We start from the raw sequence: 56,577 nt of genomic DNA on the forward strand, positions 1-56,577 counted from the left end.
TCACGTTTCTCCATGAGAGTTTCCATGAGCGAGGTTCCGGGCGGCAGCTGTCAGAAGAGGCAGCCGGAAGGTTTCCCCCTGACCCGAGCAGTCACAGCGGTTTCAGTGGGTGGGGCTTATTTCAATTCATAAAGAGATCATTTTGAAAGACGCTCACCAGGACTGGTCCTCAGAGCTTAAAGATTTAAACAGGTCACGCTGCGAATACGCCGGCATACACAGCATTTTGACAGGGTTGAGAAGCCCTATTGGAAAGTAAAATGAATCACTGCCGTTTCACTCTCACCTGTCTCAACCCGATTGATGGTTCACTTTATTTATTCATTCATTTCTTCATATTTATCAACATATTTATCATATTGTTTTATGGTATGACTATTTTTATTTCCTTTTTAATTTCATATTTTTTTTCTTACTGACATTTAAAATCTTATACTATTATGTTGACTTTTATTTTCGTATTTTTTTTGTCTTTTTATTATTATTTTTGTGCTTCAACTTGAGCCATTTTACCGTCTCAATCAATTTTTATTTATTTTTTATTTTGAGAGCATTTCCGGGTTTTTCCTTTGTCAAACAAAAACATATGAAAACATACTGACACAAACAAACCTTACAGAGCTCAGAATTTTCCAGACTTATTGGCAAAACATTTCAGCCATGTTTGGAGGTGAATACGCGACAGCTGAATTGAAATGTGTTAATATTTAACCAAACTCTGACATGTTCAAACATCAAGTGACGCGCAAGAGATGTCGACTGATCCAGAGAGTGAAACTATGTAAACAGTTTCAGCACTTGATATCGAGGAGGAAAGTTGTCGCTGTTTTATTTTAAATAAAATACTAAACTGGAACAAAATGCAGGATTTTCTTCCCTTAAAATCAGAGGAATGGATTCATATCTTCTGACCAGAGCTTCCACACGGACCGGTGATCCGCCAGTCACAAGAAAGAAGGGGACGTCCCACCTGATATCGAGCCACTTGAAAGCATGAGCTTGGCTCTCGTTTCTCTACTCCTCTGCGGGACGCTTCGTCTCCGGCCATTTTACTTCTTCTTTAAAGTCGTGATGAGACTCATTTAACCGCACTTGTGCTCAGTCCCTCCAGGAGATGGCGACGTTGCCATCATAACTATTACTGCACCATGACTTTCCTGCCAATTCCACCCATCACTTGAGTCTCCTTTCCATCAAGGGTCCAGACTCGGACATGAAGAACCCTGAATCCATTCCTAAATATCCAAATGCCCATGATTGAAATGTAGAATAGATGGAGGTAAAAAGTGGAACTGACTAGTGCAGCGTCACCCGAACACTGTACGGGGCGGACGTAAACAAACATGGCTGACTCCACCTTCACCTCTGAGACTCCGCCCCTCCCAAACGTCCGTCAATGTCTGCCCTTGTGAGGTGACCGACGGACGGTCTGGGAGGTGTGTTTTGGTGGGTCTGGGTTTCTTCCATGAACCACACTGAGAGCACCTTTTGGTCATTGGACTAGAATGGATTAGCTTGTCCTGCGCCTGCGAGTGTGCACAGCGCTCCAGAAACCCTTCGTGAGAGTCTAAGGATTGAGACAAACACACACCTGTCTGGTTGCCGCGGATCCTCTCCTCCTCATGAAGGATCCGGGTGCATTCCTCCTGGTCCTTCTTGTGCTGGACCACCAGGGCGCAGTCCGGGTGCATGGCATTCATCTGCGAAGCAGCGAGGAGGATGAGATGAAAACAAAGGCATTGGGTTGTGAGAGGCCTCTGCTCATTCACATGCCTAAATGTCAGAGTTAGGTTTGGGATGCAACATATGGAGGCGGATATGGAGACTCAGTGTCTGACACCATGAATATGTCACGTCAAACTTTTACCAAGGAAGTCAGCAGGACGTGATATCAGGTGGGTGCTCAGTTGATCGCAGGGTCTGGGCTGAATGAGGGTCGGCAGCTTGTGATAAACACCAGTGCAGTGAGACACCTCTCTTTCCTTGCCTGCACTTCTCCAAGTGAGGCGCTCTCATCATGCAACCTGACAAGCCACCGGGGGAGGTCAGCACCTGTCAGCACGCCTCCGTATTTTTGTGCCCTCTTTGGCAGAAGAGGGAGGAAATCGGAGGCTCTCGGCCTTGACATTTGTCTGCATGACTCCAATGCAAAACCATGTTTCTCCTGACAAATAAAAGAAAGTCTCTTCTCTGCAAATGAGCAGAGAAGCCGGAGGAAGTGGGATGGTGATGGAAGAGTGAAGCTGCTGACAGATGGAGGCCCTGCAGGCCAGTGTGACCTCAGACCTTGTCTTCTCACTCTCCTGCTGCGTCCAAGACAGCATCAGAAACACATGTTCATGATGGTGAGAAGGAAGAGGATGGTGGTGAGGAGGAGCGGGGGGGCAGAGGGGAGGAGGAGGAGGTGGAGGAGTTGGATGATGATGATGAGGATGTTGATGATGATGAGGAGGAGGAGGTGGAGGAGGAGGATGATGATAAGGAGGAGGAGGAGGAGGAGGATAAGGAGGAAGAGGAGGAGGAGGAGGAGGAAGAGGAAGAGGAGGAGGAGGAAGAGGAAGAGGAGGAGGAGGAAGAGGAAGAGGAGGAGGAGGAGGAAGAGGAAGAGGAGGAGGAAGAGGAAGAGGAGGAGGAGGAAGAGGAAGAGGAAGAGGAGGAGGAAGAGGAAGAGGAGGAGGAAGAGGAGGAGGAGGAGGAGAAAGAGGCAGAGGAGGAGGAGGAAGAGGAAGAGGAGGAAGAGAAAGAGGAAGAGGAGGAGGAGGAGGCGGAGAAGTTGGATGATGATGATGATGATGGCAATGAAGATGATGATGAAGATGATGTTTAGAAGGAGGAGGAGGATGATGATGAGGAGGAGGAGGAGGAGGAAGAGGAGAAGAAAGAAAATTTGGATGATGATGATGACCATGATGAAGATGATGTTTAGAAGGAGGAGGATGATGATGAGGAGGAGGAGGAGGAGGAGGAAGAGGAGAAGAAAGAAAATTGGGATGACGATGATGACCATGATGAAGATGATGTTTAGAAGGAGGAGGAGGAGGAGACGGAGAAGTTGGATGATGATGATGATGATGATGGTAATGAAGATGATGATGAAGATGATGTTTAGAAGGAGGAGGATGATGATGATGAGGAGGAGGAGGAGGAAGAGGAGAAGAAAGAAAATTTGGATGACGATGATGACCATGACGACCATGATGAAGATGATGTTTAGAAGGAGGAGGAGGAGGAGGAGGAGAAGTTGGATGATGATGATGAAGATGATGATGATGAACATAATGAAGATGATGTTTAGAAGAAGGAGGAGGAGGAAGATGATGCTGACTCAACTGACAACTGACTTCAAAGGAACAAATGAACTCTGACACCTCCACAATCTCAAGATCAGCTGCTGCGATAAACCGCCTATTTTCTTCTGACCTTCAGCAGCAGCAGCTCACTCACTCCAGCGACAGCCTGTGATCAAGATGGATGCAATGACACATCCCTTTTTTTCCTCCTCTAAAAGACAGGACTGGAAAAAAAAAACAGATGTGAAAAACCCTTTTTCTTCCTTCCACTTCTCTGATCGCACAGAAATAAACAACACAAAACTGCCTTTATTGAGGCTGTGGATCATGAAAAATATAATTTATAAATAAATAATATACTAGAAGTATAAACCATAAGAAATAACTCATATAAATAAGTAACACAGTTGAATAAAATAATAATTTTTAATCGTTAATAACAATATTATAGAAAATAATGATAAAATAATAGGGTTGAATAATCAAATCATAAATAATATCGTTGAACTATCATCCAGTCGCTTCCATATTCACACAAGTGTCCTATACACTGATATCACACTGAACAACTTCCGTGATCCTGCTTCTGTCTGAGCGGGTGTTTACTTGAGGCAGGTGGTCCAGGAGTCGCCTCAGCGGTGTATTGAAGTCGCTTATCTCTGACCACCGTGAAGGAACTCAGCTGCGTCATATCTGCTCCCAAGCGTCTCAGGTTTATGGAAGAATATCAAAATAGCAATGTCTATCTGGGGAATGTTCCTCCAGAAGACGACTGGAGGAACCAAGGAACCATCTGTGCCCATGTCAGAGAAGAATCACGCTGGACTATAGAAACGCTTGATCATCTTTAATCTGAATTCAAATGCAAAACACTCCTTTGAGTCATCGATCATCTGTCTTGAGGTCCTCAGGAAAACGCGGGGGTCACCCATTCACATGGTTGTGAAAGTGGTCTCAGATGACTCAACTGGAATTGGTTTTCCCCCATGGACTTGCCCTGCTTGACAAAACACAGTCTCACATGTCTGACTGAGTCGGCTGGGACTCGATCTCCAAGTGGATCCACCAGATCCTTCTCACTTTGTGCACCAAATGGGTCTGAGTCCTGGAACCGTTGTGTCCCACAACTTCCACACATTTTCTATCCCAGATCCCGCACCTCCTCTTGGAGGATTGCAAGACATTCCCAGTCCAGCTCGGGGGTATCTTCTCACCAACATGTCCTGGGTCCACCTCATGTCCTCCTCCCTGGGAGACGTCCGGGAAGCCTCTGAACCATGTGCCTGTATGCAGCAGAGGCAGTCCTTCCAGATCAGAAAGCCCATTTCGGCAGCTTGGACCCGCAATCTTGTCCCACATCTGAGTCTCTTGCACCGTGGACCAGGCTTAACCTCCTCCACACCAACCAACACATCACTAAAAAAGTCAGCCAACACTGGACTTTAGCGCCCCCATCTGCACCGGCCTGGTTCATCGATCATACACTTCCAACGTTCTCAGTTACACGCTTTGGTCCATGCAACCACAAAATCAATGGCATTCACTGTTGATCTGCTCCAGGTCGGATCAAGATCGGGTCACATAATGTTGGGGGGGCGCAGGCAACAAAGCTCACGTTCTTTTTTTTTGGAGCTGCAGCCAGTCACCAATGACCCTGAATAGGTGCCAGTGTGGCTGTGATCATCTGCCGACTGGAGACTCGCTCATGATGTCGTAAACTGCCCTTTCACTTCCTGTCCAATTTGATTCCACTTCCTGTATTCCTCGCATCCGATCTGGAGGTGAGTCTGAGCCCACGTTTTGTCTTTGACTCTTCGCTTCTCTAGACATTTTTCCTCTCAGTCTGAGGATTGCGCACAATTCCTTCACTTCCTTTCTTACTCTCTGTGACTTGTGAGCAAAGCAATGGAACAAATGACAAGCTGCATTTCAAAACAAATTCCCTGCTTGCGACGACCAGTCAAACCTTCATATTCCAGATCCAGACCAGAGTAGTGGACACAGGAAACTTTGGAGCTAGACTCAGTTGACTAGTCTTTCAGAGAACCAAGTAAAGAGCAACCTCAAAACTGGAGACGGGGAAACGTGAGCACTGTCAGTGCCGTATAATGGACCTCGAGACGCGAGTCATTTTGTCATCACGCAAATCAGCCGCCATCTTCTGGACTCTGGTTCAGAACCGGATCCACACGGCTGAAGAGTGCATGCCTAAATGTGCTGAGTGCATGTCAATGCGGCTGCCATTTTCTTCATGTAGGCGCCTTCGTAAGAGCTGCGGCGTGTGCAGAACGTGCCGCTCTGTTGTTTACAAATAAGACCTGACTCCACGACACAAAAGCCTCACATCACTCATCTTGCCTGCCATATGTGGGGCCAGGCCAAGGAAAGGGGTTACTTCCATTACTTTCCAACAGAAGCTTCAAATCTTACATTTCTGGCTCAAAGATATTTTAATGCAAGTCCTCAGTGGAGGGACGAGATGGATGGACCTTGTTGATGAGTTAACTGGAAGCAATGTGTCTACGCAGGTGACAGAACAACAAGCTCAAAGTTCCCTTGTTACTGTACTAGTGTTGCCGGGTCGCGGGGGCAGCAGCTTCAGAAGGCCGGGTCAAACGTGACAGTGATTCACAAATAACCCTAAACATGTGACCCAGCACCTACAGGAAGCAGAAGCTGGGGGATCAAAGGACGACTCCAGGGAGAATCGGGGATCAAAGAATCGGATTATGTGCCCAACATCAGCACACAAGGAAACACCAGCGCTGATCTGGGCTTTCATTGGACCTGATGATGTCGCAGCGCCAGAGCTGCTCGACAGCACTTTGAAATCCCAGCTCTCAGCCGCGACTTCCTCTCGATCCGAGTCGCTCACGTCACGGCTCCGCACTCACAGTCAGATTTTGATTTATGAGCTGCTTGAAAGGGTGAAATCAAAAGAGCTTTGTTTGAGCAGAAAACACTTGCTCTCAAAGGTGTGTGATGAAGAAAGACGGAAACGGAGAGTCAGATATGGTTTTGGCCAGCACATGAGTCTGTGGAGGAAGGTTATGCACAGATGAAATATTGAAGAAGACAAATAGGATTTTTGTCGTTTTGTTTTTATAATCATCACTTTCACTCTTTAGTCATAAAAATGAGAAACATTTGTTGAGGATCGAGCAGAACAAACCAAGCGTCTGCATCACCTTCTAAACTGGAGACTGGAGAATGAGTTCTGTTTTATTTTTAATGTTTTAAAATAAAGTGATCACGCCTTTTCTTTTTTTTTTTTTTGCTCACCTGCAACTTTCCAGATAACATGTTGCATGGGATGATGACTTTGCAGTTCCCTCTGGTGTCCCTCAAGGATCAGTTGTCATTTTGTGCTTATTTAAAGGATCCACGCCCCAAATTTTGGATTTTGTTATATTGTCCATATTCAAACTGGTATGACATGTTGAACTGGGCAACATGAAAATGTGGAGTCATTGATAAAATGTTCAAAAACGGGGTTCAAATGTATAAATAAACAGATGAAGGATACAGGAATGATTGAAATGTAGAAATATACATGTGTTCGTCCTGGGTTTCAGTCAAAAGAGCTCATTGTTTTCGTAGTGTTTCTGAAAGTTTGAGGGGAAACTCACCTTCATGACCGCCGTCAGGAAAACCATCAGACCCGAAATCGCGCTCCGGAACATACTTGAACCGCTCGAAACTCTGGACCGTTACTTCCGTTGTGATATTCTCGAGAGTGGAAGAGTGGAACCGAGCCGGGAGACGAGCCGCTCCGTAAGTCTGCGTGAGAGAAGTCGGCGCCCGCGACGGAAGAGACTGCGCCACCACAGCGGCGCGCCTCCTTTAAAGGGGATGGAGAGATGCGTAAATGCGCAGCGGCCGGTCGCGAGTGCTGCTCACGGCCTCTGAAATCCGTGTAAACAGAGAACAAACTGCCAATGTACGATAAAAAATAATTGGGCATTTAAGTGTCCTTGTTATGAGCACCATTTATAAAAATGAAAATTCTTAAAAAAAAAAAAAAATGATGAAGATTAATTTAAATATGAATGCAGCAACATTTAATACAATGGCATCCTGAAGAGGAAATTGTTCTGACGAGTCCAAGCAGAAGTGGCGCAAGGAAACAGGTTTGTCTCTGGAGTCAGGTCGCAGGGGCAGCAGCGGGAGGAAAGACACCCAGTTCTCCTTCTGAACTGATCCTCCCTCCAGCTGTTCACACCGTCCCATCATGCACAAGCTCATATGACCATCTCACAAATCTACCAGCTGGTTTTCATTCATGACGTGTGTATTAAAACAGGTGCTCCTCATTATCAGGGACGCATCAGAGCAGCCTGATGTGAAACATGCTGCTGAATGAATTACTGCCATCGACTCCATGTTTGGATCATGAACAGGCATCCGTTCGACCAATGATGAAACACAATGCACAACATTTGTCTGATGTTTGTGCTCCAGCATGGAGAGGTTTCTGCTTCCGTGGTCTTTGTCCAGGTATCGCGTGCTGCAAGCCTGGCCGCTCTGGTTTCCTCCCACAGTCCTAAAATGTCTGGAGGTCAATGGGTGTTGCAGAAGCCCGGCGACTTTTATTTAAAACGAAAATGGATATTTAGTGAAAATGCAGCATTTAAAAAGCAGTTTGTAAATAACAATTGAAAAGATGAACACACACACACATATATATGTGTGTGTGGGTGTGTGTGCATGTGTGTGTGTGTGTGTCTGAATATACTAGTGTGAATAAATAAATGATAAAGAAACTATATAAAAAAATAAAATCCAGGTCTATTTTTTTTTTTTAAACATCCTCCGGGAGAGTTATCTAATATTAGTTTTTTTATTTTCTCAAAATGCCCAGTGATAAATACGAAAAATGCAAACAAAAATATAACCATAGGACGATGTTACACACACACAAAAAAAAAAATTAAAAAAATAAAACAAAACATAAAAAAACATTATTTTAATATATAATTTCATTTTCGTAAGTTAACTATCATAAGAAATTCATGTCATCAGAAGATTCAACCTTCCTTTTGCCACCTCTTCACCAATTTTCCCTGGAAAAGAAGCTTCAAGTAAGTTTGTTCATAATTTCTTTTATTTTAGGTGTGAAATGTTACGTTCCGAAAACAAAGCCTTGCTTCATTGCAGGAACAAAACACCCTGACTTTGCTTTGTTCTGAAAAAAATGTTGGATTGTGGCAGAAAAATATATATAATAAATACAATTGGAATAAAAAACATATAAATATTTCATCAGTGGAACAACAAGAACAACAAGTGGGAAAAAAAAAAAAAACATGTTTCCCCAAAAGTGTTTTCAAAACTATGCTGAAAAAAATAAATAAAATAGAATTCAACCCATGAATGACTTCATCTATTAAAAGGTAAAAGGAAAACTCCAAATCAAATTATATTCAACTGATTCAACAAATAAACAATAAATAATGCAAATAAAAGGTCAGTGTGTGTGTGAGTGTGTGTGTGGACTGAGGGTCATGAGGAGACCTCAGTGGGGCTTTAGCTAAACCTGGTCATTTAAAATCAGACTAGGATTTTTCTTTTCTATACATCGGAATATAAAACAAAACGTGATCTGTGACATGAAGATGTCGAGCCGCGTCATCTTTCTCTTAAACCTTCCTCAGGATTCCAAGGAGCTTCTGGACAACGGAGCGAAACATTCAGATCACACTCGCGCGAGATGACGAGACAAACAAGCGCGACCTCTGACCCCCAGCTCCGTCGCTGTGTCACCAGCTGACCGCCTCTCGTCTTTTCACGGAAATAGACTCTTGTTGTCATTCCAGGGCTTCTCCAGTGTGTGTTGGCGTGTCGTCACGCTGGACGCCTGCTGTCTGCAGCTGCGAGTCCCCGAACCTTCCGGGGACATCCATCGCAGTCTGTTAAAAAGCAGGTCACCAAAGGAAGCGGACGATGGACTGACACGGAGGAGTGCAGGTGGGGTGGAGGGACAAACGCGTCCATGTCAACTCAAGAAACTCCATTGTCTTGTCTTGCCCTGCCAAGTCAAGTGTCCATGTCAAGTCAAGTAACGCCATCATCTCGTCTTGCCCTGCCAAGTCAAGTGTCCATGTCAAGTCAAGAAACGCCATTGTCTTGTCTTGCCCTGCCAAGTCAAGTGTCCATGTCAAGTCAAGTAACGCCATCGTCTCGTCTTGCCCTGCCAAGTCAAGTGTCCATGTCAAGTCAAGAAACGCCATCGTCTCGTCTTGCCCTGCCAAGTCAAGTGCCCATGTCAAGTTAAGTAACGCCATCGTCTCGTCTTGCCCTGCCATGTCAAGTCTCCATGTCAAGTCAATTAACAGCCTGGTCGAGTCCCATGTTGTCTCGTTATTGTCTCATCTTTCCTGCCAAGTCAAGCGTCCACATCAAGTCAGTTAACAATCTGCCGGCTCCCATCTGATCAAGCCAATGTGTCACTTTGGCCTGCCATGTCAAGTCTCCACGTCCAGTCAAGTAACGTCATCGTCTCGTCTAGTGACAATATGGTCAAGTCCCATCTTGCCGACTCAAGTCATCGTCTCATCTTGCCCCGTCTCCCCATCAAGTCGAGTCATTGTCTCACCATTTTAAGCCAAGTTTTGTCCTGTCACATCTCATCTAGTCATGGTCTCGGTGTGTCAAGTCACGTCGAGTTCTGTTCTGGTCTCGTCTTTTGTGTTGCCCTTTAAGGCTTTTGTTTAACCACGGTTAAACTCCGATCCTGCTCTGAGCCCTGCTTCCGGGTCCTCAACCTCCACAGACCTCATGACAGCACCGACTCATCTGTTAATATCTGACCGCGTGAAGGGGTGAATGTCAGAAGGCGACTCAAGGGAAACACAATTCATCTGGATTTTGATTCGTGACAGCGTTTCGTCTGCCATCCACAGCACGTCTTTGTTTACAAGCAAAGGCTAATGCTGCTGCTTCCAGTCAGAGCACTGCTGTAATGAAAGTTTCCGATCAATAACTCAAGCGCTCAACAGATGGCACAAGGAGCTCCGGCCTCGGGGGGATCGATCCGTGGCTTCTGACTAAAAGCTGCTTTTAATGGTCCTGTAATGGCTGAAGTCATTGTCCTTTGTCGCTGGGATTGAAGTGAGTCGGGGGCGATTCCCTCTGGGCGGCGGCTCTCGACAAAGCAACGCACGTTATTAATATTCTTCATCAAGATCAGACGCGCCGACGTTGTTATTCAACAGCTGGTTTGGATGGAGAGAACAGAATCCAGACACGTCTCACCTTTCAGCATGCAAATGATGCAGATTCCTCCTTGTTCAGTCCCAAAGGAGAGCGCTCCGCTCCTGACAGTCAATAACTGGGGGCTTCTCCCTGAAGAGCTGCTGGCACAATACAGGCTCAGGTCCTTCAAAACCTCCAGCTAATGCTGTAATGAACACTAATGCTGATACGTCTCTGAGGAGAGATGAAGCAGAGGCTCTGAACTCTCCCGTGGAGATGCGGTGAGAAGCTCTGTCATCTGGGAGAGACTCGGAGCACGGCCCTTCACATGCAGAGAGCGAATGGGAGGAGACCCGGGGGTGGACCCAGTGGAGAGATCTCGGTTTTTAGAACATTTTTTTCATGACCTGGAAATTGAACTGATGTCTGCTGTGGTCAGGTCATCTTCCAGTATCTTTTCCTCTCTTCATTCTCCGTGACCTTCAGACAACACACGTCAATTTGGAGGGTTTCGTTTGCTTCAAATGGACTCATGAAACGTTTTCTTTCTTTTGCACCCCTCTGCATTAAACTTCATCTGCTGGAAATGTCCAGCAGTTGATGCACTCATATTTTACTTCCCAGGGAAATGTCAGTGGGATATTCTGATGCCATCATCGGCCTGTGTTTCTCTGTATTAGAGCCAGACGGTGCCAGAACAGAGGAAGAAGTTCTGGACAGACGCTCCGTGGCCTCAGGCCTGGGAGTGGCTGGAGGGGGTAGAACAGAGCCGCGTTGGGCGCCAACTGAGTGCGGGTGCTTCCTGCCTCACAGGAAGTCTGCAATCTGAAAGGGGAGTCAGCTCAATAAGTGGGAGAAGCTGCTGTTCTGCAGAAGGGTCGGGGTGATGCTGAGGATGGAGGATATGAACTGGCGGGATCTGCAAACTGGACCCTGCTAACGCCTGGTGCTGCCGGGTCCAGTGGTCGGCCGACCACATGCTGGTCTGTACATGCTGCGAGCGCTCAAATCATTCATTTAACTTCCATGTGGACCGAACTTTCTGGGTTACATTTGAGTCTGATGGCCTTCTTCGCTGAGTGGAGGAGTGAAGAGCTCCTCACAGACCCTCCACAGTTCACCCGCAGTTCTCCTCACACTCCTGCTGCATATTAAACCAGCGTCCAGAAAGCGCTGAGCCTGTTAAACTGGAGCTGTTGCAGGGCCGTTTGTTAAGTCTGGATGCCGCTGCGTCCCGGAACATGAAAGAGCTCGACTCTGACAAGCGCGGAGGTCATCCACAAAGCTGCCGACAGCAAGATCAAACACGTCCGGAACGAAGACAAATATCCAGCGTGGCGGCGTTTGTTGAAGGGAACGTGACCGTGGAAGGCTCCTGTGTTTCTAAGGACCATGGAGCGTGTCGGAATAGAAGACATGAGCAGTGGCAGATAGAGGAGTGAAGACATTGGGCTCTAGAACGTAAACACCAAAGGCATGAGCACATGGTCAGTGGAGGCACCAAAACATTGGTGTGCTGTGCACTGAAGTGCTGGAAGCAGCGCCAATATCAGCGAATAATGAAGAGTTTGTCAGCGGTTTTTGAGGAAGAGGAGCAGCTTCATGTGAACCAAGGACTTATTGAGTGAGAGGATGAAGTGTCTGAACGGATCAACACTGAACGCTAATGTAAATGGTGTGTCAAACTCTCTTCAGAAGGTTCAGCAGGACAAAACATGTCATGTGTTTTGGTCAACTGGGACTGACTGGGTCCAGTACTAATGCCTCCTCGCTGATGTTCTTGATAGCTTCTCTGCTGGTTTGATAGCTTGCTACGGTGGCTTGTTTACGCTGGATCCGTCTGAGGCAAACCGTCAGCACAGATGGTTGCTGCTCGTCCCTCGTTCTTGAAACTGGCGTCACCTGTTTCTGATGAGTAGAGCAGGCTTCCATGCTCATGGGCTCCATGACAACATCCAGCAGTCATTGCCATTTCTCCTCTGATCCTGCAGCTCAAGAGATTTTTGACCTGCATTCTAATGCTGCGCCGACAGGCTCCACCTCCACATAGGCTTTATTCCGGTTCTCACTTTGACTCCCTTAGAACTAGATTTACACTTATTTAGCATTGCAATTCAACAGAATGAACTTTGTGGACGAGCAAACTGAATATTAATGCAGGGTTCCAGAGGCGTGTCGGCGCCACTATATACTGTATATACTGTTTATACTGTGGCAAATGCAACACTTCAATTTCTTTTCAGAGCTTGGCCCAAATAAGTGAGAACAGAAGGAGCAGACCCGTTTCTACATAGCAGAAAGACCCCGCACCTCAAGACCCCAGGATCCATTCGAGATGGGAGACGGCTGTGGACGGGAGCCAAAACAGAGCATGGGTGGGAAACCCCCTTCGCAAGGTGACGGAGTGTCTGTGAGGGCACCATCATCAATAAGAATCACACGGAAGCGTTTCCCTTCTCTGTGCCGGGAGTCGAGAGGTGAGGAGTCACCATCAAAAGGTGGCAAAACGGTGGAGCCTCAGTCACGGGTGATGGATCCCTGCAGCAGGAAACATCCCAAATAAGATTAAATACTGGACTTGAAAGCACAGGAACAAAACCTCCCTGCAGCTGAGAAGTCTGGTGTCCAGGGTGACCAGGAGCAAACTCACAAAACAGTAAAGACCATCTAAAACTGTCTCAGACAGATAACTTCACACCTCACCCTGGACATGGACTGTTTGTTCCTCTTCCCTCTGGCAGGAGGCTACGGAACCTCCCGTCACAGGAACAGCGTTTTCCCTTCGGCCAGTTTGTGAACACCCTTGTGGTTTATTTATTAGTCCAATTATTATTGTTTATTCTTGTTTTATTTTTTCTTATTTTATTCATTATAGGGCGATGGACCCAAGCACTTTCCTAGTTGGTGGGATCCTCACTGACATTGAATAAAGCTTTTTCTGATACCTGATTCTGATGAGTCGGCTGGTGGTCATAATGTTGCGGCTGATTTGGTACATCGGTTTTTGCTGTTTGAGTTATGAAATATTGCTTTCAAATGCAACAAGCAAAGCACGTGAAACTAAGACAGCGCCGTTTTCTCAGCTGCCGCTCTCAAGAGTCAGTTTTGAAGAACTGCTGGTGACTCGCTTTTGTTTGGTGAATGTAATATTCCTGCAATGTGTGTGTGGCTTTCAGTGTTTATATTTTATTGACTGTGGCGCCATCTGTGGTCTGTTTGTTGTATCCGTTGATGATGTAGATTATGTGGGTGTGACTAATAACAAGAAGAGGGTTCTGGGAAACAAGAAGATCAGAGAAGTTGAACATGTTGCGCTGTTAATAAAACACAAGTACTTTAAGTCGTGGGTCGTCCAGACAATCTCTGATAAGAAGCCCAAGAACAAGACGGTGAACATTGAAGGATCATTGAAGGGCGTGTCTCGCTCTCACAGGTTATTCAACTCGTGAAAAAATGTGATAGGTGTCACGGATAATAATCATCGAATGCTCCATCTGGACGACTGAATTCATTCTTACAGGGAGGAGTTTGGAATCTTGAAAATATGCTGCCACGCAACTTGAACGGCTTGTTTCGTTTCCGTGATCCAGTGAATTTGAAGTTTTAATCCTCAATTGAAGCTTCACCTGATGGGGACCAGTAAAAATATGCCAAGTATAGCTCGACCAGCTTCACTCTCACACACAGCTACAGTCCTAACATGGCGATGTCTGTCCAACAGCGCCACTGAGAGTCAGGTTCTGTTTGATTCTCTGCATTTTATTTACTTGACTGAACAGTATGAAATAATTTCACCTCTTAAAACCACAGTTTCCCACAGTAAAGAGGGGGAAATATCCTTGGATTTGGTATTGTTTATACAACCCAACCCTACAGAAAACAATCCTTTCACACTGACTTCACTGCCACAGAACAAGAAAGCAGTGGGGGGGTCGTTGGATTTACTCAGTAGAAGAAAACACAGGTGGACCAGAGTTGTATGTGGCAAAAGGCTCTGCTCAGGTAGAAGGAGTCGAATACAAAGAAACTTTTTCTGCAAACGCAAATATTAGTCCCTTACAAACACTGATGCAAATAGCAGTACAGGAGGATTTAATATCACATGAAATGGATGTGAAAACGTCATAGCTCAAGGCCCCAATAGACTGTGAGGTCCACATAGAACAGACAGAAGGTTTTGCCGTTGATTCAGAGTCTGACCAGCGCTGAGTGTGTGAAACAGTCAGGACCAAAGTGGAATAAGTTACTACATGACTGTCTTGGAGAAAAATGGCTTCATAAAAAATGAAGCTGGTCGCTGTGTTTACAGACGTCTGATGTGGAACACATGCTGAATAGAACGTTTGAGATGAAAGATCGTGGAGAAGTAAAACATTTCTTAGACAATGAGTTTTCACAAAGTGAGTGGAAAGTCAAAATGACCTTGAAGAGCAAGAAGCAACCAACAGTGGTGTTATCAGCATGTGAAGCTGAGGACATGCCACTGGCTGCAAGGCCTCAAGAGAGTTTGTATCTTGTGCAGTTGCTGAGCGGCCTGGATCAGGATCACCAGCATGCACCTGTGAAGCTACATGGGGATAATGTGGGGGCAATAGCTCCACCTGAAAATACTGTTTGCAGACAAAGAAGCAAGCACATTGACATCACAGATCATTTGGTGCCATCAGCTCAGAGTGAGGGCTAAATATCTATTGTATATTGTCCTTCATCTGATATGACAGCTGATGTTCTGACCAAAGCATTTGATAAAAGGAAAACCTGAACAATTCCACGACTATTTCTGTGATGTTTTCATTGTTATTTTCCCTTAACTTTCTTTATTTGTTGACAGATTATAAGACTGATGAACATGTCTTTGAGTGGAGGTGTTGAGTCAGTGACGGTGTGTTGGGAGTGTTGATCGTAGTCCTGGCCAGGAGATGGCGCTGTGGTATCCATCTTGTTTGTGTGTAGTGAGCTGCGCATGTGCCAATAAAAGTGCGGGAGAAAGTCCCAGTCTCGCTCAGAAAATGATGATGGTGTCACGTATTTGTCTCGCAGGAAACAAGTGTAATATAGCGAATAACCACCACCCAGAAAAGGAATCTTTCATTTCATTTGGAGAGGTTGGACTCTGAGTTGTGACAGCAGAGCTCAGATCAGTCAGCTCCTGAAGACAAGCAGCCACCTGTGCAGCAAAGACCTGTGACTCCCCTGACACCTGCTTCACTGTCAGTATCTGCTGCTGCAGTCTCACCAGGCCGTGCCACCACACACCTGTAGGCTGCTTCAAGGAAGTGAGAAAATATGTGGAACCAACAGGTCGGACCACATTCGGGCAGAATCATGTGACTCCAAATGAAAGCGCTGCATAGCGTGATTCAGTCAGCGGTGAAGCAGAGAATCGCCAGAGCTGATCTGCAGAGAGAATCCTTGTCCTCCTCCTCCTGTCTGGAGCTCCTGAGGGATCCTGCTACTCTTCCCTGTGGACACACCTGCCGTAAGACCTGTGTGGAACCAATGAGTGAAGTGTATGTGTGAATGTAAGAGACGCGCTGAACCAGAGGTTCCGATTCCCGTCTGATCTGAAGGCTGTTTTTCACTCCAATATTTCCAGTCTCTCCAGCTCTGATCATCCAGGCGGTGGTGGAACACACACACACACACACGTGACTCACTGCTGTGGATCAACACACTGACATCGAACACAATCTGAGTTCACAACTTTGGACCGGAACAACTGAGCTCCGACATGGACCCGAGACTGAGGAGAGGAGCCTCGCTCACAGGTCAGTGACTTGGTTTGACTTGAGCCTCATGAGTCTGACGTCACCTTTGACATTCGAGGATCCGAGTAAAGACGCACTTGTTGACGGGAGTGTTTCTCTGAGGAAGATTGATCAGGAAACTGTGACGTGACCCAAATCAACAGCCGACGATGGCGCCATCTTGTGGCCATATCATATATATGATATGGCCACATGTCCATATGATATGTATATATATCATATATATATATATATACACACATATATATATATATATACAGAAGCTCCTGCTCTGTGACGGTGTCCTGATCTGACCTCCTCAAACGTGTGTCTCTCTAGATGTGAAAGAAAACAACATGAGCACAGACATGTGGAAACAGAAGGAGAGTTAGAGGTGGTTCAATAGACAATATTGATTTGGCTTTGGTTCCTGAACACAATAGATATCAGACTTTTGAAAGGCTGCACCTCAGATTTGGTCCCACAGACGTCGTGTGTTGTGATAAACTGAGTCACTTGTTTCTTCACCATTCTGAGACGTGCTGAAGGTTGTTCAACAGGAAATCTGTTCCTTCACATCCTGAGCAGAAAACTCTGGAAGTGAAGACACAGTCTCGCACATCAAGTATAAGACACAAAGAGAAGGTGGGAGCTGCAGATGGATGCAGTGATACCAGGTGTAGACTGGGAATGACCTTGTACGAAGGCAAAAGTCCTGTCTGGAGGGAGTTTGTTTCTTTTGGGAATCCTGCAGAGTAGAGAGAGCATCAGGAGAAGGTGGCTGTGTTGAGGTTCAAGCCTCTGGTGGCCAAGAAAACCATCACAGCTGACGCCACATCTGCTCTGAGCTACACAATGGAGGAAGACATCGAAAGACATTTGACAGTTTGGAGAGAATCACAGTGAGACGACGATGACTCACCAAAGTTCTGAGCCAATGATTTATCAGTGCTCCCAGAACAAGGTGACCTGAACTTACAGGAGGAAGGGAAGTTTAGTACAACTGCTGTATAACTGCAGACGCAAAGACGCATGTGAATATATCAATATATTACAGGGACATGAATCTAAGTGTTTGTGTATTTATGGAGGTATTTGTTCTTGGCTCTTTGGACTGAAGCAATAAAAAGTGCCCCAAAGACCAAACCACAGAGTCAGACGTCATGAGAAGAACAGCAGCAGCGTGTTCTGCACTCAGTCAGTCTCAGTGAGTGAACACATGAATGTGGCTCTGAACACTGAAGAGAGTTGACTGAGGTCAGTGAGGTCACAGAGAAGAAGCAGTGACTCAGATGAGCAGCAGGTTCTTCCATCCACCATCAGACCACACCATGCTGACCTCCATGGAGAATGTTGACATCACATGCGAGGGACTCTTCTGTCCATGTCTTCTTTCTTCTCTCATGACTTTGTTCTGCTGCTGCTCTGACCCTGATGACTGAAGTTTGCTTGTTGACAAGAAGCACCAGTGATGCTGCTGTTGTGTTGGTGTGAAGGTGTGGACAGAGAGGAGGAAGCTCCTCCCTCTAAAGCCCCTCTGGGTGAGGACCATGACAGCCAGACTAGAGCTCAGAGGTGAGAAGATCAGTTCTCCTGTCAGAGCTCCAAACACTTGAAATCATTTCCACACTGCAACTTCTGTGTGTTCAGATCAAAGCCACTCACATCAGACGCTGCTGGACGAGGACATAGACCTGGACCTGCTCCCAGCTGTCAGTCTCTGAAGAGTGACGCATCTATGCCAAGGATTATTGACTTCAGAGGAGGACAGGAGCATCAGAGGAGGAGCAGGTGAGAGACAGAGAAGGAGCAACACTGAGAGGACATCGTGTGGTCAGATGGTTGAAGGGTTGATCAGAGTTGTGTCTCCATCAGGAGAAACCAGAAGAGTCTGAACTCAGCTGTCAGTCTCTGAAGAGTGATGTGTCTATGAAGCCTCCTCTGAACTTCAAAGGTGGACAAGAGTCTTCCCTCTGTGACTCCACTGATGGGATTGTTGGGTCTGAACAAAGGTCTCTGAGGCTCCTTCACTCTGAGTCTGAGTTGGTCTTGGTTTGTCTCCTTCATCTGATGTTGCGTTCACTGGTCCTAAAAGCTGATGCAGATGGTTGCGGAGGAAAGTCAAAGAAGACCAAGCAGGAAAGTGGTCTGTCAGGGGTTTTGACGTTGACCATTCATAGGACTCCACTCTTGAATCTTTGAGGAAGGAGTCATGACACTGATGACTGACTAATGGACTTTCCCATGTCACAGAATGGCTCATCAAATGTCCAGCCTCTGTCAGATTGTTTGGATGGCGTCTCTGCATGGATGGAACACAAGTGATTCTATTTGGTCACAGTGTCTTTTGTCAGTCCAATGTGGACCTGGGCTGCTGAGCTCCATGTTAAAAACCTCCAGGCACCAATCCTGGTGTTTTCATTGATCCACCTTGTGAACAGCAAATGGGCTGAGTTTTAAAGAAGAGTGTCTTCCACCTCAGGCAGCGAGCACAAATAAGAACTGTCTCATCTAGGAAGGAGCTGGAAAAACTCCTCCATGCTTTCATCACTTCACGCCTGGACTGTTGTTAGGCACTTTATCATGGGGTGAGCCAGACCTCTCTCACCTGTCTTCAACTGGTGCTCAATGCTGCTGCCCGTCTTCTAACAGGAGCACGCAAACATGAACACATCACCCCCATTCTCTCGTCCCTGCGTTGGCTCCCTGTACAACGTAGGATCCGTTTCAAAATCCTTTTGTTTGCGTCCAACCCACCTCAGTGACCTGATTCATCCCTGTGCGGTCGCTAATGTCTGCTAGTCAGCTGCTCTCAGTCGCTCCTGAAAGCAGACTTTGGTCAAGAGGCGACCAGACCTTCTCTGTAGCAGCACCAAAGCTTTGGAATCTCTGCACGTTCACCAGGCCTCCTCACTTCCTGTTTTTAAATCACTCATAAAAACTCATCTTTTTAGCCTGGCCTTCAAGAAAGAGTGATATGACGTCATGTTTCTATCTTCTTGTGTTGTGCTGTTGTGACTTCATTGCATTTGACGTCTCACCCTCACCTGTACAGCACCTTGGACAACTTTGTTATAGAAAACGTGATTTATAAATAAAATAGATTTGGATGAAGTGTGAGCTGCACATGAGAGTCATGGAGTCTGGTCCTGAACACTGAGAGTCTTTTCACTGCCTCCCTTTGATGTTCTTCACAGGGAGGATCAGCAGCTCTCAGATGTTCTCAGTCTCCAGTGTGTCCAGCAGCATCAGACAGATCTGGACTCCACACTGCAGGTACGTTCAAGTGTTAGCTCCTCCTACTAACTCCAACAGCTGCTAACTCACCAGTCAGCTGCTTCTGCTGCTTCATGGAAGCTCTGAGTCCTGGACAACTAGACCTGTTTGGAGAAGAGTCTGGACTGAAGCTCTTCTACAGCTCTGACTGATGCTGAAGATGTTGACTCTCTTGAAATCATGTTACCTTGACTCTCCTGAGACTTCGACCTCTTTTGTGACCAAACCATGGCATAGTTCCAACAGGTCCTGGTTAGACCTGGACTAAGACCTGCCTCCCTTCTGGAGATATGGGAGCAGGATCCTGGTGACCTCTGAGGTCAGTAGGTTTTATCAGTCACATGATCAGGTCACACATTTTGTTTCAGCTGTTTGAGAAGACCGTCATGACCCTGGTGAAGAAGGAGCTGAAGAGAGCCCAAAGGTTCCTCAGTCCAGATGACCAGAAGAACCTGGATGGTGAGGAAGAGCTGAAGTGTGACGAGGAGCAGATGAGGAGCAGCAGGGAATCTCTCCTGCAGATCTTCATGAACATCCTGAGGAGCATGAAGGAGGAGGAGCTTGCTGATGTTCTGTGGAGCAGTAAGAGGATTTGAACTTTCAACCTGCTGAATATCTAAAAGTCCATTTGAGCTTGAAACACCTGGAGCTGATGAGAAGAATGATCTGAAGATTGATCAACGCCACCTTTGAGAATCTTCTGATCATGTGACTTGTCTCTTCATTCAGGAAGTGTTGCAGCAGCCTGTGCAGGGCGACTGAAGAGGAGCCTGCAGAAGAAGTTCCACAGTGTGTCTGAGGGGGTCGCTAGAGCAGGAAACTCTGCCCCTCTGAATCAGATCTACACAGAGCTCTACATCACTGAGGGGGGCACAGAGCAGGTCAACCAGGAGCACGAGGTCCGACAGATCGAAGCAGCAACCAGGAAGCAGACCAGACCAGGAACTACCATCAGACCAGAAGACCTCTTTAAAGCCTCACCTGACACAGACCCACCAATCAGAAGCCTGCTGACGAAGGGCGTGGCTGGCATTGGGAAGACCCTCCTGACACAGAAGCTGACTCTGGACTGGGCTGAAGACAAAGCCCACCACAACTTCCAGCTGGTGTTTCCTTTCACCTTCAGAGAGCTGAACCTGCTGAAAGAGAAGCAGTTGAGTTTGGTGGAACTTGTTCATCTCTTCTTTCCTGAAACCAAAGACTCAGGACTCAGCAGCTTTGAAGGAGTCCAGGTTCTGTTCATCTTGGACGGTCTGGACGAGTGTCGACTCCCTCTGGACTTCAACAGTCGGGTCCTGACAGCAGCTACAGAGTCCACCTCAGTAGACGTCCTGCTGACCAACCTCATCAGGGGGAAGCTGCTTCCCTCAGCTCAGCTCTGGATCACCACACGACCTGCAGCAGCCAATCAGATCCCTCCTGAGTGTGTGGACATGGTGACAGAGGTCAGAGGGTTCACTGACCTCCAGAAGGAGGAGTACTTCAGGAAGAGGTTCAGAGATGAGGAGCAGACCACCATCATGTCTCACATCCGGAGCTCACGAAGCCTCTACATCATGTGTCACATCCCCATCTTCTGCTGGATCACTGCCACAGTTCTGGAGGACATGTTGAAGAGCAGAGAGACCGGAGAGCTGCCCAAGACCCTGACTGAGATATACATCCACTTCCTGGTGGTTCAGGCCAAAGTCAAGAAGCTCAAGTACCATGGAGGAGCTGGGACTGACCCAGTTTGGGATCATGAGAGCAGGAAGATGATGGAGTCTCTGGGAAAACTGGCTTTTGAGCAGCTGGAGAGAGGAAACTTGATCTTCTATGAATCAGACCTCACAGAGTGTGGCATCGACATCACAGCTGCTGCACTTTACTCAGGAGTCTTCACACAGATCTTCAGAGAGGAGAGAGGACTGTACCAGGAGAAGGTCTTCTGCTTCATCCATCTGAGTCTCCAGGAGTTTCTGGCTGCTCTTCATGTCCACCTGAGGTTCTTCAACTCTGGAGTCAATGTTCTCCATTCACAACAAAAATCCGAACAGTCATGCATCTTCAGAAAGAAGCTTCATCCAGGACAGTTGTACCAGTCAGCAACAAGTGTTGCTTTAGAAAGTCCAAATGGACATCTGGACTTGTTCCTGCGCTTCCTTCTGGGTCTTTCTCTGCAGACCAACCAGCGGCTCCTTCCAGGTTTGTTGACACAGACAGGAAGTAGCTCCTGGACCCATCAGAACGCAGCCAAGCTCATCAAGAAGAAGATAAGGGAGAAAGTGTCTCCAGAGAGAATCATCAATCTGTTCCACTGTCTGAGTGAAGTGAAGGACACTTCTCTAGTGGAGCAGCTCCAACAGCAGCTGAGATCAGGAGCTCTCTCCACAGGTCAACTGTCTCCAGCTCAATGGTCCACCCTGGCTTTCATCTTACTGTCCTCAGAGGAAGATCTGGACGTGTTTGACCTGAAGAAATACTTTGCTCCAGACAGACGTAAACCTTTCCTGAATCAATATTGTTTTTCAGAGGAGGCTCTTGAGAGGCTGCTGCCGATGGTCCAAGCTTCAAAGAAAGTTCTGTAAGTGGATCAAACACTGAAACCTGAAACACCTCTGATGATGTGAACTAGGGCTGTTGCGTTATACTGCTGTTGACGATCATCGCGATATTAAAAAATGAATTTTCAATGTGGTGTAAACGGCTCCATCTCCGACTGAAGCCGACATGCGGAACAGGAAAGTGAAGCGCTGACTCCTGGCGTCGTGCAACCGTGGGAACTGGTGCCGCCACGGTGCCAGTGATGAGTTTGCGCGTGTCGACTAGACAGAAATCCTGATGGATGACAACAAGCACGGCGCCTGCCGTGGTGAGCCTCCATCCTCTGCTCAAAGTTTGATGTCCTCATCCACGCTCAGCTTCTGAACACCACTCGTGCTCATCAGCACAGAGCGGGGAGTGAAGGTGCTTTTGAATGACAGAGAGGCAGATGTTCAGCGCTAAAATACCATCAACCGCCTCAGTTCTTCATCCTCCCACAACTTGTGTCAGACAGTCAGGGAAGCCATTGATGGACAGTGTTTGGATCAGGAGTCACAGAGCAGCGCTGCTCTAAAACTCCAGACCAGAGTCGCTCTGTTTCAACCTAAGCTTCGTAGCAGTTCCATGGCTCCTCCAGGTTCCTACCGTTGGTTGAGTTGAAACATTCAAGCCCACCGACGTTCCGTCTGGCTCCAAATCTGGCTCCGAGTCCTGCAGCAGTTTGAAACAACAATGAGCTCCCAGAGAGTCATGAGGCGCAGGGAAGAGGCTGAGACTCTGACAGTCCTCACTAGGAGCAGCAGCCTGAAGATTTTGGACAGCAGAGAGAGTGAGTTGTATGAGCAGGGAAAGGAAGTGTTCCAGTCAGGTCTTCATTTGGAAACCTCAGTGATGACAGCAGTGGAGTGGAGAGGCTGTTCTTTCCTTTGGCAACTGGAGAGGAAACACACAACATCAAGTTACAGATGGATTTCAGTGACTGCAGAATCGTTCTTCACATTTTGATCCATGTCGTGATAATATCGTTAGTGTGACGTGTTTTGCCCGCGATAATCGTCAAGCACAAATCTGATCTGGTTACAGCCCTAATGTGAACTGGACATGAACGTTTGATTTCCTTCTTCATTTTATTCAGACTGAGCTGCTGTGGACTGTCAGAGAGAAGTGGTTCCCTTCTGTCCTCAGTCCTCAGCTCTCCGTCCTCTAGTCTCACACAACTGGACCTGAGTGGGAATGAAGACCTGAAGGATGCAGGAGTGGAGCTGCTGTCTGCTGGACTGAAGAGTCCACACTGTCACCTGGAGACTCTCAGGTCAGACATGTTGATCAATATTTATTGATCTGGAAACACGTTTAGAGACACTTTAGTGATTCTTCTGATGTTACAGTTCCATTTCTAGATTTCACTTCATCTTGGGCTCAGAAATTCACTTCCTCTTTTTCTTCTCATTTTCTGATTTTTCCAAAGAAATGATCCACTTTTCTGAAGTCTTTCTGAAACAACATGGACTGTTTAGTGGCTATTTCTTGTCCATCATAGTGACTGATGTTTGTCATGTTGCTGAGAAAACACTTGGTTTTCTCTTCTTGTCCAGGTGTTTTCTACTTCACTACAGTTTGACTTTGTTTCTCTCAAGTCTCCATTTCTGCTTCACACATTCCTCCAGTGGATTTATGGTTTGATATTGAAGATATTGAGGACAATGTTCATCTGCTCCAATAGAATCATCATCTCTGCAGCTCATGTTCATGATATTGGAGCAGAATCACACTGCTTTTCATCAGAGCTCTTTTCTCTGTTGGGTCCACTGAGTTTGACTTTGAAATGTTTTGCCATCATCATCTCCATGTTTCTTTTATCTAGTTGCTCTGTTGACCAAAAAGAGTCATCTGATCAAGTCGCCCAATGTGCAACTTGAGTTCTGCCAGCAATGGACTTCAGTGATTGTCATGGCTGCTTAAGTTGGACCCAGGTGCAGTGAGTGCTGGTCGACAGAAAACTCCGAAACGAGAGTAAATTAAAGAATTTATTCAACAAAAGGCGAGTTTTAAGACAGACGAACAAGTACGGAGAACAGAAGGCGCCGGAGCCAGAACGCGGACCGGGAACTACACGTAGGGATTGGGGAAGGATCTGAAAACAGAAGAGAGGCGAATTAGAATCAGGCCTATAAAACGAGGAGAACACAAACACTCGGAGATAAGCTCACGAGGTCCTAATAACTTAAAGCGCTACGTGGAGGAGAAAAAACTCAAACGAGGAATCAACTTCTATAAACGATAAATGAAAGAGGTGAGACTAAATGCTCACACGCGGTTTGACTATATGAATGGAGGGGAAAACAGAAAACGGAGCGAGGAAGAACGAGAACTAAGAAGGCGGCCGAAAAGGAAATCAAGCGCGCAGAGAAATTTAGGAAAGTCAGGGGAACGAAGCGAGAGTCTTGAAAGAGTTTACCATGGGGAAGCGAAACAATCCTTTGGCGGCACAGACTGGTGTTGAGGTGTTGAAATCCATGTGAGGCTTGATTGTCAAATGAACACCAGCTGCGCCACTTGTGAAGCTGGAACAAAGGAAGGAAAAGGAAACACAAGAGCAACCGAGAGTAACAAAATAAAAGCATGGAACAATGTGGGGCGAACAGAGGTTAAGACAGACAAAGTAGTTACGTATATGACAGTAGCCCCCCCTTAAGGAGGGCCTCATGGCGCTTTACCGGGTCTATCTGGGAAACTGGCATGGAACTCTGAAATCAGAGAGGGATCTAAGATGAGTGACCGAGGGATCCATGATCGTTCCTCTGGGCCGTAACCCTCCCAGTCAACCAAGTACTGGACCCCTCGGCCACGTCTTCTGCTGTTTAGGATCTTGTGAACCTTATATGCAGGGTGCTTGTCTATGGTGAAGGGAGGAGGAGGAGCTTCAGAGGCTGCATGGAGTGGGGACGAGGAGACTGGTTTTAGAAGTGAGACGTGGAACGTGGGATGGATCTGGAGAGAAGCTGGGAGTCTTAACCTTACAGCCGTGTCATTGATGATCTTCTCAATCTTGAAAGGACCGATGTATCTGGGTGAGAGTTTGCGAGACTCACCCGGAAGCTGTAAATCACGGGTCGAGAGCCAGACCATGTCGCCGGGATGGTAAGACGGAGCTGGGATCCGGTTTCGGTCTGCCAGTCTCTTGTTGCGTTCGGCGGTGTGAGATAGAGCTGTGCGGGCCCGGGACCAGGTCTCCCGGCAGCGACGCAAGTGCTGGGTAACAGATGGGACGGAGGTCTCAGCTTCCTGGGATGGAAAAAGAGGAGGCTGATAACCATAGGCAACCATAAAAGGAGACATGCCCGTAGAAGAAGAAGCCAGCGAGTTATGAGCGTATTCCACCCAGGGGAGATTGGAGGCCCAGGCGGAGGGATCTTGAGCAGAGACGCATCGGAGGGCGGACTCCAGGTCTTGGTTCGTTCTCTCCGTTTGTCAGTTGGTCTGAGGATGGTAGCCGGAGGACAGGCTGGGGGACGCTCCCAGGGCCTTAAGGAAGGCACGCCAGACCTGGGAGGAGAATTGTGGTCCTCTGTCAGAGACCACGTCGCAGGGGATTCCGTGGAGACGGAAAACGTGGAGGACCAAAAGGTTAGCAGTCTCGAGCGCTGAAGGCAACTTGGGCAGGGGAATGAAGTGTGCCATCTTGGAGAAACGATCCACCACCGTCATGACAGTTGTCATTCCTGCTGAAGGGGGGAGGCCAGTCACAAAATCCACTGCAATGTGGGACCAAGGGCGACCAGGAAGCGGCAGCGGTTTCAGAAGACCAGCAGGAGGACGGTGGGAGGACTTTGCTCTGTTGCAGGTCGTACAGGCCTTGCAGAAGTTCTTGATGTCTCGAGTCAGGCCTGGCCACCAGAAACGTTGATTAATAAGACTTAAGGTGCGGAACGTACCAGGATGGCAGGCGAGTTTGGATGAGTGGCCCCAATGGAGGATCTGAGGTCTCGTGGGTACCGGGACGAACAGGCGATTTGGAGGACCGGGACTGGGAGCTGGATGGAGTTTCTGGTCCTCTAAGACAGCCTTCTCTACGTCCCAGCTGGCGGCTCGGATCACACAGGATGCGGGGAGGATGGTCTCTGTCTTGTCGGATGAAACAATTGGGTCGTGGAGACGAGAAAGTGCATCAGGCTTGACATTACGGCTTCCCGGACGATAAGAGATGGAGAAGTTGAATCGTCCAAGAAACAGGGCCCACCGGGCCTGACGGGAGTTGAGGCGTTTAGCGGTCTGCAGGTAAATGAGGTTTTTGTGGTCTGTAAGCACCAAGAAGGGAGTTTCAGTGCCCTCAAGCCAGTGCCTCCATTCTTGCAACGCAGCCACCATTGCCAGTAACTCGCGGTTCCCAACGTCGTAGTTTCGTTCTGCAGGGGTCAGTCTCCTTGAAAAATAAGCACACGGGTGTACCTTCTGGTCGTTAGGGTCCCTCTGGGAGAGCACCGCGTCCAGCCCTGAATCTGAGGCGTCCACCTCGACGATGAATTGGCATCTGGGATCCGGGTGGCGTAGGATGGGAGCGGAAGAGAATAGAGTTCGGAGTCTTTCAAAAGCTTGTTCAGCTTCAGGGCTCCAGCTGAACTCCTTTTTAGAGGAGGTGAGAGAAGTTAGAGGCGCGGCAACCTTACTGTAGTTGCGGATGAACCGTCTGTAGAAGTTGGCGAACCCAAGGAATTGCTGGAGCTGTTTGCGGTTGGTGGGAGTCTTCCAGTTGATAACAGTCTCAATCTTGGCTGGGTCGGGGATGAGACGTCCCTCCGCTAAGATGAAGCCCAGGAAGCTGACCTGTTTCACGTGAAACTCACACTTCTCAGCCTTGCAATACAGTTTGTTCTCCAGCAGCCTCTGAAGTACAAGACGAACGTGTTCCTGATGTTCCTCCTCCCCCTTCGAGAAGATCAAGATATCATCCAGATAAACATAGACAAAATGGTTAATCATGTCTCTTAGTACGTCATTAACCAATGCCTGAAAGACGGCTGGTGCATTAGTTAACCCAAAAGGCATGACCCGGTATTCGAAGTGTCCCAGGGGTGTTTTAAAAGCGGTCTTCCACTCGTCTCCCTCACGGATCCGAACCAAGTGGTAAGCATTTATAAGATCAAGTTTGGAAAAGATGGTAGCTTGGTTCAGAGGTTCAAAGGCAGGGTCAATTAGAGGGAGAGGATACTGATTTCTGATTGTAATCAGATTTAAGCCACGATAATCTATACAGGGGCGCAGGGTTTTATCTTTCTTGCTAACAAAAAAGAATCCAGCCCCCAGAGGAGAGGAGGAGGGACGGATCAGGCCCGCCGCCAGAGACTCATTGATGTATCTTTCTAAAGACTCCCTTTCAGGCCGGGAGACATTATAAAGTCTACTTGAGGGTAGAGGAGCCCCGGGGATTAGGTCGATGGCGCAATCGTAGGGGCGATGCGGGGGAAGGGACAGGGCCTGATCTTTACTAAAAACTTGTTCTAAATCGTGGTAGCAGGATGGAACATGAAAGGTCGGGAGGAGATTGAGGACGAGGAAGAGTATAGACAGTGGAAGCAGATCGAAGACAGTGAGCGTGACAGTGAGTGCTCCAACCTGTGACCTTGGAAGAAGTCCAGTCGATGTGAGGATTGTGAAGGGACAACCAGGGAAAACCAAGGACCAGTGGAGACGAGGAGGATGGAAGGACCAGGAACGAAATTACTTCAGTGTGATTTCCAGATATGGTGAGGGTTAAAGGTGCGGTGCGGTGAGTGACACGAGGGAGGGAACTGCCGTCAATTGCTGACAGGGAGGAGTGTCCAGTCTGGTGAGAGAGAGAGACAGAGACTCAGCAAAAGCAGCATCGATAAAGTTGTCATCAGCACCTGAGTCAATAAAGGCTTCGACAGGAGAATATTTGTTATTTTCCCGCAGGGACGCGGAGAAAATAATTCTGTTGACTGTGGTGGTGGCAGGAGTACTAACCTTCTTGTTGGAGACGAGGGGAAGACGAGGGCCCCTGGGACGGGTTGGACAGGAACGGATAGTGTGGCCCGGTTGACCACAGTACAGACATAAACCGCGAGATATCCGGTGTTGACGTTCCTCAGGTGTTAGTCTCGTCCTCCCCACCTGCATGGGTTCATGAAGGTCTAACAGAGACTCGGACTGGGAAGGTGGTTCAGGTGGTGAGAACGGGACTGGAGGAACCGTGTGAGTGGGCCGTCTCCGCTGGGTGTGCTCTCTTATGCGGTTGTCAATTCTGATGGAAAGAAGGATTAACTCTTCCAGGGAATTGGGCTCGTCGCGTATGGAAAGCTGGTCCTGGATACAATTAGAAAGACCATTATAAAACGCGGACATGAGAGCCGGTTCGTTCCAGCCAGCCTCAGCGGCTGCTATGCGGAAACGAATTGAGTATTCCGAGACAGACTCGCTTGGCGAGTTCTGAACCATGGAAATGAGTCGCTGAGAAGCTCCAGGTCCGCTCTTAAATGGAGCGTCGAAGACCCGTCTCATCTCTAAGGAGAAACTCTTGAAATTGTTAAGGATGGGCGAGTCTGATTCCCATAAGGAGACTGCCCACTGACTGGCCTTGTCACGCAGGAGGTTAATGCAATAAGCGACCTTGGCTCTCTCCGTCTTAAAATGGGACGGTTGGGAATCAAAAACTAGTGAGCATTGAATAAAAAAATTCTTGCAGAACCCTGGCTTACCAGCATAGACCTCCGGCGTGGGGATGTTTGGTTCGCGTCCGCTGGTATCAGGGTGTGCTGAGTCAGCTGCAGAAATTGCTGCTGACACCGGCGTGGAGGCGCCCGAGTCAGCTGGGGAGACAGACAAACGATCGAGCACCGAAGTAATGTTCTGCAGCTGCTCCAGGACGCTCTGAGTCGCTCTTTCAAGAGTCGAGATTCTCGAGCCCTTAATGCCTACAGCTTTCTGCAGACTAGCAACCACTGCTGGGTCGGGGGCGTGGCCAGAGGATTCTGTCATGGCTGCTTAAGTTGGACCCAGGTGCAGTGAGTGCTGGTCGACAGAAAACTCCGAAACGAGAGTAAATTAAAGAATTTATTCAACAAAAGGCGAGTTTTAAGACAGACGAACAAGTACGGAGAACAGAAGGCGCCGGAGCCAGAACGCGGACCGGGAACTACACGTAGGGATTGGGGAAGGATCTGAAAACAGAAGAGAGGCGAATTAGAATCAGGCCTATAAAACGAGGAGAACACAAACACTCGGAGATAAGCTCACGAGGTCCTAATAACTTAAAGCGCTGCGTGGAGGAGAAAAAACTCAAACGAGGAATCAACTTCTATAAACGATAAATGAAAGAGGTGAGACTAAATGCTCACACGCGGTTTGACTATATGAATGGAGGGGAAAACAGAAAACGGAGCGAGGAAGAACGAGAACTAAGAAGGCGGCCGAAAAGGAAATCAAGCGCGCAGAGAAATTTAGGAAAGTCAGGGGAACGAAGCGAGAGTCTTGAAAGAGTTTACCATGGGGAAGCGAAACAATCCTTTGGCGGCACAGACTGGTGTTGAGGTGTTGAAATCCATGTGAGGCTTGATTGTCAAATGAACACCAGCTGCGCCACTTGTGAAGCTGGAACAAAGGAAGGAAAAGGAAACACAAGAGCAACCGAGAGTAACAAAATAAAAGCATGGAACAATGTGGGGCGAACAGAGGTTAAGACAGACAAAGTAGTTACGTATATGACAGTGATGATGTTTCTTCTGGGATTTTCCCTGCAAATCACACGGCGAAAACCTTTCCATTCATGTCCACCTCCATGATGCGTTTTGTGTCAGCTGCTTGTTTCCATGTTTCCACTTCATTTTCATAGGTTTGATCACATGAGATTCCATCTTTAAAAAGAGAACACTCTGATGGCGTAGCAGCTCTCATTGAAGCCGCGGTGCACCGACATGCTAGTTGATATGTGACAGACACCCTCATGTGCAGTTTCATATGGGAACAGTTCCAACCAGACAGCCACAATTTGCTGACAGCAGCAGAAGTAACGTGTCTCTTACTGAGTCCAGTCACTCAGCTGCGCCAGAGCAGCCGTCATTAACATATTCACCCTGAAAACAATCAAGATCTAAAACATGTGCACTCACCGAGGGCTCAGCCTGCGGTCATCGCTTGATTGGACATGGCAAACAAACCCTTTCTCGGCCTGGGTTTTCAGCAGGTGCGGCTGGAGATTCCGGGGAAATGCAGGGGCGGAGACCAGCGCAATAAGTGCTGGAATTTCACTGAACATCTGTGGTTTCATTGGTTCTTTTCGCATCAAAATCCACATGAGTTTAAGCCACAATGTTCGAGAAAAAAGTTGTGGTTGGTCCGGAAATGTGGAATGGTCCAGTGAGGATCTACGGTGGCCAGGGAGGATCATAACAAATGCAAACACTGCAACACGACATCATCAAGTCACAATCTAGTCACAGGACGGGTGCAAGTCACCTTCAATGTGAGGCCAGTTGGAGGCCTTGCTGTCTCCAACTCCTGATCTGATTGGCTCTCGCACCTGTCCTTCAACTCTATGTGTTCGTTCACCCAGAGTGCACGTGCGCCTGCTCTGTTGCTGCTGAAGGCCTTGGACTGATTTCACACAGTCTGGCAACACAAGCCAGCTGAATGCTGATTGGATAAAAGCTTCAACCTACAAAAACCAGACTGGGACGTGCTGTTTAACATATATATATAGAGAGAGTGGAAAATGCATTAAAATGGCATTTACTTTGATGACAAATATGCCCTTGATTTCTGGTTGTGTTTGGCCAGTAGAGAAGGTCATGAAGGCCCTGACGACCACCACTGTCTGACTGATATAAAAGTGCTTCAAATATTCCAACAATAATGTGATGATGATCTTCTGAATGGAAAGAGTTCAGTGGCTCCTCCCATCAAGTCTTTCAAGTCTTGTCACAATAGAGGATTGAAAAAGTCTCACTTGTTGATGACACTCGTCTCTTTCACAGCCTGTGCGACTGTGGACTGTCAGAGAGAAGTGGTTCCCTTCTGTCCTCAGTCCTCAGCTCTCCGTCCTCGAGTCTGATACAACTGGACCTGAGTGAGAACATCAAGCTGAAGGATGCAGGAGTGAAGCTGCTGTCTGCTGGACTGAAGAGTCCACACTGTCACCTGGAGACTCTCAGGTCAGAACACATCATCTCCTCTCTTCAGTTCTGCTCCACATCTGGACGGTTCTTCTGCTCTCATGTTTTTTTGAGAACACATTCTGCTTCATTACAGTCTGTCAGGGTGCATGATCTCAGAGAGAGGCTGTGCTTCTCTGGCCTCAGCTCTGACCTCTAACCCCTCCCAACTGAGAGAGCTGGACCTGAGCTACAACCATCCAGGAGGACCAGGACTGGAGCTGTTGTCTGCTGGACTGGAGAGTCCAGACTGGAGGCTGGAGACTCTCAGGTATGGACAGAGCAGCAGAACTGACTGACTGAGCTCCAAAGAGCTTCAGACTGAACATGTGATCCAGGAGCAGACAGAGAGAATGTGGGTGTGTGAGGCTGCTCAGACTCTTCATCTGAACTGAGCACATGAATCCAAACACATGACATGTTCTCCTGCTGGACACCAGTGGAAGCACCAAGGAGACAGTGGAGACTGAGCAGCTGTTTAGAGATCCATCTTTGTTGTCATCAACAGTCATGAAAGAGCCGTCCACTTAGCAGCAGGAGATAATAGTCCTGAAACATCTGAAGTCACATGGATCTGCTCTCATCCTTCTCTCTCTTTCTTCCTCCAGGCTGGACAACTGTGGACCAGGGTGGTTATAGATCTGACCTGAAGAAGTGTGAGTGTTTGATTGATCCATGAGAACTGCTGGACTCTGTCAGCTTCTAGTGGAGCAGCTGTGATGTTGGTGACATCATGTGAGCCTTGAATCTGCTGCTGGAACTTGTCTTCATCAAGTCCAGGTCACTGGCCAGAACACTGCTCACCAACATGGTGTCCAGCAGAAGCTGGTTGTCCAGCAGCAGCTAGTGAGGAGTCTCCGTGCAGATCTAGAAGCAGCACTGTTGACTTTCCTCATCATCACATATGGAGTCATTCACTCTCTTCAGTCTTTGACTCCAGAGTCACATGAGTTTGGAAGATCATCACCTTCTCACTGGAGTCTGAAGATCTCAGTGTTCTTCCACCATCATCACCTGCACCTGTCTTGCAATCCGTCCCCTTAAAATGTGACCATCACCCCAAAAATACTGCATACATGTTCACAAATAAAGTGATATTGATAGACAGAGAAAATAACAATACGGCAAGACAGCAATTCCAAACATTCTAGATTTGTTAAAACTATTTGGGGAAATATCAGGATATAAATTGAACCTCAAAAAAAAAGTCAGCTATTTCCACTGAATGTGGACATTAGAAATATAGTAGCCACAAATGTCCCTTTTAAAGTGTCAACTGAAGAATACTAACTTGGGTGTTACAGTCACCCAAAAATCTGGAGAGCTAGTTCAACATCATTTGATCAAACTTTTCTTGCAGATTAAAGAGGATCTTTCCGTTTGTTCCCCGCTATTTCTGTCCTTAACAGGCAGAGTTCATTCAATTAAAATGTCGGCGCTTCCAACGTTTTTATATTTATTTCAAACCTTACCAATATTCTTCCCGATGTCATTCTTTAAACAGCTAGATTCAATAATGTCAGCATCATCTGGAGTGGTAAACCCCCGCGCCTGCGTAAAGAACTCTGACAAATGCCTCAAGAGAAAGGAGGAACGGCACTGCCTCATGTCTGACAACATTACTGGGCAGCTCACCTCATATTGGATTGAGCATCACTTGGATAAAAACTGCCCAGACTGGGTGAGAATGGAAACAACTGTCTCCAACTCACTTTCACTCCCAGCTCTAAGTGGTACAAAGTTGCCACGATCACGCAGCCTGATCAATGGGTCAAATGGCAGCCCAACAGTCCAAAACTGGGTGAAAATATGTATCCAGTTTAGGAAAGGTTTCAGACTTCATGACATGTGTCTATTCAGTCCTGTGGCCTTGGATCACATATTTAAACCATCCTTGCAGGACTCATTGTTCAATATCTGGCACAGAAAAGGTCTGAAAAGATATAAGGATCTTTTCATTGAAAATAACTTTGCTTCATTTGAGCAACTGGCAAAAAAGTACTTATTGTCAAAATCCCATTTTTTTAGACACTTACAATGTAGACATTTTATAAGGAGAGTTTGACCACAATTCCCTCATAAACCAGAGAACACAATTATTGACATTATCATGAGAGCCGACCCAAAAGCCAAAGGTTCAGTCTCAAATATTTTGGATCTGATGTCATCACATGCACAACTTCCACATCCCGCATGAGAACAGAATGGGAGGCGGAGCTCCAAACCCCAATAGAAGAGCAAACCTGGCTGAAGGTTTTGAAGCAGCTCCATTCATCTTCTATGTGTGACAGACACTCATGACTTCAACTCAAGATTGTGCATCAGACTCACCTGTCCAACTCTAAACTGGCTACAATCCATCCTGAGATGGATCCTGAATGTGGGAGGTGTCAGTCAGCAGAAGCAACACCTGTCCTGACTCACCAGTTTATTGGAGTCATATTTTTGAGGCCCTCTCTACAGTCCAGTTGGAATGGAGCCTCTTTACTGCACTGTTTGGAAGTGTTCCAGAAGGTATTCAGCTTCCAGTCGGGGGAGAAAAAGTGGCAGCTTTTACTGCTCTGCTGGTGAGAAGGTTCCTACTTTTGAAGTGGAAGGATGATGCTCCACCCTCACAGTCACACTGGGTATGAGATGTGGTGGTTTTTTTTTTTTTTTTTCGATAAACCAACAACAACAGTGCTAGAGTCACTGGAAGATGAGTACGAAGGTGGAACTCTGTGCTTCTCTTTTCTCTGTCTCTGGTAAACAGTTTCTTTTCTTCTTGTTAACCAGGTGTGGAAAGTCTGCTTCTGTTCTATTGTGTCATTACTGTTGTAAAACATGGTCACCTGGAGTCATGACAAAAGTTATCGCCTGTATTATCAAGAGTGACTTTTATCGAATATTTTTTGTGAGAATTTGTTCATGAAGTGAAAATCCAATGAAAAGATCATTGAAAGAAAATAAAGCAAGTCGCATGATGCTGTCGAGTAGTGATGGGCAAAACAGTTCATTTTAGTGACTCAGTTCATTGAATCTCATTCAGTAAAAACAATCTTTTTTGAGTCTTACAGTTCTTAGTTTCGCCACCTACTGGTGACATGGAACCCTGCGGTTGAATGGTAGTTTCAGTTGGATTTAAACGTCAATTTGACTGACTTTACATTGAACATTTTACAAATCAAACAAAGTGTCAGAGGTACCATGATGTTAAACCATTTTGACAAAATGTTTCTGTTTGCAGACACACTGTATGCAATGTATTGCTTGAATGAAGAAGTGGTTGGACATCATTGCATGGTATCAATGTCCAACCAGCACAACCTCAGAGCCTCTGATGCCTGAGTTAGATTCATGCATAACAACCATATGACTCATCATGAGGCCCAGTCTCAACCATCTTGAAGAGTTGGCCTGGTGTTTGACACCATCTAAACAAGTCAAAGCTCAGCAAAATATCACCACTGAGGGAAGAATGCAGGCAGTCTAATCAGGGAAATGTTAGAAGATTAATAAAAGAGAGGGAGATTCAAAAATTATTTTTTTCACTGCTGTGGAAGGTGGAGGCAACTGTTGCATTCTTTCACAGAAGCACAGTCGCTTCAGACAAACTCAAAGCAGCACAACAGCAGGACGTGGCCACACGGTGGACTTCAACATTTTACATGTCGCAGCGATTTATTGAGGTGAAAAACCCTCTCATCTCCACTCTGGCGCTCATGAACGCCTCTCTGCCAACACTGACTCCAGATGAGTGGAAAATGGCCACGGAGATTGTCAGCATTCTTCAACCCTATGAAGTGACTGCTGAAAGGTAAGTCCTAACATGTTTGAGTATCAGATGTTGCGCCACGTTTTACCAACTGTGAATACAAGTCGACACACTGCTCCTCTGTAACCTTCTCTGCACTTTGTCAGTCCTTGGTGGCCCTGGTGCATCTTTTCTCATATCTCTGCTCTCATTCTTTCAGGGATCACAGACTGCAGAAGCCCATCCCCTTCACTAACTGAGCCGAGGTGTTCCACTCTTCAGATGATCAGGCCAACCATCATGGACATGCTTGAGGACGCACTGGAGTTCCTCATCACTCCTGGTCCTGTCTTTGATACTGCAGGCTTCAGCGTTCCACCGTGGTTCTGCATGAGGACTCCCCCGAGCCCATGGCTGCTGCCGTCTGCTCTGACTACTGTTGGTTTGGCTGGGTCAATGACCTCCAGAACTGGAGCGGAGGAGATGAACTCTTTCACTTCGATGAAAGCTGCTTTTGCTGTTTGCCCCAACAGCAGCTGTTCCTAGATTTGACTCATTCATTCAGAGGCTGCAGCACTGTGGACAAGTGTGGTCGATATCGCCCGAGATAGTTCACCATCCCCAGACATCTTCTCAGTTCAACTGATGTTTCCGGGTGGCTCCAGTGCTGTTATGGCCTTGACTCACTTTGGTCAGGACTTGTCTCAAGGAGCCTCTTGAGTCTTTGATCGTGCACCTCCTGTGTTTCTCCAAACACCAGTGTGTCGTCCATATATACCACGGTGCCCTCATGTTGCTGCACCACCTCTGACATTTCTCTTTGAAAAATCTCCGGTGCAGAAGTGATACCAGAGGGTGACCGTTTAAAACAGTACCTACCCAGTGGTGTGGTGAATGTGGTGAGGCGAGCGCTGTTTTCCTCCAGCAGAACCCACTTTCCGCATGGAGACTGGAGAACACTGTACTCTTGGCGAGCTTGGGAAGTATCATATCATCCAAAGTTGGCAGAATAAACTCCTCACCTTTGACATTTTCAGTGAGTCTTTTCAAGTCCATTGGTTTCCACAACAGGAACCATGGGCGCACCACTCTGTTGGATCTGTGACTTTCTCTATCACCCCCATCGATGCCATCCTTTTCAGCTCTGCTTCTACTTTTGGCAGTAGAGGAATGGGCACATGGTGTGGTGTGGCGACCCTTCTTTTGATGTGACCTTCACAGGTTCACCTTTCAGTGTCCCACACTGCTAACTGTGTTCACTGTGTCAACACGGTTCATCAAAGCCAGTTTGGTCGACACTGTTCGGCCCAGAAGGTTCTCGCCACCCGTCTTGACAACCACTACAGGAAAACAAGAGTTTGGAAGCTTGCCATCAACTTTGGCTTTGACTTTGTCCCCTCGTGGCCCCTTCTCCCCCTGGACTTTTGAGTGTATGTTCCAGTGGAGTGAGCTTGGGCTTCTTCCTCCAAGTCTCATATGTTGCCTCTGACATCACGGAGGAGTCTGCACCAGAGTCCATTTTAAAGGAGACTGCCGTGTTCTCCACACCAAAAGTGGTCTGCCAAGGAGCTTCACCCTCAGCCAGCACTACTGGTTTGCTTTTGTTCTCCACTGATCCTCAGAATCAACTCTGGTCTGTGTCTGTCTCTGTTATTTCTCTTATGGCCTCTGTGCCACACCCAGCAGCAAAGTGTCCAGTCTGGTTCCACTTCAGCCATTTCTGTCCTCTTGCAGGGCACAGTTCACCGTCATGACTCCGACCACATCTTGTACCCGTGACCTTTGTTTTATTCTGCACCTTTCTCTGGTTTTCTACAGTTTTCTCTTGTGCCCTCTTTTTCAGGACTTGAATGTTGTCCACACTTTGCACCTTCTGAGACTGGACTAACTGCTCATCTCTGTTGCCGTGCGCAGCGCCAGCTCACTTGTCATTGGTCGTTTTTGAGACACTTGTTTGTCCCTCACCCCGACGACCACGTGGTCCCGCTCATCCTTCTGCGTGCCACAATCACAATTGTGGGCCAGCTCATCAAGTTACTCATCATAAAGGAAAGACGTGTTACCTGGAGCATCTTCTTGATCATGATCCAGGCACTCACTCATATTTGAGGAACTATTCATCCAACAACAACAACAAAGCAGAGGGAGCCAGCGCTTCTGTTGGAGCTACAGCGGACGATGAAGCCTTGTTCATTACTCAAGGGAAGTGAATGACAAGACTCCAATTCCAGCAGCGCCTTTCAAAATAAAATACAAATGACGGTGACGTGAGGAAACTGTATCTGCGCTAGATACTAGTCGTTCCTTGAGATGACTCGTAGTTCTTAGCTCATTTTGAAGAGACGTTCAAAGAACGACCCCTCACCATTGAATATGTTCTTAACAGGTTCCCTGATCATATCGTATTATATCGTTGTGATGCCGCACTTCTGAGGCAACGTCGCCCGATGTTAAATGTGTCATTTTATTGGTCTCATGATCAATATTTTAGAGTTTATACGTTACATTGAACATGTGACAAGTTGTGTAACAAGATACACATTTGTCAGAATCAATGACGTCTTCATGATGAAAAGGTGGAGCCTTGTTTAAAAGTCTGACATGTGTTGCATTTGTTCAGCGTGACTCTGTCTGCTCATTTTGTTGTCTCTACAGAGACACATTACACTTGGGAGATTGGCTGTGATCCCAAAGAAACAAGAATGCAGCCCTGGACTTTGGCCATTCTGCACCTATAAAGGGGCACATTTGATGGTTGACAGTCATATTGAAGGCCCCTGTACCGTCAACTGCAAAGACTCAGTACATAATTGTGGATCTGCCCATTTTTACACATTAGACTCGAACTCTAACTTGCTGACTTTACTGTTCTATATTATTATTATTGTACATATTTGTACCGCAAAGCCACGTACACTGTAATTTGAGTGACACAGAAGCCTTTTTTCAGACTAAGACTGAATTATCTGTTCTGTCCACCTGTCATCGTCATGTAAATAATAATAAAAAAAAAGTCGTTGCTCAAATAACGTGCAGTTCTAAAAGGTACCGCTGGATGGTGCTATAAAAACCGTCTGTGTTGTTACTATGTTAGTTGCTTCTTTTTAAATGGTCATTTCACAGATGAACATGTCTCTCCTCGAGTACACTGTTAGTGACGATCAATGCTATTTTTATTTTTGTCTGTTGGTTGGTTTTCTCCCGCCTGATGTGTCATGCCAGGTGTATGTCGTGGGCAGAAGGCTTGAGCTCGATGTTGAGCTCCGCCCCGTTCTCCAGGCTGCAGCCACGGTATCTTGGATTTTTTAAAGGCTACAAATGAAAAAATCAATAAAAAAGACTGATTTATAAAATAATAATAAAATGAATTGAATTCAGTTAAAAACAAATCCAACCTCTAAATATACAGATTACTAAATTCAATATATAAAAACATTACATTTTACAACGCTGAATTGAAAACTTCAATGTTTCAATTTTTGATTTGTTCAGTTCACCGATTCACTGTCCTGATGGCGCTGATCTACCGTAATTTCCGGACTATAAGCCGCTACTTTTTTCTCGCGGTCTGAACCCTGCGGCTTATAAAACGATGCGGCTAATATATTGATTTTTACAGGGATATTTCAATCAATCGGCCACCAATTATGAAAGGCTGAACTCGTTGTGATCTGTGAATGCCGACCACTGCCTGTCATTGCTGGTCACAAAATCCGAGCACATGTGACAGCAGCCGTTCTGATGAGGCACCGCCCGCGGTTTGTGATGCGCCCGCTCCTCCCTCCCGACTCGCCACTCGCTTGGCAACGGCGTGTCTAATGCGGAAGCTTTTTTCAGTCTATCATGTTATCATGTTTGCATCCTGCAGCACATGCACGTTAAAGGGCGTCAACGCCACGAATTCAATATGATATTTAAAACACCAGCACTTGACGGAGCACAGTGAGTTTTCTAGTGCTCATGAAAGTGAAACTGCAGGAACCAGCGGTCACTCGCGACACTCGCCGGTCTGAGCGTGACGTTCAGAACGCGAAGCATATTGCCCGAGAAATAATCATTAATTTCACCACGCCAGATGAGCAGCCTTTCTCAGGTGTCGTTTTAAGACGGAATCAACCGGGGCCGAATCCGCTGCAGTCTTGTGTGTGTCAGATGCAGCGTTCGCGGTGAATCTGAAACGTTTGCAACCGTCCAGAGTGAGAACTTTCATGAAAGAGGTTGAAGACAGCTGCTTCAGCTGAGTGCTCTTCCTGTCTCTCGGAGCATCCCGAATTTTTACAGTCTAATGAGCATGCTCTTTGCTGGCAAAAATATTGAGCTTCGTCACATCAAACCGATGACATCACAGGCGTTTTATTTACCTTTAAAGCGCTCAAATTGCGCTGTTTTCGCCCGCGTGTCCGCAGCTCTGCTGACAGAGACGATCTACTGGAGGGTGAAAACAGCGCTTTCTGAACACTTTAAATGTAAATAAGATGTGAGGAGTTCATGACTGGAGTTCAGAACATTGGCAAGATTGTTTCATGAGTCAGTCTCGACACTGGACCCCGTTTTCAAAACTAGTACGAGAGGATCGCTAGAAGTGATCCTCATGCATTTTCTGTGGCGCAGACAGCAACGGTGCACCCGCGGCTTATAGAGCGGTGCGGCTTATGTATGAACAAAATCCATTTTCCTTCTTAGATTTGGTGGGTGCGGCTAATATTCCGGTGCGCTCTGTAGTCCGGAAAATACGTTACTCCCACAGTGGGGCTGCTGTTTCCGGGTGACGAGTGGGTGGGGGAGGGGGGCGAAAGTGAAAGTAAGAGACGCGCTGAACCAGAGGGTCCGATTCCCGTCTGATCTGAAGGCTGTTTTTCACTCCAATATTTCCAGTCTCTCCAGCTCCGATCATCCAGGCGCTGGTGGAACACACACACACACACACACACACACGGGACTCACTGCTGTGGATCAACACACTGACATCGAACACAATCTGAGTTCACAACTTTGGACCGGAACAACTGAGCTCCGACATGGACCCGAGACTGAGGAGAGGAGCCTCGCTCACAGGTCAGTGACTTGGTTTGACTTGAGCCTCATGAGTCTGACGTCACCTTTGACATTCGAGGATCCGAGTAAAGACGCACTTGTTGACTGGAGTGTTTCTCTGAGGAAGATTGATCAGGAAACTGTGACGTGACCCAAATCAACAGCCGACGATGGCGCCATCTTGTGGCCAAATCTCTTGGTGTGGAAAAGTCCATTTGAGTTGGTCAGAAAACTGAGCATCCAAGTGGCTTCTCTCCCTTGGAAATGACTCGTGGGCCAGTGCAGTGGAACATTGTGAACTAAGGCAGCAAACATGAACATGCAGGGTTGAATGGCGCCATTGAATGGTGTCTTTTCCCTCCAATATTCCACTGCACTGGGCGACAAGTCATTTCCAGAGAAGCTCCTGCTCTATGACGGTGTCCTGATCTGACCTCCTCAAACGTGTGTCTCTCTAGATGTGAAAGAAAACACCATGAGCACAGACATGTGGAAACAGAAGGAGAGTTAGAGGTGGTTCAATAGACAATATTGATTTGGCTTTGGTTCCTGAACACAATAGATATCAGACTTTTGAAAGGCTGCACCTCAGATTTGGTCCCACAGACGTCGTCTGTTGTGATCAACTGAGTCACTTGTTTCTTCAACATTCTGACACATGTTGAAGGTTGTTGCACTGGAAATCTGTTTTCCTTCACATCCTGAGCAGAAAACTCTGGAGGTGGAGACACAGTCTCCCACATCAAGTATAAGAGGCTGATGGAGATTGTGTGAGTCACGTGATCTTGAAGCTGAAACTCTGATCAAGTGACAGATGGAACAGTGGTGAGGTCAATAGAGACAGTTGGATCAGTGGATTCTGATGGAAAGGTTCGCTGCACTGGTCCATCATGAAGATCACAAGCTCCAGAAGCTTCATGAAAGTCTCCTGCTGAAGTGGAATCTTCATGTTGGGTTCAAAGTGCAAACCTCAGAAGTGAGGAGGGTTCTGGGGAGAGAGAGAGACACCTGGGCGTCTTTGCTCTGGTGGGAGAACAGAGGGATGGAATCACTTCCACCAGGGAAGAAAAGATGGAAGAGAATCTCATGAGACCTGTTGTGTTTGTGTGAAGGTGACGCCTCTGCTGAGACTCGGGGCAGAGAGGAGGGAGACCCCCCCTCTAAAGGACCTGGGACCAAAGCTCAGAGGTGAGATAAGAACCTCCAAGACTGTCCTCCAGGTCAGAGCTCCAATCTCTCCTCCATCTTCATCCTCACTGCACCTTCTGTGTTGTAGATCTGCGCTGCAGCCAGAACCAGCTGGACCTGGACCTGGACCTGCACCTGGACCTGGACCCAGCTGTGTGTCTCTGAAGAGTGATGACTCGATGTGGAGAGGGATTGACTTCAGTGGAGGAGCGGCGTCTTCAGCTCCAAGGTGAGAAGGTCCAAGTGTGAGACTCTCAGGTCCACACGGACACAGGGACTCATGAAAACAGAGATGTGTCTCCTCTTGACCAGGAAAGTGACCACGTCCTCACCTGCACACATTTCAATCACTTCTGTCCACTCTACAATGTAGTGACTCACCACACCAGCAGGGGGCGACACAGCCACAATTCTGACCCTCAATCGTTGGTGGGTTCACAGTTGTATAAGAGGGTAAAATGGACCTTGTTGTCACGGGTCACAGATGCTGATAAATTTTGTCAGTTTGCATCACTATAAATTTGAAGTCACAAAGTAAAAGCATTCTAGGAGTTGAGCAAGAATTACATTTCACATTGTTGAAGATTTTTCACCTGCAATTTAAAAATGAACGTCCTCAAATATATTTTGGAGTCAGGGGCAGAAGGAACCAGTGAAGCAGTGAAGCAGCAAACTTGGGTTTATACCACATCAGTATCAGCATAACATGGTCTCATGGCTTGAAACTTGAACAGCCACACTTTGGTTTGTGTTGATGTCAAGTTTGAAAGCTGTTGCACCAAGTGGATTGACATGAATCGTGGCTCCAAGATGGGAGATGTCAACTGAAACAAAGGACAGAGTTATCAAGCTCAGGCAATATGTCTTGAAAACAGAAGATGCTCCGCAAAACAAAGGAGGAACAAATGGGAGGAAACTGGAGTCGACGTCTGGGACTCAACGGTGAGAAATTGCCTCAAGGAAATGGGATGTACATCCAGAAAAACTAACGAAAACCGTCATGAACACGTAAACATAAAAAAAATGGGTTCAGGAAAAGCAATCTTGGACTGTGGACGACTGGATGAAAGTCATATTCAGTGATGAATCACAAATCTGCATTGGGCAGGGTGATGATGCTGGAACTTTTGTTTGGTGCCGTTCCAATAAGATTTACAAAGACAAGTGGCTGAAGAAAACATGAACATTTCCTTTGATTCAATCTTCAATATATCCACCAGTTTACATAGACATCAATTGAAAGGATGATGGTGCATCTGGCCACAGAGCAAAAACTGTGAAAACATCACTTGAAGAAAGACACAGAAGGTCAAGTGTCATGGCCTGCAAATAGTCCGGATCTCATTCACAGTCTGTGACTCATCTCAGATGGAGATGAGTCGGCTTACAGGAGGGAGGTGGAGCGGCTGGTGTCCTGGTGCAGCCACAACAACCTGGAGCTCAACGCCCAGAAGACAGTGGAGATGGTCATGGACTTCAGGAGAGTCACAGCTCCTCTGTCCCCTCTCATGTTGGCTGGTTCACCCATTCCTATTGTGGACTCCTTCTGCTTCCTGGGAACCACCATCACTGAGGACCAACCATCAGGTCCCTCATCAGGAAGGTCCAGCAGAGAATGTTCTTCCTGAGGCAGCTACGAAAACTACGACTGCCACCGAAGTAGCTGGTGGAGTTCTACACGGCCATCATCCAGTCCATCCTCACCTCCTCTATCACTGTCTGGTACAACAGTGCCACCTCCAGGGACAAGAGCCGACTGCAGCGCATCATACGTTCTGCTGAGAAGGTGATGGTTGCAGCCTGCCACCTCTTCAGGACCTGTATGTCTCCAGGACCCAGAGATGTGCAGGTGGGATCAGAGCCTTGGACCCTTCTCACCCTGGACATGGACTGTTTGTTCCTCTTCCCTCTGGCAGGAGGCTACGGTCCATCCAGACCAGAACCTCCCGTCACAGGAACAGCTTCTTCCCCTCGGCCGTCACACTGTTGAAGTCGTGATCAGCAACTGTTTTTTTTTACTTTCATGTTTTTCTTATGATGGTCTGGTCTGAAGGTTTGGGAGGAATCCCCTAATTCGATTGTCTCCACACTGATGTTCAGAAACTTCAACATGACGAGAGCTTATTGCCTGACTGACTTCATCTCTTCTCCTCAGAGAGGACCATCAGAGCTCAGAGCTTCTCAGTGGTCAGAAACATCCGGACTCTGCACGGCAGGTATGAACATGAACAAGTCAAGGTTTTCATCTGAGATGTTCCTTCGGTTGAGTCTCTTCAGCTGGACACAACATCAAACCTTCTGGAGATGATCCTCCATCATCTGACTTTCTTCTGTTCTGATTCTGTTCCAGCGACTGGAGCAGAAGTTCCTCAGCTATGTGAGCAGAGTCTGGAGGCTTCTGGGTCCAGATGAGCCAGAACCAACTGAGACTGAGGAAGAGGAGCAGTGGAGGAGCATCAGAGAAGAATTCCTGAAGATCACAGTTCACCTCCTGAGGAACATGGAGGAGGAGGATCTGGCCCAGCGTCTGTGGAGCAGTAAGAACATTCAAACACCTCCAACATGATGAAGATGAAGGACAGGTGTGCATCAGATCTATGAGTCCGTCTGAAGTAGAAGAACCAGCATCTGAAGCTGAAGATCTTCCTCCAGCTTCACCTTCTAGAATGACTTCTTTTCTTCTGAGGATCCACATTAGCTGCCACCAAAGTAGCTGCTCCCCTTCCAGGGCTCCTCAACAAACACACATCACACTACATGACACAACGTGACACATGGAGCAACACATGACTGAAACCAAGTCAAGGCAATGAAGCCAAGTCAGAGAAAAACAGAGGATTCATGTCATCACAGACTATAACTGGGGTGATGGATCCAGGTGATTCCACTGGTCCTTCCTCCTCAGCTGTCGCTGCAAAGGCTTCGCAGCTTCTGCAGCTGTGATTTTGAAAGAAAGCTTCCCTTGAGTGAATGGATGTTGACTCCACTCTCTCCTCGAAGACATTGGAAATGTGTCACATGACAAGGGAGATGACATTTGCGCATCAGCACCATCTGCTGGCTAATAATGGATAGTGCAGCTGTCAAGAGCTCACAAACCATTCATTGAAACAACTGCTGTTTCTTTTCATAACTTGAGAATTTGGGGGCGAATGTTTGATAGAAACCTAGCAGGGCCTTTTCTCAGCCGCTACACTGCCACCATTCTTTCTCTCCTCATGAGGTGTTTGAGAATATACCTGACCCTGACTGGAAGACGACTCCCCCCCAAAACATCCCCATCAGTTCTCACCATGATGGGGATGTGTTTGGGCCTGATGTGCCTCCACACATGTGACTGAAAGGTCTAAATGTGTTTCTGAGACAGCAAGTGTCTTCATCATTTCTCCATGAATCCAACTACTAATGTCACCAAGTGTATTTCTCCTACTGTTCACATCAATGTGAGTCATCCTCAAGCCTTTTATGGCACCAGGCTTTTGACAGGTCACATCAACCTGGAGCTCAACTTTGGATTTGGGGGTCTCCACACTGCTCAGTCACTTCTCCTTGGCCTCACAGTCAAAGGCGGTCGGAGCTGATGATGCCATCATCTCCTCTTGCTTGTGCCTCCTTCATCGCAGGCAGTAGCTCAGCTCTCCTCTTCCTCACTCCCCAGAAACTCCTCATTGATGTGCACTGAGCTGTTCTTCAGATGAGTCATGCCAAATGTTCCTGAAATCCTTGACAGAGCCAAGAAATGCCGATTCTGCATGTGTCACTGTCATCTTGACTCCTCTGATCATGTGACTTCTCTCTTCATTCAGGAAGTGGCGCTGGAGTGAGTGCAGGGCGACTGAAGAGGAGCCTGCAGAAGAAGTTCCACAGTGTGTCTGAGGGGGTCGCTAGAGCAGGAAACTCTGCCCCTCTGAATCAGATCTACACAGAGCTCTACATCACTGAGGGGGGCACAGAGCAGGTCAACCAGGAGCACGAGGTCCGACAGATCGAAGCAGCAACCAGGAAGCAGACCAGACCAGGAACCACCATCAGACCAGAAGACCTCTTTAAAGCCTCACCTGACACAGAGCCACCAATCAGGAGCCTGCTGACGAAGGGCGTGGCTGGCATTGGGAAGACCCTCCTGACACAGAAGCTGACTCTGGACTGGGCTGAAGACAAAGCCCACCAGAACTTCCAGCTGGTGTTTCCTTTCACCTTCAGAGAGCTGAACCTGCTGAAAGAGAAGCAGTTGAGTTTGGTGGAACTTGTTCATCTCTTCTTTCCTGAAACCAAAGACTCAGGACTCAGCAGCTTTGAAGGAGTCCAGGTTCTGTTCATCTTGGACGGTCTGGACGAGTGTCGACTCCCTCTGGACTTCAACAGTCGGGTCCTGACAGCAGCTACAGAGTCCACCTCAGTAGACGTCCTGCTGACCAACCTCATCAGGGGGAAGCTGCTTCCCTCAGCTCAGCTCTGGATCACCACACGACCTGCAGCAGCCAATCAGATCCCTCCTGAGTGTGTGGACATGGTGACCGAGGTCAGAGGGTTCACTGACCTCCAGAAGGAGGAATACTTCAGGAAGAGGTTCCGAGATGAGGACCAGACCACGGTCATGTCTCACATCAGGAGCTCACGAAGCCTCTACATCATGTGTCACATCCCCATCTTCTGCTGGATCACTGCCACAGTTCTGGAGGACATGTTGAAGAGCAGAGAGACCGGAGAGCTGCCCAAGACCCTGACTGAGATGTACATCCACTTCCTGGTGGTTCAGGCCAAAGTCAAGAAGCTCAAGTACCATGGAGGAGCTGGGACCGACCCAGTTTGGGATCCTGAGAGCAGGAAGATGATGGAGTCTCTGGGAAAACTGGCTTTTGAGCAGCTGCAGAGAGGAAACTTGATCTTCTATGAATCAGACCTCACAGAGTGTGGCATCGACATCACAGCTGCTGCACTTTACTCAGGAGTCTTCACACAGATCTTCAGAGAGGAGAGAGGACTGTACCAGGAGAAGGTCTTCTGCTTCATCCACCTGAGTCTCCAGGAGTTTCTGGCTGCTCTTCACGTCCACCTGAAGTTCTTCAACTCTGGAGTCAACTTGCTCCATCCACTGCAAACAATAGGAAACAAGCATCACATCAAACCATTCTACCAGACAGCAATAAATGAAGCTGTAGAAAGTCCAAATGGACATCTGGACCTGTTCCTGCGCTTCCTTCTGGGTCTTTCTCTGCAGACCAGCCAGAGGCTCCTTCCAGGTTTGTTGACACAGACAGGAAGTAGCTCCTGGACCCATCAGGACACAGCAGAGCTCATCAAGGAGAAGATAAGTGAGAAAGTGTCTCCAGAGAGAATCATCAATCTGTTCCACTGTCTGAGTGAAGTGAAGGACACTTCTCTAGTGGAGGAGGTCCAGCAGCAGATGAGATCAGGACGTGTCTCCACAGGTCAACTGTCTCCAGCTCAATGGTCCACCCTGGCCTTCATCTTACTGTCCTCAGAGGAAGATCTGGACGTGTTTGACCGGAGGAAATACTTTGCTCCAGACTATAATCTGATCAACTATGGCCTGAATTACATTCTTTCAGAGGAGGCTCTTGAGAGGCTGCTGCCGATGGTCCAAGCTTCAAAGAAAGTTCTGTAAGTGGATCAAACACTGAAACCTGAAACACCTCTGATGATGTGAACTAGGGCTGTTGCATTATACTGCTGTTGACGATCATCGCGATATTAAAAAATGAATTTTCAATGTCTTGTAAACGGCTCCATCTCCGACTGAAGCCGACATGCGGAACAGGAAAGTGAAGCGCTGACTCCTGGCGTCGTGCAACCGTGGGAACTGGTGCCGCCATTGTGCCAGTGATGAGTTTGCGCGTGTCGATTAGACAGAGATCCTGATGGATGACAACAAGCACGGCGCCTGCCGTCGTGAGCCTCCATCCTCTCCTCAAAGTTTGATGTCCTCATCCACGCTCAGCTTCTGAACACCACTCGTGCTCATCAGCACAGAGCGGGGAGTGAAGGTGCTTTTGAATGACAGAGAGGCAGATGTTCAGCGCTAAAATACCATCTACCACCTCAGTTCTTCATCCTCCCACAACTTGTGTCAGACAGTCAGGGAAGCCATTGATGGACAGTGTTTGGATCAGGAGTCACAGAGCAGCGCTGCTCTAAAACTCCAGACCGGAGTCGCTCTGTTTCAACCCAAAGCTTCGTAGCAGTTCTATGGCTCCTCCAGGTTCCCACCGTTGGTTGAGTTAAAACATTCAATTCCACCGACGTTCCGTCTGGCTCCAAATCTGGCTCCGAGTCCTGCAGCAGTTTGAAACAACAATGAGCTCCCAGAGAGTCATGAGGCGCAGGGAAGAGACTGAGACTCTGACAGTCCTCACTAGGAGACACTGTGTTCCACTCCAAAACAATGCTGAGCTCATGGACCTTGGAAAGGGGGGAAATCCAAGCTTGGCCTTCAGCAGCCTGAAGATTTTGGACAGCAGAGAGAGTGAGTTGTATGAGCAGGGAAAGGAAGTGTTCCAGTCAGGTCTTCATTTGGAAACCTCAGTGATGACAGCAGTGGAGTGGAGAGGCTGTTCTTTCCTTTGGCAACTGGAGAGGAAACACACAGCATCAAGTCACAGATGGATTTCAGTGACTGCAGAATCGTTCTTCACATTTTGATCCATGTCGTGATAATATCGTTAGTGTGACCTGTTTTGCCCGCGATAATCGTCAAGCACAAATCTGATCTGGTTACAGCCCTAATGTGAACTGGACATGAACGTTTGATTTCCTTCTTCATTTTATTCAGACTGAGCAGCTGTGGACTGTCAGAGAGAAGTGGTTCCCTTCTGTCCTCAGTCCTCAGCTCTCCGTCCTCTAGTCTGACACAACTGGACCTGAGTCAGAACAGAGACCTGGAGGATGCAGGAGTGGAGCTGCTGTCTGCTGGACTGAAGAGTCCACACTGTCACCTGGAGACTCTCAGGTCAGACATGTTGATCAATATTTATTGATCTGGAAACACGTTCAGAGACACTTTAGTGATTCTTCTAATGTTACAGTTCCATTTCTAGATTTCACTTCATCTTTGGCTCATAAATTCACTTCCTCTTTTTCTGCTCATTTTCTGATTCAGTTTCAAAAGAAATGATCCACTTTTCTGAAGTCTTTCTGAAACAACATGGACTGTTTAGTGGCTATTTCTTGTCCATCATAGTGACTGATGTTTGTCATGTTGCTGAGAAAACACTTGGTTTTCTCTTCTTGTCCAGGTGTTTTCTACTTCACTACAGTTTGACTTTGTTTCTCTCAAGTCTCCATTTCTGCTTCACACATTCCTCCAGTGGATTTATGGTTTGATATTGAAGATATTGAGGACAATGTTCATCTGCTCCAATAGAATCATCATCTCTGCAGCTCATGTTCATGATATTGGAGCAGAATCACACTGTTTTTCATCTGAGCTCTTTTCTCTGTTGTGTCCACTGAGTTTGACTTTGAAATGTTTTGTCATCATCATCTCCATGTTTCTTTTCTCTTGTTGCTCTGTTGACCAATAACAGGAGCCAAAAACACTGTGGCCTCACAACAGTCGCAGTGTTTCAGACATGTTTGATCAAGTTGATCCTGACTGATATAAAAGTGCTTCAAATATTCCAACAATAATGTGATGATGATCTTCTGAATGGAAAGAGTTCAGTGGCTCCTCACATCAAGTCTTTCAAGTCTTGTCACAATAGAGGATTGAAAAAGTCTCACTTGTTGATGACACTCGTCTCTTTCACAGCCTGAGCTGCTGTGGACTCTCAGAGAGAAGTGGTTCCCTTCTGTCCTCAGTCCTCAGCTCTCCGTCCTCTAGTCTGACACAACTGGACCTGAGTAAGAACATCAACCTGAAGGATGCAGGAGTGAAGCTGCTGTCTGCTGGACTGAAGAGTCCACACTGTCACCTGGAGACTCTCAGGTCAGACATGTTGATCAATATTTATTGATCTGGAAACACGTTCAGAGACTCTTTAGTGATTCTTCTAATGTTACAGTTCCATTTCTAGATTCCACTTCATCTTTGGCTCAGAAATTCACTTCCTCTTTTTCTGCTCATTTTCTGATCCAGTTTCCAAGGAAATGATCCACTTTTCTGAAGTCTTTCTGGAACAACACGGACTGTTTAGTGGCTATTTCTTGTCCATCATAGTGACTGATGTTTGTCATGTTGCTGAGAAAACACTTGGTTTTCTCTTCTTGTCCAGGTGTTTTCTACTTCACTACAGTTTGACGTTGTTTCTCTCAAGTCTCCATTTCTGCTTCACACATTCCTCCAGTGGATTTATGGTTTGATATTGAAGATATTGAGGACAATGTTCATCTGCTCCAATAGAATCATCATCTCTGCAGCTCATGTTCATGATATTGGAGCAGAATCACACTGTTTTTCATCAGAGCTCTTTTCTCTGTTGGGTCCACTGAGTTTGACTTTGAAATGTTTTGTCATCATCATCTCCATGTTTCTTTCCTCTTGTTGCTCTTTTGACCAATAATAGGAGCCAAAAACACTGTGGCCTCACAACAGTCGCAGTGTTTCAGACATGTTTGATCAAGTTGATCCTGACTGATATAAAAGTGCTTCAAATATTCCAACAATAATGTGAAGATGATCTTCTGAATGGAAAGAGTTCAGTGGCTCCTCACATCAAGTCTTTCAAGTCTTGTCACAATAGAGGATTGAAAAAGTCTCACTTGTTGATGACACTCGTCTCTTTCACAGCCTGAGCTGCTGTGGACTGTCAGAGAGAAGTGGTTCCCTTCTGTCCTCAGTCCTCAGCTCTCCGTCCTCTAGTCTGACACAACTGGACCTGAGCAACAACAGGGTCCTGATGGATGCAGGAGTGGAGCTGCTGTCTGCTGGACTGAAGAGTCCACACTGTCACCTGGAGACTCTCAGGTCAGAACACATCATCTGTCCAGCTTCACAGGTGAAATGTGAAAGTCAGAGGTGGAGACTGCAGCTTCAGAGAGTCTCAGTTTTCTTGCTTCAACTTTGCTCCAACACTCCAGTGAGCTGTGTTGTGCTGAGTCAGCAGAGTTGGAATCAAACAGAACATGGTGTGAGGTTGAGAGGACCAGAGGATGATTCTCTGATCAAAGAGCAACTGAATGAATAGATCATCATCAACTCGTGTGTGTGTGTGTGTGTGTGTGTGTGTGTGTGTGTGTGTGTGTGTGTGTGTGTGTGTGTGTGTGTGTGTGTGTGTGTGTGTGTGTGTGTGTGTGTGTGTGTGTGTGTGTGTGTGTGTGTGTGTGTGTGTTGCTGACCTTCAGCTCCTTTGAGTCATTGTCCACCACTGACGTCACAACTGGCGAGTCACGAGGGGAAACATGTTCATTCCATCAACATGCAGCTGAAATGTGATGCACAAACACAATGAGCAGCTTCAACACACCATCCACACATTCTCAGCACCTCTGTGGTTGGAACTGACTACAGGCAGCGGAGAGAAAAGAAAAAGAAAAACTCCAGGTTTGAGAATCAGACTCACCAGCGGGTGGCGCTCCGTCTATTGTTGAACACAGCGTGTCAGCAGTGGTGTTCAATGGTCAGGTGTTTCAGTCACGGTGCTTCACTCCAGCGCAGAGCCAGATGAGGCTCCAAGTGACATTGTCATGGCGCAGCCAGTTGTTTCGCCTTCGATGAAATGATATTTCTATCGACTGTTTGGAGTTTCTGCTTGTGAAAGAGCAGAAACTCAAGGACATGTGACCTGCGTGTTTAAATGAAGGGAGGCGCTGGGGAACCCAACATCTGGAGAGCCCAACATCTGGAGAGCCCAACATCTGGAGAGCCCAACATCTGGAGAGCCCAACATCTGGAGAGCCCAACATCTGCGCTCAATCCCACGTGGTTTGGGATGTAGAGAAGCAATGTGCCTGGATTCCTGCTTCTGTAGTCATTTGTTCATCCTCCATGCTTCAGTCTTGCGCACGTTTTCGGAAATGAGGCCCCAGGTGATGACCTGAGCACCTTCATGACTGTTGTCCTGTCTAGCAGTTAGTTTCAAGTGTGATCATCAAGAAGAGGAAGATTCATCAGTAGAAGCTCCTACATTTCTACCACAATGATCTCACTTGTTGATGACACTCGTCTCTTTCACAGACTGAGCTGCTGTGGACTGTCAGAGAGAAGTGGTTCCCTTCTGTCCTCAGTCCTCAGCTCTCCGTCCTCTAGTCTGACACAACTGCACCTGAGTATCAACATCAACCTGAAGGATGCAGGAGTGGAGCTGCTGTCTGCTGGACTGAAGAGTCCACACTGCCACCTGGAGACTCTCAGGTCAGACATGTTGATCAATATTTATTGATCTGGAAGCACATTTAGAGACACTTTAGTGATTCTTCTGATGTTACAGCTCCATTTCTAGATTTCACTTCATCTTTGGCTCAGAAATTCACTTCCTCTTTTTCTTCTCATTTTCTGATTCAGTTTCCAAAGAAATGATCCACTTTTCTGAAGTCTTTCTGAAACAACATGGACTGTTTAGTGGCTATTTCTTGTCCATCATAGTGACTGATGTTTGTCATGTTGCTGAGAAAACACTTGCTTTTCTCTTCTTGTCCAGGTGTTTTCTACTTCACTACAGTTTGACTTTGTTTCTCTCAAGTCTCCATTTCTGCTTCACACATTCCTCCAGTGGATTTATGGTTTGATATTGAAGATATTGAGGACAATGTTCATCTGCTCCAATAGAATCATCATCTCTGCAGCTCATGTTCATGATATTGGAGCAGAATCACACGGTTTTTCATCAGAGCTCTTTTCTCTGTTGGGTCCACTGAGTTTGACTTTGAAATGTTTTGTCATCATCATCGCCATGTTTCTTTCCTCTTGTTGCTCTTTTGACTAATAATAGGAGCCAAAAACACTGTGGCCTCACAACAGTCGCAGTGTTTCAGACATGTTTAATCAAGTTGATCCTGACTGATGTAAAAGTGCTTCAAATATTCCAACAATAATGTGATGATGATCTTCTGAATGGAAAGAGTTCAGTGGCTCCTCACATCAAGTCTTTAAAGTCTTGTCACAATAGAGGATTGAAAAAGTCTCACTTGTTGATGACACTCGTCTCTTTCACAGCCTGAGCTGGTGTGGACTGTCAGAGAGAAGTGGTTCCCTTCTGTCCTCAGTCCTCAGCTCTCCGTCCTCTAGTCTGACACAACTGGACCTGAGCTTCAACGAAGACCTGAAGGATGCAGGAGTGGAGCTGCTGTCTGCTGGACTGAAGAGTCCACACTGTCACCTGGAGACTCTCAGGTCAGAACACATCATCTCCTCTCATCAGTTCTGCTCCACCACTGGACGGTTGTTCTGCTCTCATGGTTTTCTAAAACACTGTTTCACCTTCATTACAGTCTGAGAGGGTGTAGGATCTCAGAGAGAGGCTGTGCTTCTCTGGCCTCAGCTCTGACCTCTAACCCCTCCCACCTGAGAGAGCTGAACTTGTGCCACAATCATCCAGAAGGACCAGGACTGGAGCTGCTGTCTGCTGGACTGGAGAGTCCAAACTGGAGGCTGGAGACTCTCAGGTATGGACAGAGCAGCAGAAGTGACTGACTGAGCTCCAAAGAGCTTCAGACTGAACATGTGATCCAGGAGCAGACAGAGAGGATGTGGGTGTGTGAGGCTGGTCAGACTCTTCATCTGAACTGAGCACATGAATCCAAACACATGACATGTTCTCCTGCTGGACACCAGTGGAAGCACCAAGGAGACAGTAGAGACTGAGCAGCTGTTTAGAGATCCATCTTTGTTGTCGTCAACACAGTCATGAAAGAGCCGTCCACTTAGCAGCAGGAGATAATAGTCCTGAAACATCTGAAGTCACATGGATCTGCTCTCATCCTTCTCTCTCTTTCTTCCTCCAGACTGGACGACTGTGGACCACGGTGGTTATAGATCTGACCTGAAGAAGTGTGAGTGTTTGATTGATCCATGAGAACTGCTGGACTCTGTCAGCTTCTAGCGGAGCAGCTGTGATGTTGGTGGATCATGTGAGCCTTGAATCTGCTGCTGGAACTTGTCTTCATCAAGTCCAGGTCACTGGCCAGAACACTGCTCACCAACATGGTGTCCAGCAGAAGCTGGTTGTCCAGCAGCAGCTCGTGAGGAGCCTCCGTGCAGATCTAGAAGCAGCACTGTTGACTTTATTCATCATCAAATATGGAGTCATTCGCTCTCTACGGTCTTTGACTCCAGAGTCACATGAGTTTGGAAGATCATCACCTTCTCATTGGAGAAGATCTCAGTGTTCTTCCACCATCCTCACCACACCTGTCTTCTTCTGTTTCTATGGCAGTGACTCTCACAAGAGACGGAGGGAAAGAAGAGGAGTCTGAGTTTGGACACAAGCTTCTTCCTGGAGTCTGAGCTGCTCTGATGCTGCTGGACAGAGAGTCTGTCACCATCAGAGAGAAATTATCATCAGGAGCTCACAAGTCTCTCCCAGAGCAGCAGTGGGGATGAACTTTGACCTTCTTCTCTGTCATTTGTCAAGACTGACTCAGAGTCTCAGCAGCCACTCCGTCATCCTGGAGAGATCAGAACATTTTCATGAGTTGAACCCTGATACACCAGTGTGATGTGGACACTTCAGGAGGCTGAACTTCAGGAAGTGAAATATATTGTTCCATGCTGGAAGAGATGTTTTGCCCTCCTCCTCCTCCACCTCACCTCTGATCATACAGGTGCTCAGCATTCAGTTGAAGAGCAGTTTCACAAAACAGACCTGGGGTTCCGACCATCCAGATACTGACTCCTGTCTGACCATGACACAAAGTGAGACTGGCTCCTCCCACTAAGCCTTTGTTTTTACCCGCTGCTTCCTGTTCCTGGTTGTTTTGTTCTCCTTGACAGTCAATTGGCAGCTGCACCTAATGCCATGGGTTGAACCCCAACTCTTGAGGAGAAGCTGGAGGTTGATGCAGCGGCAGATTTCCCTCCATCGTGGTATGATCTTGTCTCTCTCTGCAAACACCGGAGTAAAATCCCTGCCACTTTCCCCTGCACTGTGGAGGACATTAGTCTGGCTGTGGGGGGGAAGTGGGGCACGGCAGCATTAGATGGGCTCCTCGCACGAATAGTGTCCTGGTTATCTTTCTGGATCGGAGTCAAATAGTTTGGACAGAATCCAAAGTGTGGCTCACATCTCTTTTCTCTCTCTCTCTTTGTCTGTGCTGTCTGCTCTGTAGAGCAGTTTCAGCTTAACACCAGCTGCTCTGCTTCACAAGGCTGCCTTTAAGTCAGTGACAACATCAACATGTTCCTGCATCACCTGCTCTCCTTTACATCTAGACTCTCTGTACCTGCTTAGAACAGAGAGAGACCAGGGCCAAATAGTGTTCTGTGGGGTTTGACTAACTGTGTGTCGCTCTCTGTAATGGCATGGTAGACGTGGGCTGGATCACCGAGACACTGGCTCCTGGTCCATCTTGAACCGGACTTCATGGTTTCTCGCGCTCACATCCACAAACCATGGATTTAAGCCTGCGTCTACTGAGCCTCGGAACTAGGGAGTGTTCTCATGACGCTCTGTCTCTCCCTCATGTACCGCTTTGTTAGATGGACATACTGTACTGTCAGGGCCTCTCTGTCCACATGTGACGTCTCTGGCTGAGCATTGTGTTTTTGGTATGAGCAGGGGACTTTCCACGCAAGACTGGTCCGACGCTTCAGGAGGTTGGATGGAGAATGTAGCGCTGCGAGGAGCGTTAGCATTAGCCACTAGCTGTGGAGGTTGCAGCCGCGTCGTCTCCTCTCTCGCTGGCGTCTTGAAACTCTCAGCTCTCATAGTTGCTTTTCTTTTCCCGCTACCCACCTTCTGACACCATGTTGTGTGTCGCGTGGTTATAAGCAGTGGGTTTTAAGTGGTGCGAGTCATTTATTGTTCTTCCCTGGCACATCCCATAGTGTCACACCAAACATGCACCCGAGGCCCACTTCAATATACAAGCTAACACCACACCCTTGGCTTGGATTATTCTGTCTGGAGCTGCATGTTGAATAAAGGTTGTGAACTTTATAGAAGCGGATCCGTTCTGTATTTGGATCCACCGCTGAGCTCCACCTCACACCGTCGTTGTCCATGTCTTCTTTTTCTAGGCGACAAAAACATGCTGTACTGTTTTTCACCTTCTTCTATCCACTTGGCCCTGGATCTTCTGTCGGCCCCTTTAGCTCTTGAGACATGAATCTCATCAAGTTAGTTTTGTATTGACGTCAGGTTTTGTATATCCCCATCAGAGGGCGCCATTTTCACTGGACTGGTGTTCATTTCTGTGGTTGGATCAAGCTCATGTGATCTCAACGAATCTTCAACCGTCACGTCTGCAACTGTTTTCTCGATGCCGTCAGCACATTAAATAGAGACTGGAACAAGGGTGAGACGGGGTTTTCGTTATCGCTTTACCTCTCATCAACAGAGGTGACACAGAACGAAACATTTTTGACAAGAGGGAACCGATGCCTCGTTCGTCCAACACCGGAGCACCGTAGAAACCCGGCAGATCTCCTCCCACCTGTTTGTCATGATATTGTACAAATCTGTGCGGCTCGTCTCTGAAGCCTACATGAAGCAGCGTGTCTGTTTAGGACTCGGTCTGCAGAGGCGGCTTATCTCTCTGGTGTTCCATGATGAATGCATTTCCAGACGTTGACACAAGGATTATATAGTCTCCTCTCAAGTAAGTGGTCTACAGTGTAGAGTCCCCACCACCTTTCCAAAGGTGAAATTGACCGGTTTGTTCAGATCTGATTGAATTTGAATCTGACTATTGTCAATGTGGTTTTCCACATTGTAACTACCCTTGATTTCTACTGTTCTTCAAAGCAGTGCATATACGTCCCCTACTTGTTGCGGTCTGACGACGTTGCTGTAACAGTAGAGATGGTAAAATCCTGCTTTTAAATCAAGCGGATGGGGCGCTCGGAACTGGCAAAAATGTATCCGATCACCCGGCTCTATACCTAGTATGTAAGGCAGAGCTGAGTTCAAGAGCACGAGGCTCTGACCATCTCCTCGGAGACAATGTTTTTGTCCGTGAACTGTCTGTGGTGACAGTGATCTGGACCAATGAGACGTGACTGTTCAAGTCACGTGAGGTGAAGCGATGTTGTCAATAAAGTTTTTATCACGTAAGCTCACAGTGTCGACTCACACTATTGTCCGGAATATTAAAGAACACAACATGGTGTCAGAAGTGCTGTGCTGCTGAAAAGTGAATGACAAACGGTCGACCATGGAAGAAGGAAAAGGTAGGAGCTGAGTGGAGAGTGACGGCGAAGACGAGCGGAGCCGGCTCGGAGCGAGCATGATGGCTAGTGCGCCCAGTGCTACGCTTAGCATCCAGCCACCGGAACCCTTTGACTTTTCCAAACCGCACGAGAGATTTTG

At 47.2% G+C, this 56,577-nt stretch overlaps 3 protein-coding genes across 9 annotated transcripts in view; 2 read left to right on the plus strand and 1 right to left on the minus strand.

Moving 5' to 3' along the window:
* Positions 1-7,075, minus strand: part of LOC128746696 (pituitary adenylate cyclase-activating polypeptide type I receptor-like) — a 23,392-nt gene extending 16,317 nt beyond the window's left edge. Inside the window, exons 1-2 of the mRNA XM_053844308.1 lie at positions 6,920-7,075; positions 1,592-1,700 (exon numbers count right to left, since the gene is read on the minus strand). Of these exons, the coding sequence (XP_053700283.1) occupies positions 1,592-1,700; positions 6,920-6,973 (163 nt within the window). The 5' untranslated portion in view covers positions 6,974-7,075. The remainder of the gene's footprint in view (positions 1-1,591; positions 1,701-6,919) is intronic.
* Positions 7,076-15,815: 8,740 nt separating this feature from the next.
* On the plus strand, positions 15,816-37,865 carry LOC128767116 (NLR family CARD domain-containing protein 3-like). Of its 6 annotated transcripts, XR_008416167.1 has the most exons (12): positions 15,816-15,963; positions 16,081-16,252; positions 17,728-17,806; positions 17,882-18,022; positions 19,429-19,507; positions 19,876-20,089; positions 20,237-22,070; positions 23,166-23,342; positions 31,021-31,197; positions 31,295-31,468; positions 31,806-34,993; positions 35,151-37,865. XR_008416167.1 is itself a non-coding variant. In XM_053879296.1 (11 exons), exons 2-11 carry the CDS (start codon positions 16,216-16,218, stop codon positions 31,834-31,836), a joined length of 2,943 nt encoding a protein of 980 aa, XP_053735271.1. In that variant the 5' UTR covers positions 15,816-15,963; positions 16,081-16,215; the 3' UTR covers positions 31,837-37,865. The 6 variants fall into 6 exon arrangements, 5 of the variants coding, with proteins under 5 accessions (XP_053735271.1, XP_053737340.1, XP_053736488.1 ...); XM_053879296.1 differs by having other exon boundaries at positions 31,806-37,865; XM_053881365.1 differs by having other exon boundaries at positions 15,829-15,994; positions 31,806-37,865.
* Positions 37,866-39,727: 1,862 nt separating this feature from the next.
* On the plus strand, positions 39,728-56,307 carry LOC128764379 (NACHT, LRR and PYD domains-containing protein 3-like). 2 transcript variants are annotated; one of them, XM_053874510.1, is made up of 14 exons: positions 39,728-39,985; positions 41,077-41,152; positions 41,241-41,381; positions 43,308-43,368; positions 43,503-43,689; positions 44,959-46,777; positions 47,946-48,122; positions 48,924-49,100; positions 49,902-50,078; positions 51,288-51,464; positions 52,266-52,442; positions 52,541-52,714; positions 53,054-53,101; positions 53,485-56,307. In XM_053874510.1, the coding sequence occupies exons 1-13, from the start codon at positions 39,949-39,951 to the stop codon at positions 53,082-53,084; spliced, it is 3,411 nt and encodes a 1,136-aa protein (XP_053730485.1). In that variant the 5' UTR covers positions 39,728-39,948; the 3' UTR covers positions 53,085-53,101; positions 53,485-56,307. The 2 variants fall into 2 exon arrangements, with proteins under 2 accessions (XP_053730485.1, XP_053731368.1); XM_053875393.1 differs by lacking the exons at positions 52,266-52,442; positions 52,541-52,714; positions 53,054-53,101; positions 53,485-56,307 and having other exon boundaries at positions 50,914-51,431.
* Positions 56,308-56,577: the final 270 nt, after the last annotated feature.

This window comes from Synchiropus splendidus, chromosome 1 (genome assembly GCF_027744825.2).
Source record: "Synchiropus splendidus isolate RoL2022-P1 chromosome 1, RoL_Sspl_1.0, whole genome shotgun sequence".
In the NCBI taxonomy this organism is placed as follows: Eukaryota; Metazoa; Chordata; class Actinopteri; order Syngnathiformes; family Callionymidae; genus Synchiropus; species Synchiropus splendidus.

Coding starts and splice junctions, on each gene's coding strand:
- LOC128764379 (XM_053874510.1), top strand. CDS start 39,949: ATGGACCCGAGACTGAGGAGAGGAGCCTCGCTCACAG. Junction 41,153..41,240: donor CCTGGGACCAAAGCTCAGAG/GTGAGATAAGAA, acceptor TCTGTGTTGTAG/ATCTGCGCTGCAGCCAGAAC. Junction 50,079..51,287: donor TGTCACCTGGAGACTCTCAG/GTCAGAACACAT, acceptor TCTCTTTCACAG/ACTGAGCTGCTGTGGACTGT.
- LOC128767116 (XM_053879296.1), top strand. CDS start 16,216: ATGGACCCGAGACTGAGGAGAGGAGCCTCGCTCACAG. Junction 18,023..19,428: donor GAGCATCAGAGGAGGAGCAG/GTGAGAGACAGA, acceptor TGTTCTTCACAG/GGAGGATCAGCAGCTCTCAG. Junction 31,469..31,805: donor TGGAGGCTGGAGACTCTCAG/GTATGGACAGAG, acceptor TTCTTCCTCCAG/GCTGGACAACTGTGGACCAG.